Source organism: Polypterus senegalus, chromosome 18, assembly GCF_016835505.1.
Source record: "Polypterus senegalus isolate Bchr_013 chromosome 18, ASM1683550v1, whole genome shotgun sequence".
Lineage (NCBI taxonomy): Eukaryota > Metazoa > Chordata > Cladistia > Polypteriformes > Polypteridae > Polypterus > Polypterus senegalus.
In genome coordinates, this window is record NC_053171.1 from 95485482 (window position 1) to 95557570 (window position 72089).

General features: G+C 40.7%; 1 pseudogene; it reads left to right on the forward strand.

The window, feature by feature from the left end:
• Window positions 1-16649: 16649 nt before the first annotated feature.
• LOC120518424 lies at window positions 16650-36664 on the forward strand (annotated as a pseudogene).
• Window positions 36665-72089: the final 35425 nt, after the last annotated feature.

The window sequence follows — 72089 nt, forward strand, 5'->3', positions numbered from 1 at the left end:
TTATACTCGGGTGCTCAGTAGAGCACACGAACATCGCGATGTGTTCGGACCGAACACCCGAACACTTTGGTGCTCACTCATCACTAGTCTCGAACTTTCTGGATTGAAAATTCGCGACTATAAAAGCAGCAGCATAGAAACAAATTTCAAATAGAAAAGGAGCTCAGAGTGTCTCTCGAATATCAAACCAAACCTGGACAGGCTGTATATATACTTTAAAGCAGGCACATATTAGTCATTTAATCTATGCCTTAGAAATGTTTTATTTTAATTTTAATTATAATGCATTCATTGTGATTATATGCTTGCAAATTTAAATTTGATATAAAAATGTAAAAAATGAATTATGATGTCTTGTTCATTTATTCGACACCCCCCTTCTACAGCTTCAGTGCCCCACAGTTTGAGAACCGCTGTCCTACATTATCAATGACGTAAGTGATACGTTAATAGACGATTGTAAAATGGCCAGGGAGGCTACCCTGCAGTGGCCTCACCCTGCACCCTGCCTTGAGCGGGATGCAGATGCGATAAACAACTGGATTGGATTGTGTGAGTTTAATTACAGATTGATAAAATGTCTATTTTAGACAATATGCAGAAAAGTGAGGACAATTAGCAACACTTAGTAAGGACCTGTAATCCAAATATTTAAACAAAAAGTAACTTAAGGTATATTCAAAAACACTCAAATTAACCAAGAAACTAAGCTCAAATCAACTAACACACAAACAGTAAGAGACTAGTAATTTGCATAAACAGACCAACATGTCTTAAATATACTAAGGAAATACTATATTTATGCAAATTAGTGATAAACAAACAAAATAAATTACATACAATTAGAACCCCATGAATTACATCATCAAATGTATGAATTAGCCCATAAAAATTGTGTTTTGCTGAAGTTGTATTGCCTTCCATTCTGGTCTAAGAGCGTTGAATCAAATATATTTGCACATTCATACTTTCTCTTCCCTTGCACTACATATTAAGATGGCAACAAAAATGGGTCAATAAAATACTAAAAAGAAATTCAAATAATTGCTCATTACTGCCTCTTCATTATATTCATGCAATAATTTTAATCAGTTATTAGAAAGGCCTTCCAACTTTACATTAAAATACAGTGTTGCTTATTTAACCAGCTGGCAGGCACACATTTTTTTAAAAAAAAATGAGATATTCAATAACAACTGCTGTATATTAAAGTTGCCTCCAGTATATGCTATGTAAGGCAAAAAAGTGCAAATCAAAGCCATTTCAGTGAAGCATTCTTTGAAAAAGTAATCAGGATAATTAAACATCTGTATAATGGGAATTGTGATAATTAGAGACGTACTGTATTATATATTATACCGTTGCTGTGAGAGGTGTGTGGGTGATAATTGTAAACAATATGGTATACCGAGATTTTATGCTGACGGTGACATTTAGGCAATATACAGTACAAACATTAGGTTAAATAGGCCGGTCTGACCCAATCAAGATTTACAGCCTTAATCTGATTTAGCAGTAAGAATAGTTGAATGCGACACAAATAAAATTGTGCCCCAGAAATACAAAGGCATGATATATAACACGTGAAATGGCAGCGTTCATGTGCAGCATGCACAGCAACTCAAATCCTTCATTTTTCATGAGAACATTTGTAGACAGTGTTGTGAATGCGGATTATAAAAGAAAAGTGAGGACATTTACAGTTTTGTAGGTTTTTATTTAATCAACCCTAATACCAAAGAAAGTTAAAAGTAACTTTGTTTTTACTGCACTTCACATAGGATCCAGTTTCATTCCAGCAGCTTTGACAGTCACACGGTTAGAAGATCCAGCATTAGTGGCGTCAAATGCAAGGCAGGATGGAGCACCAATACACCAGATGGCATCTTTGTTTCATTTGCAAACCTTTTCACTTTGTCATTATTGGTTATTAAGTGTAGATTGATGTGCAGAAAAATGAAGGGGACTGAATATTTTTTTATTTCCATTGTATCTGGGATGTGGATTACAAAAAAACAAAACACCCAGAGAAAAGCCCATACAGACAGGAAGAGAATGTGCAGACTTCACAACGACAAGGACCAGGCACAAGATTCAAAATGAGAACGGTGAATCCCTGAAGCAGCAGTGCTAATCCTCCTGCCACTATGCTATACGTAATTTGTACATATCAAGCCCATTATTTTATTCAGATATGTGTGTGTGCCTGGTCGGGATGCCATTCTGATGGAAAGACCATAGCAATACCTCCCCAGGAACACGAGAGGACAACCCCCCAGGATTGTATCAGGCTTGGTGCCTCAAAGCTCAACCCAGCTGAGGCCTGTGGCCACTGCCAGGGGGCACCTAGACCGTTCCAGAGCCCTGGACTGCAGCACCTGCAGAACCAGAAGTGCTGTCAAAAGAGGATCCAGGAGCACCAGGAGGTGCCTATGCAGCCACTTCCACCACACCCGGGAGTGCTGCCGGAAGAGAATCAGAGTGCACCTGGAGCACTTCCGGGTGCACTGCAAAGGAGGTCACCTCACTCCATTCAGGGAGCCAAAGTAGGGAGGTGGAGAACAAAGCTTGCGTGGAGGAATGGAGGTGACAGAGACAGAAATAAAGAAAGAGAGAGGAAGAGTAAGAGAAAAGAGGAAGGGATTGAGCAATGCTGGGTTGATGATTTGTGCATTGTGTGCTAAAAAGGGAAGAAAAATAAAAGCGTGTACTTGGACTTGTGTCTTTGTGCCTCTCTGTGTTGTGTTTGGGGTGCTGTACGGCTCCGCTTTACCACAAAGGATATAATAATAGTAGACATAATAGTATTTTAGTATAGTTGTAATAGTAGTAGGAGCTGTACAGAGTGTGTACATGTACAGAGTACGGTAACATTTTTTCTTGCATGTCCAACTGTCATTCTCTGGCACTGTGACAAACAAGAATGCATTAAGACTTCATTTTAATTAACAGAAAACACACATTAACATACCTCTACTGCTCCTTATTCCCGTTTTATGCTCCCATTAATCGAAACCTTGAGGAAGAACACTGAGAAGAAGGAGAACATTTATTTCTTTAGCATATTTTCAGACAAAGAATGTAGCTGAACGTGCTTTACAAAATGTCAAGGAGAAAGTTACAAGAAAAGAAAAACAAATAAAATTTAGGTAAGATTAATAATGAATAAGTAACAAAGACGCAGAAATAAATTAATAAATCCATAGATCCACCATAGTTAACAGAAAAATGTCCCAGCTTTATGTTTAAAATTTGATATGGGTAAGGCAGTTGGCATCTAATAAATAAAATGACAAAAATGAAAACAAGCAGCCAAAGGTGTAGCATTTTGTACATGTTATTCTGTCGGGTTCGGGTATTTTGGAATGTTAGGGTTTCATTTCTGCCCTTAGTTTTTAATTTTGTTGTGGTTTAATGGTTGTCGTATATTGTTACGATCACATTTTGTTTAATTAATTGTCGCCCTTTTGTCTAATCATTGTCACATTCACGTTTCTTTGTTTGTGGGAACCAAGGCCAATAACGTTACCAGTACTTCCACTATATCTATCTATCTATCTATCTATCTATCTATCTATCTATCTATCTATCTATCTATCTATCTATCTATCTATCTATCTATCTATCTATGTATTATATGGTATCTATAAATCTATCGATCTATCTATAAACTGATAGTAGCATCTCAAACACCACAAAGCACCACAGCCGTTACACATACAGCATATAAATACACACACATATACAGTATATCGGTACACAGTGTCCATAAAAAGTATTCACCCTTTGTAAGTTTTCACATTTTATTATTATAAAACACTGAATCACAGTGGATTTGATTTGGTGATTTTGACGCTGATCAACAGAAAAGGACTCTAATGTCCAAATGAAAATCTGAAAATGGTGGATCTGTGGGCTAAATGAATTACAAATCAAAAGCAGAAAATAACTGGTCACATAAGTAATCATCCCCTTCAAGTCAGTCTGTAGTAGAGGCACCTTTGACAGCCATGAAAGCCTCGAGTCTGTGTACACAGGCCTCTCTTTATCAGATCTGCTTTTCCCATCCACACACTGCCATTTTTCCCTATTCTGTTTATTTACTTGTTGCCCTTTTGTCTAATCATTGTCACATTCACGTTTTTGTTTTTTTGGGAACCAGGGCCAATAACGTTACCAGTACTTCCACTGTAGGGGACAAATAAAGATCTATCTATCTATCTATCTATCTATCTATCTATCTATCTATCTATCTATCTACTGTATATGATGGCATATGGCAGATCAATCATTCTTCGGTGGACTTTCCTAAACAACTTCTAAAGTCTTAGTTGTAGTTAGTCTTCTCCTCAAGTAGGCTCTAGCCTTATATTTATGTTTTTAGTTATAACTTATTTTCTGCTTACAACTTTCAGATTTTCTCTACCCTTTGGTATTGTTCGTTCAGTTCTGACTGTCTTTCTGGTTTTGACCCTGGCTCATTCCCAGTGTGTCTTTGAGCACCTCCATCATCTCCTGGTTTCATTACCGCAGCTCACCATGATCCCAGACACACATCTAGTGTCCACACCAACATGAAAGCCATGATATGAAAATGGAGAAATCATAGAGTAAATTGAGCTCACACTGTTAGAATGTGAAGTACATTTTTTCTACTTGTAGAACATTCAGCCATCTAATTTTTAATTTCTAGCCCTTACTGTTTGGTGGAGCTTGCCCCAAAGGCAAACAGAAGAAGGCATTGAGCTAAGCCTGGATGGGACTGTGACATAGTGCGTCATAGGTCTGCGGCAGATTAGCCAGGTGCAGGTTTCCCTTGTTTAACAGTGCAGACTCATGAGTATAGACATGTTTAGAGAAGACATACGGCCATGGAGCACCTAATGGATAAATGGACTGATTAACTAACTATTCACATGTCTGAGAGAGACTAGCGTAGTCATCCCTTGTTAGTGGCTCTGTGGCTCACTTAGTACAGTGCCTACACTGACAGTAAAGGGTGGTCCAGATCTAATTATGCAGATCCAGATCATCTGGATGACTTTGATTTATGTGGGGATGATTCCAGTTCGACGTAAAGGTGATTCTTCATGTCGTCAGTTCACACACTTCTCGATGAGGATTTTTTGGGTGATTTTCTGTGTAATAGACTTAATAAGTTATTGCAAAAATTGCATCATTAGATCGGGTCCACCCTATATAATTGTTCTGAATTTTGAGAGGAGAGGGTTTACAAATGAAGGAGGAAAAAAAAAAGATTGGTATAAAGGTCTGCAGAATAACTCGTGTTAGAACTGTGGACCGAGCTGATGGTTCACCAGGGGAAGGTGCCAGGAGTGCTGATTTGCAAAAGGAGCAGGGAAGATTTTGGGCTCTATTTGTCTCGCTAAGGTTACAAGGTCCTGGAATACTGGTCCAAACACAGGGGCACCTTTTGCAAGCGCATGCCACATGGCTTTTTAATTAATAACAGATACAAGTGGACATACCTCATTATAGTGTACACAAGGCGTGGTACTTTGTGAAAGTATGAAATGCCCCCTTTTTACTTGTCTCCTGGGATAAGGACTCCACATGAGCACAAAGGTGGCGGAACAGGAATATAAAATATCCACAAGAGGTTGTGAAAGCTGGCCCGGACACAGACAGACGGACAGCATTGTTTTACCCAACACACCGTTTATTTACAATATTTACAGTCACGTGGATCCACAAACCCCAGTGCCTCCAGCACCGATTCACCCAAGTCCAGGCCTTACAGTCTCTTTGCCTCTCTCTTCTGGCTGCCTCCAGTCCTCCCGCTAGCTCCGTCCTCTTCCACCCGACTTCCGCTCCAGACTGAAGGGAGGCGGCCCCTTATATACTGCTCCCGGATGAGCACCAGGTGTTTCCGGCATTCCCTCCTTGGCCACGCCCCAGCGTGGTGGAAGTGCCAGCTGTCCTCCCGGCAGCTCTCCGGGCTCCACAATAAGTCTTCCCCCCAGAAATTCCTGGTGTGGCGGAAGTGCTGGGCTCCAGGGTTCCTCAGGCTCCAGGGCGCCGCCTGGCGGTGGCCACGGGCCCCTACAGGGCCTCTACCCGTGGCCCCCAATACAACCAGGACGATCGCACAAGCCCTCCTCTGGTCCTCCTGGGTGTCCCGGCCGGGCTCCATCCCCGGCCAGGAACCACACGGGATAAACCGGCATTGGGGCACCGCCTGGCGGTGACCTCGGGTCCCTACAGGGTTGGGCTTCTAAGCCCTGTACCCGAGGCCCCCAACATGACCAGGACGGACACCCCCTTGCGGTCTGGAGGAGGCACAAACCCTCCTCTCGTCCTCCTGGGTGTCCCGGCCGGGGACCACAAGGTATACAGAGAAGCGATGATGTAAGTCCAGAGTGTTTACAAGCGATGTCGACATTAGACATTGGCTTTATCATAGAATGTTCCACCAGCAGGCATGCCAAATTAAAAGAGTAACGAGGGGACCAGAGGTGCAACACATTTCTGTAAAGCTATTAGGTATTCTTGCCAGAAAATGCATCTGACAATGCTTCAGGAATTTTGAAGTTTATGAATTCAAATAGAATGTAGGATATGCTAGCAAATTTTTGGATTGCATTGAGAATTATGCTAACCATTCCTATAAATGTAGCAAGAAGAGAGAAATTTTAGTAAACTAAAGCTAATTAAAACATATCTGCGATCTTCGGTGGCAAAGACAAGGTTGAATTTGCTGGCAATTCTATCTATCGAAAATGAAACAGTAGCAAAATTAGATTTGTCAGAAATTATTAAGAACTTTGCTGACAAGAAATCTAGGAAGAAGATACATTAAGAGGAATGTTTCTTACTGTATTTCAGTTAGATAAGGTGGCAATTAATACAAAGAATAATTTGTGTTTCAGTCATGCTGTTTTACAATTTCATATCCGTGTAAAAAAAATTGTATTGAATGTTGTAGCATTGTGTTGCATATTACTGTATTGTAGGATTCAGGTGTATTGCAGTTCTTTGTTTATTTCATTACCTATGGGGTTAGGGGTGGGGATGACGCTAAATATTTTCTGTCAAGGGCCCCTTAATATTTGGGCCAGCACTGAGCGAGAAAGAGCTAGGCTCTAGACAACTCTTAGTGGGAACCAGCAAAGGCGGCTGGAGAGGAATCGAGAGCACTGGGGTCTTAGTCATCTCAAAAGTGCTGATTAGATTTTGACTGAGATCAGGGAAGGCGAGAGTGGGACACTAGTTCAATAGACTGGCTCATCTTGATTTTAACTCTGTTTTGAATAAGTATTGGCTTTGTGGTTTGTTTTACTCACAGCACTGTTTTTTTTAGGTTTATTTACTGGATTTATCTATTAAAGACTTTTCCATATTATGACACTGCTTTTTGCTGTGTAATAAATATGCACTGTACACTGTTTGTACCTCGGACTTGTTGTTGTCTTTTCACTTGCCGTAGCCCATCTTCGGTTATGAAATACTATGTGCTCCAGAAAACAGAAGGTGTCCATGGGCCCCGGGCAGAGAGCAGCACAGGGAAATGAGTGCCAAACTCAGCAAGCTCATTCAAACCATGTTAATGTACTGTTGCCATTTGTCACACACGTGCGATTAGGAGGCAGCTAAAGGGCTCGAGTAATTGTAATAAAACATCCGACCAGGGGGCGGCGGAGTGCACGGACTGTCTTTCTCAGTTCCCTACAGACCTTTCGAAGGAAATCCTGCAAGGTTCCGGTGCCTCCGATGACGTCACTTCCGAAGCCGGCCCCTCTGATGACGTCACTTCTGGTTCCGGCCCCTTTGATGACATCAGTTCCTCTCAAGACCTTCAAAGTCTCCTTCTTAGTCTACTATAGCCAATTCTGTTTTGGACTCTGTGATATGCACATTGTTTGTTTGAAAAGAAAACCCTTCTGCAGCTGGGAAGAACAATATACCGGTGGCTGCCCCAAACCTTTATAATGTCTTGGACTCATTTTTATGACATATTGTAGTGGAATGAGTGATGAAGCAGGGTAAGCCCCGAATAGTCGAGAGACCAACCAGGCAACACCCTGTTTAATTCAAACAAAACACATACTTCATGGAGCTACAGGTGTCCACTTGTTGCCTTCTAAATTGTTTTGGATGTTCTGTCCAGCGTGGTCTGGTCTGGTCCAAATGAGATGCCACCATCCGGGAGGGTCTTCATTTTATTTTGGATGGATCAGAACGAGTGGGGCTTCTTTGGCTCTGTTGCAGTTAAGGTGGAAGTTTCTCGAAGGCTGTGAGAGGGGAAAAAAAAGACAAGTGCACCCTCTCATCATGGGTTGGTACCACATGGTGAGTCTAGAAGGTGATCCTCTGGCATGATGTGTGACTCCATTCAGCAAAATATCATTACTTGAATGGAGAGAGATTATAACACTAAAAGAAACTCATTTGAACAACAGACAAGAACAAGCATGGCTGACACAAAAGCAACTGTACCACCAAGCTGCTACAGGAGTTACAAACAAGATATTTAAAATTTTACTTGATTGCTGCTTATGGCATGTAGCAAATATACAGTATATTCAGGATGATACATACAGTAAGTTAAGTAGTATGACACGGTCACAGGGTTTTCCTTTGCTGTGTGTTTTGTTCTGTTCTGCATAATGGTGGGATCTGAGTTTGTTACTTGTGGCATTTTTCTCTCATTCTACAGGCATGCATGGTGCACAGCAGCGTTAGCATCCCGTATGATTCCTTCACATAAAGGAGGAAAGTGGAATGACTGAAAGATACAAAAATAATGTAAGGTGAAAGAAGAGGTTATATACAGTATAGGTTGATGAGTTCAACACAAAGTGCTAAAATTCCTTTTTTTGGAAAGAAATATTAAATATACAATTACAGATTTTTTATGATTAGTAAGGTATTCATTCATTTTAAAGACTCTTTCTTCTCCTTGCATATATTAAAAACATGAAGAATAAAAAATTCACTGGTCAATTCTACAGCATGAAAATTAATAAAATTCCAATTATTTTAAAAAGTTGTTCACTACGTTCACAGCATGCTGTACAAAGTCTTAAAGTAACAATATAAAATAGGCTAGGTTGTAATTTTCATCCATCAATCCAAACATGTATTTCCTTAACTTGCATATCCAGGGAGAACTGCAGGGAAACTGGAGCCGTCCCCAGTAATCATTGTGTGGAAGGCAGGAACAAAACTTGGACAGAGTACCAGTCCATAGCTGGGCAAACACACATACACCCACACTCACTAGTGCCAGTTTAGCAGTGCCAATTTACCTAACCTGCAGGGCTTTGAACTATGAAAGGTAACCAGAACATCACGGGGGAACCCACGTGGCCATAGGTAGAACATACAGACTCCATGCAGAAAGTGTCATGGGATGTAAGCCCTGGTGCCATTGATGTGAATAGAGAGTTTATGTATTTAATTGCATCAACCTATGTAACTGCAATATATTGACAGTCTCAATCATCACAGGCTCTATTGTAGACACGGAGCTGGACAGTTTGACATCCGTGGCAGAGCGACGTGCGCTGAGCAGACTCCTGTCAATCATGGAGAATCCACTGCATCCACTGAACAGGACCATCACCAGACAGAGGAGCAGCTTCAGCGACAGACTGCTGTCACCATCCTGCTCCACTGACAGACTGAGGAGACTGGGTTATGGGGGGTGGGGTTGGTTAGGGGGGGATGTGGGGTGGGGTAAACGTTAACACTATACAAAGCTATTGTCTGTCTGTTATACCTTCATTGTTCTCACTCTTTAATTTAATATTGTTCTTTATCAGTAAGCTGTTGCTGGAGTATGTGAATTTCCTCTTGGGATTAATGAAGTATCTATCTATCTATCTATCTATCTATCTATCTATCTATCTATCTATCTATCTAAGAGGGGCTGTTACAGTAGCTGGATACACAGAGGAATACAGAATGTTGTGTGTAGCCCTTCATTATCCTAAAAAGTCACTTTGGACTCTGGCATCAAAGTGACAGGAGTGGTATGGTGCTGGTGCTAATGGAAAAGGCACAGTGTGTTTAAAAACTAGTAGAAGATGATACGATAAGTACACTCCGAGTGAAATACATTGCTAAATGAATATTTGCATTTAATTAAATTTATTAAAATAAATGTTATTGTAAACTTTAAAAAATGGGAAAAAGGCATCTATCCCTATCACATGAACAATAGAAGTGTGGGAAAGCACAAACTGTAAATGTATTCTGCTTTGAAGACAGAGAGCCTACAAAACAACGGAGGATTTAATTATGAAAATAGTGATGTTTAGAAACTAGACTGCTTTTTAAATATATTCTCTGAGAGAGACAGAAAACCCGCTGATGTCTTCTTTGAGGTGATGCTGGACAAAGGAATTGCTTCTGCCATTTGTCACCAAACAGCACAAATAAAGCTCCAAACAACAAATCACAATTTAAGCAGCTCATACAATCAAATAATGAACACAGAGTCAGTCGGCAAGCAGCAACGCAGGCAGCTCAATTAATGCATAATAGTGGAAAAAGCAAAGCTCATTCACAAGATCAAGCTAAATCAAGAGAACAAACACCTCTGAGGATGCAGCAACTGGAAAAAAAAAGCAAATAAGAAGAATGTCCAGCATAGGCAAACAGTGAGATACTGTATGTGGAAAACTAAATCATTTGGCAATCATATGTTATTAAAGCCAAGAGATAGCAGCGCAGACTCAGAGAAGTAATGATAACATGTTTATCGAAGTATGGATAGAGGAGATAGAGTTCAAGTTAGATCTGAGAACTCAAGTTTGGGATGTAGGAAGAGAAAGGCTGCAGCGTATCCACCATACATCAGACTGTCAGGTTATGGTAAGGATGTTCAAGGTGCATGGACGCTAAGACAGTGAAATGCTCATGAATGTTCATGTTTTTTTTCCATACGGTTGTACCATTTTTAACGCATATTTAGAGACTGATCTCATTAAGCTAAGGCTACCTGCTGCCCAATATAGTAACTGTCAGAAATTCAAATATTGATGAGTTTATTTAGATTTTTGTAGGAATCAGTCTGTGTCTTGGCAGTTACTACTTCAAGAATTTCACTTTTGTTCTGCCCAACTAGTTTCTTCATTTAAAGCTATTTTTTTGCTTTTGAATAAATTGTTCTCAGTCTTCCACAATTACTGTGATTGTGGGGTTTTGTTCTCCATGAAACCTTGGGCAATTTTGTATTTCTATGTTGCCTGAAGAAGGGGCTTGTGCTGCCTTGTGGCATATTGTAATCTTTTTAGTTAGCCAATAAAAAGTGTTGTTTTGCATGACTTCTCATGATAGCATTATTGTAAAGGAGTCTGCTCAGTATGTAGAATTAATCTTTTACTTTTACTCTCTAAGGTTCTGGTCTTGTTCTTAAACTCATGATGTGCATAAGTGTCTATAGCTGCTGCCATTTGTAGCAGTGTGTGTCCATCATAAAGTAGCCCTTTGAATAGACCATTTGGAAACAAAGGAGACTTTTCTCTGCCATTTTCTTGATTTTTGATTAGTGGAATTTTTAAAGATGCTGCAGAGTAACTGATCTAAACAAACAACTTATTTCAAAAATGGCAAGTGCTTCCATTTAACTAAGAAACTAGCAAACCCTGCTGGCTCCCATGGACAAGGTTAAAGAGCAGTGCTTAAATGCAAAGCCTGTGATTTAAATACCAAGACGAACACTTCTCACTATTAATAGCAAAGTTATAGATCCAGCAGATGGGGTTAATGTGCTAGGAGTTTTGGAGGAGCCACTTACAAGAGTGTGCCTTGACCTAAGAGACGTGAACAGAGCTATCAAAGATTCACACTTCTCCTTACTGATACTTAAAGAATTCACACCACACTAGCAGACTCGCACTACATCAGTGTCATGTATGATGGATCAAGATATTAAACTATCAGGCTCACACAGGTGTTTCCTACTTTAAACACATTCCACATGGTATTTGGATCCTTACCTCTTGGCATAATCTCACCTAAAGAAGAGTCTTTCGAAAGCTCTGACAGATTTACCCCAATGAAACATGAATGGGCTTAAAGTGTCGCATCCCCAAATTAACAGAAGACGGCACTAGAGGACGTAATAACAGACCACACCTGAATATGCACAAAAGAAGTAGGAGATTTCTTTGACAATAAATGGGAATTCCTTTACATCACAAGAACATAACAAGGTTGACAATTGTCTGGGAGACGTTTCTCTCCATCTTCCTTGATTGGCTTACTAATAGGTTAAGTTGTTCCAATGTCTCATTCAGATGAGTTTTATAAGTTATTAAGGATTCTAATTTGACAAACTATGGGGCTTTGCCCCCTGCTCGCTTAGCTCGCTAACCACCAGGCCTGTGCCATGCACTAGCCTCTTTGTGGTTCTGCTGCTCACGTATGAGGATGCGGATGAACAATTTAAACAGATTTTTATTTTTATGGGAATTGTTACATATGCATAATAGAACTAACTATTTTACATTACAGCGAGTAATTAATCATATTAAACAACAGTAAAACATAATAATTTGAAAGTAAAATTACGTTTCATACTGAGTTAGTGTTATTTGTTATGTAATACTATTTTGTTCCGTTTTGGCTTTGAAATTAACATGCAAATTAAATAAAACAAGTTTTTCGAATGTTTGGCTCAGAGATTTGTTAATTGTCTTTGCAAAAGCTATTCTAATGGGAAACTGTTCATGTTTTAATACAAATGGCATATCAAGATCTCCTTTGGTGTCTAATTTTATCTGCAGAAGATTTACTACATTACCTTTCTTGGATATATCCTTCTTTCTACAGTAATTCGTGTTAACAGTTGTAAATATTCTTCAGGATATTGTAAGTTGATGTTTTCATGTTCCGCACGATCACCACCAACTGTTTCAGCATAATCTACTGATACGCGTTTAGCCAATTTGCCGTGTAACCGATCAACATTTTTACCGTTAATTCATTTGACTTCATCAATCCTCAGTGCTAGGATTGCCCGTGTACTCATTTTTTCTGTTGATAACCCTTCGTGACGAAATTCTTCAATAAGATTTGGACATAATACGTCGACTTTAATTGGGAACTTAAAGTGAGGAAAACGATAAAATTCATAACAGCGGAGAGAGCAGGAACTGTGTCTGTCAAAAGCATTCACACGAATGAGAGGTTAGAGTACTGTGTGCATGGCTGAATATGGTTAAGAGGAGGACGTGACTGAAAAAATCGAATGGCCAAAGTCATGTCTCATGGGACTTGAAAAAATCTTTTGAAAAAAGTCTTGTCTCATCCCAGGATTTTTTTTATATAATAGAGTGATGTGCATACTTTTCTATAAAACGTTTGACTGAGAAATGAATACAGACTGACGGAAAAGCCTGTAGCTGGTCAGAAAACCCCTTACTATTTTCTTTTATAACCCAAAGCAAAAGACGATTAAGAGAGACATGATGGATGTGTTTTAAATTATGAAGGGAATTAGTTCAATGGATAGAAACTGTTAGTGTAAAATAAGTTCTTCAAGAACACAGGGACACAATTATAAATTGTTAAGGGTAAATTTCACACAAACATTAGGGAGTTTTTTCTTACACAGAGAACCATAGATGCTACCAAGTAGTGAGGTAGACAGTAAGCCTTTAGGAACTTTCAAAACTAGACTTGATTTTTTTTTTTCAGAAGAATTAAGTAGATAGAACTCGTGAGCTTTGTTGGCCGGAATGGGTTGTTCTCATACCAGTTGAGGATGGTATCAGATCCCTTTCATACCTTTCTTTATTTTTCTCAGACTAAACCAGAAACAAAGTCAAAAAACAGAACGTAAGTGAAATGTAGATTCCCCGGAGGTTCAATCAAAAGCACTACGGTGACAATGAGTTTATTTGTATTGTGCTGTTCTTTTGCATTTGTGATTTTCTGGATATTTTGGCCTCTGCTCTGTGTTCCTCTCGATTTCTATATTGGGACATGGTTGCTTTTGAAATTGTGTTCTTCAAAGCTTCACAGAGAATTTTTGTGAAATAAATCGTTAATCTTATAAAGATCTTGTATTTGCCCTCATATGTAGCTAGGGTATGATGATGAATCCTCTGCAGTGGAGATTATTGGAAGTGTTTTTGGAACTCTTTAGTGTTTTGGGACTTTCAGATCACAACAGCAGGCTTATGGTCATCCTCCTTCTTGTAAGGCTTTTTGATACAATTTAGGAACATTTTCTGGCATTCCAAACAAAAATGAATAAAAACAAACAAAACCATTAATAGAAGTTAAACGGGAGACACACACATGCTGTACACACACACACACATACATATATATATATATATATATATATATATATATATATATATATATATATATATATATATATATAGACTTGTTGGTATAGGCTTGTATAGGCTATATATATATATATATATATATATATATATATATATATACTCAGCAAAACAAGAAACGTCCCTCTTTCAGGACTGTGTATTTCAACAATAATGTTTTAAAAATCCAAATAACTTTACAGATCTTCATTGTAAAGGGTTTAAACAATGTTTTCCATGCATGTTCAATTAACCATAATCAATTGATTAACATGCACCTGTGGAATGGTCGTTAAGACCTTAACAGCTTACAGAAAGTTCTAAAAACGCAGGACACTAAAGAGACTTGTCTACCGACTGTGAAAAACACCCAAAGAAAGATGCCCAGGGTCCCTGCTCATCTGCGTGAACGTGCATTAGGCATGCTGCAGGGAGGCATGAGGACTGCTGATGTGGCTAGGGCAATAAATTGTCATGTCCGCACTGTGAGACGCCTAAGACAGCGCTACAGGGAGACAGGAAGGACAGCTGATCATCCTCGCAGTGGAAGACCACGTGTAACAACACCTGCACAGGATCGGTACATCCGAATATCACACCTGCGTGACAGGTACAGGATGGCCACAACAACTGCCCGAGTCACACCAGGAACACACAATCCCTCCATCAGTGCTCAGACTGTCCGCAATAGGCTGAGAGAGGCTGGACTGAGGGCTTGTAGGCCTGTTGTAAGGCAGGTCCTTACCAGACATCACCAGCAACAACGCCGCCTATGGGCACAAACCCACCTTCGCTGGACCAGACTGGAGTGGCAAAAAGTGCTCTTCACTGATGAGTCACGGTTTTGTCTCACCAGGGGTGATGGACGGATTCGTGTTTATCGTCGAAGGAATTGAGCACGTCTGGGACCTGTTGGATCGCAGGATAAGGGCTAGGGCCATTCCCCCCAGAAATATCCAGGAACTTGCAGGTGCCTTGGTGGAAGAGTGGGGTAACATCTCACAGCAAGAACTGACAAATCTGGTCCAGTCCATGAGGAGGAGATGCACTACAGTACTTCAAGCAGCTGGTGGCCACACCACATACTGACTGGTACTTTTGATTTTGAGCCTCCCTTCATTCAGGGACACATTGTGAAACATTTTTAGTTTATGTCTTATGGTGTTGACTGTTTTAGTGTTCATACAAATATTTACACATTAAGTTTACTGAAAGTAAAAACAGTTGAAAGTCAGAGGACATTTCTTTTTTGCTGAGTATATATATACTATATATATATATATATATATATATATATATATATATATATATATATATATATATATATATACTAAAATACCAGGCTTCAGCGGAGAAGTAGTGTGTTAAAGAAGCAATGAAAAAGAAAAGGAAACATTTTGAAAATAACGTAACATGATTGTCAATGTAATTGTTTTGTCACTGTTGTGAGTGATGAGTGTTGTTGTCATATATATATATTTACACACACACATAAACATATATATATATATACATATCTATACATATACACATATATACACATACATATACACACACACATAAATACATACACACATACATACATACACACAAATACATATTGTCAGAGATGTACGGGGACACTGCCCGGCCGGGACGCTGGACAGTCCCCAATGGGGACAATACTTCTCCTCGGCCACGAGAGGGCAGCCGCCCGGGTCTATTTGGGGGCCACGGAGACAGAGCTGGGATGCCCGTGGGAGGACGTGGCCACCGCCAGGGGGCGCCCGGTCAGTTGGGGAGTCCTGGAGGGCAACATTTCCGCCATACCAGGAAGTGCTCCCGGAAACGGTTCTAAGACGACCCGGAGTGCTTCCAGGGGCTTTCCTGACACTTCCGCCACACCAGGAAGTGACGTCAAGGGGAGCACCTGGGACTCATCCGGGTCCTGATAAAAGGAGCCGCCTCCTTCCAGACGGAGAGCCAGAGTTGGGAGGAAGGAGACGAAGCTTGTGAGGAGGAGGAGGAGGTCCAAGAGAAAGAGAAAGAGAGAAAGAGCGAAAGAAGAAGAGAAAGAAGAAGAAAGGAAAGAGTTAATGAGAGAAGGCATTGTGGTGCAGTAAATAAAGTAGCGTGTTTCATACATCCTGGTGTCGGTCTGTCTGTGTTGGGGGTACGGTTTCCACAATGGCGCCCAACGTGGGGCCAACCCCCTGCTAAAAGGGGGGGACCCCGTCTTTATAAATATTTTGTGGAGCCAACCCCCCACAGCAGACGAAGGCGCACTACTGCCGCGACACGCAAGCCTGCGCTGACGCCTCTGGAAACGCCCGCTGTAAACCACGCCAGACGGACGTCTCTGTTATGGGGAAGAAAAAGGGCAACCGGGCCCTGAAGGTAGCGATGCCTCTACCCGGCGTCGTCGTTGCGGCTGCACGGGCGGCGGGGCGGCGGAAGAAGCCGCCCCGACAGCGGATTCGAAGACGGGATTCGGGAGGTAAGTCTCACGCCGGAGGGTGATACGCTTGGCGGGACTTACCCTGCGTCGCCTGGTCATGTTTTTAGCAGGGGACTGCCCGAATCCGCGTCTGTGGCCGAAGCATGCCGACCCGTGGTCTGACAACGACGACGACGGAGACGAAGAGGAGCCGCTCTCGACTGCAGAATGGCTGCGGGGCGGAAGCTGCCCGGAAGTCTCTTCCCGAAGACGTCTGCTCATAGGGTGGAGGGAGCGTTGGAAGACCGGAAGTTCCTCCACAAAACAAGTACGGATTGGACGGTGTGTTGTGTCCCGCCGGTGAGTACAAGAAGGCGGGACCAACGAACGTCAATCCTGGGACACCCGAAGACCCAACGGAGCATGCGCAGGAGCTCCACGGCTCCCAGCCGGCAGGTGAGTCAGAGAAATGTACGACTTCAGTGCCGGCTGGCTTAAGTGACTTGTTATTGGCTGTACAGGAGTTAGAGAAAGTCTTTCGTCCTGTACAGCCTCTCTTGCAGGTATTACAGAACCTGACGAGTGTGCTCAAGACGCTGGAGGAGACTACGGACGCGCCCCTGAGAGCCGTACTGGGGTGGTTAACGCGCGCGCGTGGGATTCTCCAGTAAGTCTGATGCGTCGGTACAGGTAAGTGACACGGTACGAACAGGATTATGGAATCCTTAGCGAAAAGAACCTGGATGTAACGGAAGGGATTCAAGTAGCAAGGGTTCCGACAGTAGACCGGGGACGAGTACTGAGACCGCAGTACAAGCAGAGTCGGGGCGGTGCCGGCTTGTATGTGTCGGCACCCAGACCACCCGCGCCAAGCGGCGGTGCTCGGAGCCCGATCGAGAGGGGTGCAAACGGCAAGGGGTCCCGCTTTAATTCATAAGGGGATCCAAGCTGTTGCGGCACCCCAGAACAACGGGAGGCCCCGGAGAGAATTGGAGGGGTCTCCGGACAACGCAAAAAGAGTGAGCAAGAGCTCGTGTGCGGCGAGAAAGATCTCTCCGAGGCAATGGAGGGCTGCCCCGAGCCAACCTGAACGGATACCGGCACGGGCGTTCCCGTCCTGTTTTCAGGCCCGGAGAACACCTGAAATACAAGGTGCGCCGGTGTTACAGGTGCCATGGAGCTGGGCATTTGTGGAGCGTTGTCCATATGCCCCGAGCAGAAGTGCCATTAGGCGGCGTCGGGACGACGTCTCCGCACCTGTGTCTTCTTTTTCAGGTCCAGACCATGGAAGATGGTACGCCGGGACCCCGAAATGGGAAACTGTTGACCCTCGCGGGACGGGCCGCTTTGCCGGATGGGCTTCAGCTGGTGAGGGGGCAGTGTCAGAGATGTACGGGACACTGCCCGGCCGGACGCCTGGACAGTCCCCAATGGGGACAATACTTCTCCTCGGCCACGAGAGGGCAGCCGCCCGGGTCTATTTGGGGGCCACGGAGACAGAGCTGGGATGCCCGTGGGAGGACGTGGCCACCGCCAGGGGGCGCCCGGTCAGTTGGGGAGTCCTGGAGGGCAACATTTCCGCCATACCAGGAAGTGCTCCCGGAAACGGTTCTAAGACGCCCGGAGTGCTTCCAGGGGCTTTCCTGACACTTCCGCCACACCAGGAAGTGACGTCAAGGGGAGCACCTGGGACTCATCCGGGTCCTGATAAAAGGAGCCGCCTCCTTCCAGACGGAGAGCCAGAGTTGGGAGGAAGGAGACGAAGCTTGTGAGGAGGAGGAGGAGGTCCAAGAGAAAGAGAAAGAGAGAAAGAGCGAAAGAAGAAGAGAAAGAAGAAGAAAGGAAAGAGTTAATGAGAGAAGGCATTGTGGTGCAGTAAATAAAGTAGCGTGTTTCATACATCCTGGTGTCGGTCTGTCTGTGTTGGGGGTACGGTTTCCACAATATATATATATATACATACACACACACATATATAAACATATATATACATATACATACATATCTACATATATACACACACAGCTATTTCGTATCAGTGCACTACGCTGCTTGTTAAAATGGATAACTCCCGCTCTTACGTGCAAGTCTGCGTGGATATTATGAACTATCGTATTTGTTCAAGTTCTATTTAAATTTTAAATAGAAGGAATTTTTATTTAGTCGACAGAAATATCTTTGGTAGGAATGGTAAAAACAGACAGGAATATTATTCCTGAATAAATCAACTCAAACCTTAAACAACTTATAATATTTTGCTCTCCATAAAAATATATCCTGTCTAAATTATACAAGTTAGAAATAAAGTAAACATTAAAAGAACAAACATTCAAATTTCTTTACTGTTATGTAATTTTATATAAAAAATAAACTTAGATTTTAAATATCCCAAAAGATTTTGCTCTCCATAAAAATATATCCTGTCAAAATTATACAAATTCAAATATGAACATGCTGCATAACAAAACCTGGAAATATAAATAAAATGTGTTCCTTTCAGCAATAACAAATCAAATCATTCAGTTGTCTTTGCTCATATGTCATTTTAGAGCTGGACGCCTGGCATCTTTTTGGCCACAAGTTCGTTTCTGTTTGCTGTGAGGTTCTGTGTTGTGGAGATTCTCAGGATGGATTGCAGGTGCTCATCAATGAGGCGACTCCTGTGTGCTGTTTTGTTAGTCTTTATCACTGAGAAGAGCTTCTCACACAGATATGTGCTACCAAACATGCACAAGGTTCGAGCCGCATGTAGACGGACTTTTTTTGTTCTTCAAAGTCACCAAAGCGCCGTGCAAACTCAGTGCGCTCAGTTTATCAGCAAAGTGCGTATTTGGGAACACCGTAGTGACGACTTGGTTTAACATTACTTGGCAACAGGGAAAGTGGGGCAAGTGGTTGTGTCTCCCATAAAAGCAGCTTCACTTGAAATCACTTTGTGATTGTGCACGGGTAAAACGTCCGCTGAAGTGTCAGATTCTTATTTAATTATTCTGCTTTCTGTATCTTCTGCATTGCATTCAGGTTACCCTGATGTTTTGTCTCATAGTGCCGTCTTAGATTAAATTCTGTAATTACAGCCACATTAGCTCCACAAATGAGACACACGGGTTCAGTAAACAGATACTCAGCCTCCCATCGCTTTTAAAGGCTCTATTTTCAGAATGAACTTTTCTCTCCAGCATCGCGTGAGCTAGCTTCGCAATAAGTGTTCGGCAAGGCAGCTGAAGCGCTGCATTATGGGATCTGTAGTTTATTGTGTTACCAGCGCTTCATATACCTGGGCCATTAATAACAATAATACAGTATATAAAATGATCTCGGGCGGATATAATTACACGCCGTGCGGATGTGGCGTGGCCCTTGAGTTTGACAAATATGGACTAAATAGAACTTGAAAAGATATATTTTTGAAATGTGATCGCGCAATTCAGATAGAGTTGACGCGCACTACAGCCTGCATCCTCCCCTCGCTCTTACTTTTTTACCGTTCATCTAATGAATACACTGAGTATGGCTTTACCAAAACAATCATTGATGGCGAATAAAGTATCCATTATTCGAGTATGTAGATCGATATATATATATATATATATATATACCGCGTATCGCAGCGAGAAGTAGTGTGTTAAAAAGCTAGAAAAGAAAAGGGAACATTTTAAAAATAACGTAACATGACTGTCAATATACAGTATTTGTTTTGTGAGTGTTACTGAGTGTTGCTGTCATCAAGGATTTGATTATCATTATTTCTTTCAATCAGGCTCGTATTTGTAGGATGTGTTGTGTTCAAGTTACATTCCGTGTTTGTCAATCGTTGTAAAGATGACAGGTTTCTTTCATCGATTCGTTTCTTACTGCATCAATAAACAGCTCGTCTTCTTCTTTATCTGAGACCTGACACACTGCATGCACGTTTTTTTACACTGTCTTCCTTTAGCGGGACATTGACTTTTTCCACCGTGTGCTTTGTTTCCGCAGTAGCTGGATTTATGAATATGCTTATCAGACGCTTCATATTTTTGCTGCCTTTTCAATTGTGTAATTCGGTTTTGTTCAGCTCTTTGGAACTGTTGCCTTTTATCTGTGCACTCGCCAGTTCACGTGAGCCACTCGGTGTACATGCATCGAAGGTTCCCAGCTGTGCTGGTGCCATCTCGTGCTATGTCCATGGCTGTATTTAATGTTACCTTAGTCCTGGCACTTAAAACTTTCTCTCGCAGTTTCGCTGAGTTTGTGTCAAACACCACCCTGACCATCTCATCTTCCTCTCCATAAACACAGTCCTTAACCCGTGAATATTTAGTGGAGTTTGCTATTGGATTGCCGCTGACGGACGGCCTTATATGGGCAGGCACTAAATTACAAACGCCAGCGCAGCCTGTCTATGAACTTAATTTAAAGTGTAGGTTTACATCGTGCTTTGTTTCAAGTAGCAGAACTCATGAATATGGTTGTATATGTCACTCGCCGCTTCTTATTGTTTCGCTGCCTTCTCAATTATATAATGCATGTTTTCTTCAGCGCTTTTTTGAGGTCTTCCTGGTTTTCTATGTACTGCGTGATTACGTGGGAGGCGTGATGATGTCACACGAAACTCCGCCCCACGGCGTTGAAGCTCATCTCCATTACAGTAAATGGAGAAAACTGCTTCCAGTTATGACCATTACGTGTAGAATTTCGATATAAAACCTGCCCAACTTTTGTAAGGAAGCTGTAAGGAATGAACCTGCCAAATTTCAGCCTTCCACCCACACGGGAAGTTGGAGAATTAGTGATGAGTCAGTGAGTGAGTCAGTGAGTGAGTGAGGGCTTTGCCTTTTATTAGTATAGATATATATATATATATATATATATATATATATATATATATATATATATATATATATATATATATATATATATATATATGCTTGTTCTGACAGACTTTTCCTTTGAGCAGACCCCAAAAGAAGAAGTATGGAGGTGTCAGATCCGGCGACCATGGTGGCCCAAGCCCCTTTAAAATTACCCTGTTGCCAAAGAAGGACTCCATTTCTGCCATGCTCCTTGCCAATGTGTGACATGTTGCTCCATCTTGCTGGAAGTAACCTTCTGTTAACTCACAATCATCCAGTTGATTCTGACATTGCTTAAACAAATTGGTGACCCAAAGGGTGTGCACCATGTAGGCGTTCTACTCAATACTGTACCTCACCATCCTGATGAGAAGTCGAGTGACTGAGTGAAGGGGAACGGGCGGTATGCACCCAGAAGTTGCAAACGCAGTTTAAACATGGCGACGGCTGTCCGACATCCACCTCATCGCTCTGACGCAGGGGCATCCCAGCTTGTTCGAAGCTCCATATACTGAGGAGCACATTGCAAATTGTTTCATTCAGATTGCTTCATCCTAGAGAGTGTTATTACAGAATACTCTGGGCCTCGTTTGAGTGAATCTCCCTGCACCAGGCTAGGTTAAAGTTATCAGTTAACCTAACATCCATGCCACTCCAGGGTACTGGAGAGAACTCAAAGAGAAACAGAGAGAAGGTTTATTCTTTTTAAATAGTGCTTTGACTTGGGATTTGAACACAGGGATCTGATGCCAAGACATAGAACTGCTAACCACTGCACTACCATACTACCCCCTAATATATCAAAATGTAAAATTCTCAAATCTGCTTAACTCAAATCAGGGTTGGTGAGGACAGTAGCTTCAGTGCAATGCAGACATCAGCCCTAGACAGGGAGTACATTTCCTTACAGGGTACGTTCTCACACAATATAGAGTCACCAACATCCTGTATATCTTTGGGCATGTGGGAAGAAAAACCCACACAACGATGAGGCAAACTGCATGCGACAGTAACAAGACAAGAGATATGAATCTGGAAAGCTGGACCTGTAGCACTTTGAACTCTATATCGGTACTTTTTTACTGCATGTTGTACAATTCAGACTGACATGGAGAACCTGTAATGTTACTGACGTTTTCAGTGATCCTGTATTAGAAGATATATATATAAATGGACATATTTATAAAACTGGAATAAAATGAGTACCTCCAAAAGTATTAAATTAGGTTTGCTGTACCTTCATTTCTTTTAAAATTCTGTAAATTTAAAAAAATCAAGTAATTTCAAAAACAGAAGTGATTTTAAAAGGCATCAAAATAATATTTTGTCACTTTTTCCACTCTGATGTCAGCTCTAAAAGGCGTGACATAAAACGGGGATGCCTTCCATGTTATTAAAGAATCTGTGCTGCTCTTACATACTATTTCCTTTATGAACATGCTAATTATGCAAAAAAAAATGTGTAGCTCTAAGAAATCTACCAACATTTCTAGAAATGTTAATTTTTTAAAATACATTTTGAGAATCAAAATCGTTCCTCACATGCAAAAAACAAATTTATGTAAAAGTAAAATAATTCTACGAGTTGAAAAGCAGCTGGTAGGGAAATGTAACAGCAATTAAGTTGCAGGATCTTAGTAAACAATAAACGTAAGTAAACATTCCTCTGCAGATCTTGGATTTAAATTCCCAACATGACAATAGGAGAGTGAAACTTTTTAATCAGCCGCACCTTACTGTATCTCAGCCTTAAAACGATTTAGTTTCTCTCAACAAATGGAGGCAGGAGCTAAACTACTGGAAGAAGAGCAATGTGCTTTTTATGCTACACATCTTGTAAGAAGCAAGCGAAACCTTCATTATCTGTCTCCTTTCATTTTTGACTCGAAATTAAAAATAAAACCATGAGGTCAACTTCTGCCTCAAAAGCTTGCGAGCGGGTCACCTCTGAATTATTTAGACAGCCAGATTTTAATCATGCGCTCAGACCACTGCACATCCCCAGTCTACTGATTGTGGCAGTGTCACAGTTAACATGCTAATTCTGTTTTATGAGGTCTGCTGGAGCCCACTCTCCAACACTTACATCTGTTCAACAATTATTAGACCGTTTTTGTCATAAAAAATTCAACACCCCCGAGTGTCACACAAGTGAAACCTGAAAATTTATGCAGCGAATGGAATAGTTAATTTCTCAAAGGAAAAGGAAAGGGGCAAAAACTACAGATTTACTTTAAAATTCTCCAATTAAATATGTTCAGCTGACGCTTTCTTAAGGTTTAATCACTGAGCTGAAGAAAGCTTTGGCTTGTCCTGCTATAGCTGTGCAGGAAACTGTGTGTGTGCCTCTATGTACGCATGAACAATACTCAGTGTGCATGTATGAATATGTGTGTGTGTGTGTGTTATCATAATATGCACAAATAGTATACAGAGAGGGTATTGGGCTTATGTGAATGTAGACATGAACAAGACGTAGGCATATGGATACACACGTACATCTCTGTGTCATAATATATGTACATGTGAACCATTTTTAGTGCACATGTATGGGCACAGATAAGTGTGCGTAATAAAACAGACAAAATAAAATATTGGGAATATTGTGTATATAGATCCTCCTGGAGCAACAGTCAGTATCAGTAATATACAGAAGATGGTTTTTATGTTTCAAATTTTAGTAGCAATCTTATATAAAGTGTAGAATTAGATCTAGGACAACTTAATCATTTTGGTGGAAAAATAAAATGAGTAAAAATGTTATCACCCACTGCGGTGGGCTGGCGCCCTGCCCGGGATTTGTTCCTGCCTTGCGCCCTATGCTGGCTGGGATTGGCTCCAGCAGACCCCCATGACCCTGTAGTTAGGATATAGCGGGTTGGATAATGGATGGATTATCACCCACAGGATGGCACGGTGGTGCAGTGGGTAGCGCTGCTGCCTCGCAGTAAGGAGACCTGGGTTCGCTTCCTGGGTCTCTCCCTGTGTGGAGTTTGCACGTTTTCCCCGTGTCTGTGTGGGTTTCCTCCCAAAGACACTCAGTTTAGGTGCATTGGCGATCCTAAATTGTCCCTAGTGTGTGCTTGGTGTGTGGGTGTGTTTGTGCCTTACGTTGAACTGGCGCCCTGCCCGGGATTTGTTCCTGCCTTGCACCCTATGCTGGCTGGGATTGGCTCCAGCAGACCCCCATGACCCCGTGTTAGGATATAGCGGTTGGATAATGACTGACTGACGCTCTGATTATCACCCACCCATCTGTGCCCTTTAACCAAAGAGCAAAATTAAAACAAAGGCGGTATTGAGTGTGTGTATGTACATGTGAACAACATGCATGGACACACATACAATATGTGTGTTTGTAATTTGTATGAATGCATGAACAACGCTTAACGTACTGTATCTACCTAGGTACACATATTGTACCTATGTTATTACAATATATAGAACAATTTCTTTAGAGTATTGGGTGTATACATGTATGGATACATGAACAGCACTTGGATACACCAATACTGTATACAGTGTGATAAACAAATAATAACTGTTCACATATTTAATTTGCTTGCTGTGCTGTTTATGTATAGTCAAACAAAATTTTTTATTTTTATTTCTGAATGGGCACCAAGGTAGAACAATGGGTAGCACTTGCACCCTGCAGCAAGTTATCTGCATGCGACTTGCACATTCTTCCCGCGTCTGTCGTGTTTTGTGTGGGTAGCCCAGTTTCCATCCCCAAAGACGTGTATGTTAGGTTGACTGGTTGATTCTAATCTGGCTGAGTGGGAGTGTGGGTGTATGGGCAAGTGGGCTCTGCAATAGCCTGGCATTCTGTCCAGGCCTGGATCCTGCCCTTTTAAGAAAATTAATATAAAATGACATGTTTATAGGTCGGGTTACTCATACTTAGTTATTTCTTTCTGACTAATACCTGCCATTAGTCGGTATAGGTAAACAGCAATATAAATATGCAATGTGAAGGCCTATATTTATTGGAGCACAAGATCATTTGAAATTTGAAGGTATTTAAAAAATCAAGTCATCAGTCAACATTTAATTATTTGTAGGTGACTGAATCCTTCCAAGCAACAACGGCACCTTTTTAGATGTTTTAAATCCCAGCCCTTTTCCAACACACCCTAATATTGCGTTTGTGCTGACATTCAATATTTTGATATCCCATATATTGAGTGACTACTCAGATGCACTCTTCTTTGGTCTAACTCTTATCATCTACACACCGTTAGTGACAAAGAACAAACACAAGGCAAAACGAAATTGACCTTCATACTATAAACCCAACATTTAAATAAATACTAACAAAAATACACCTTACCAAGGTCGAGTTGGCTTCCTTCTTTACACGACAATGGCAACATAAATCACATTTGTCAGTAATGGCCTAGAAAGGGTTTTAGTCCATCAGAGGGCACGCTCAGTTATTCTGGGCTAATCTGGAATCATCAGTGAAGCTAACCCTCACGTGAGACACAGAAGATCCACAACGTCCACATAGACAGTGTCCAGGCCCAGTGTTCAGACCTAGGACTCTGGGGCTGTGAGACAACAGCTCTAACCCATGCACCGTTCTGCTGGCCTTTTAGATGCCATACAGTTACACACTATCATTGCACATACAGTATATTTTATTGTTACATCGTGGATACTTCTGGTAAATACATATTCGTTCATTCATTTAAAAATGTTCATTTTAACCATTAATTTCAATAGTGCTTTCTTTTATCCTTTTGGAACAAACGTAGGTAAAAACTTTACAACTTTGTACTATTGTCATGAGTAAAACTTTATAAACTTTTACAATGAATATAATTTATAACTTTGGATTAGGTACTGCAAAAAGATCTACAACTAATGAATAAATGATCTGTAAAGCTGTGAAGAAGCACTATGTAATGTTTATCAATGACTTAATTGCTAAAAGGTATGATAAAGTGCTTGGGCGGTGGGTCGGAGGTTCTACATGATGAGGGCCGAGTACTTATCCGGGTGCTGTAGGATCCTAACCCAGGTCAAAAGTATTACAAGGTTTAGTAATATAATGAGCTGTACTTGTTCAGCTTAAATCCTTTTTGAGGTAGCATACTCAGAGCAGACAGTGGTCTGTAGTCCTGGCAGAAAGAGGCTTCTGGCCTTTGTTAGGGTATTTAATGCAGGTATACCTATTTAAAATCCTTTCTGGGTAGCCAGTCGCTGTTAGGAATGGTTCAGACGCCTAAGTGGGGGAGACGCATAAAAAATTGGTCTTAACCATTGTTAAGATATCCAGAGGTTAATTGTTAAAACCCTTTCAGAAGATACCCAGGCCTTATGAAGGATTCCAAAGGCAAGTATTGTGTGGTGTGCATGTAAATTAAGGCTAGTAAGCTCAGGAACAATATTTAGACATTTATAGAATTAACTTCCATCCATCCATTTTCTAACCCGCTGAATCCAAACACAGGGTCACAGGGGGTCTGCTGGAGCCAATCCCAGCCAACACAGGGCATAAGGCAGGAACCAATCCTGGGCAGGGTGCCAACCCACCACAGGACTAGAATTAACTTGTCCACCAATAATAATAAAAAAAAAACTTTAAGCAGCTAAAGTGCTTATCGTAGACACTTTCAGGATAAAACAATACTATGTTTATTTTTTAAGATTTATGTATTGCGTAATTATGATGCTTATTTATTATTTAGTATCTGTGTATTTTCTTACTTTCCTTTTGGTTTGTGAGTGGTACCAACCACCAAGAGGCAGGGCCTCCCTGATGCCACTGCTACAGGGACCACCTTCCGTTATATATTCAACAACAACATTTATTTCTATAGCACATTTTCATACAAATAATGTAGCTCAAAATGCTTTACATGATGAAGAAAAGAGAAATAAAAGACAATAAGAATTAGAATAAGACAACACTAATAAACATAGAATAAGAGTAAGGTCCGATGGGCAGGGAGGACAGAAAATACAAAAAAAACTCCAGGCGGTTGGAGAAAAAAAATAAAATCTGCAGGGGTTCCAGGCCACGAGACCGCCCAGTCCCACTCTGGGCATTTTACCTAACATAAATGAAACAGTCCTCTTTGTATTTAGGGTTCTCTTGGAAGGACTTGATGATGATGATGGTCATGTAGACGTCTGGCTTTTAATCCATCAATGTAGGACATCACGGTGCTTTGTATTAGGTGGTGGTGGTGCAGATCGCCACCACAGAAAACCGGGAAAAGAAACAGAAGGGAGAGTAGGGGTCAGTATGAATTTTAGAGCCACCATGAATAGTTATTATAATGAACTGAATATACAGAGTATCAGGATTAGATGAAGGTGAAGTTATCAGAAAGCCATGATACAGTAATGTGTTTTTAGCAGTTTATTAAAGTGCTCCACCTTATCAGTCTGGCGAATTTCTATTGGCAGGCTATTCCAGATTTAAGCTGCATAACAGCAGAAGGCCGCCCGCCTCATCACTTCTTTTAAGTTTAGCTCTTTGAATTCCAAGCAGTCACTCGTTTGAGGATCTGAGGTTACGATTTGGAATATAAGGTGTCAGACATTCCGATATATAAGATGGTGCGAGATTATTTAAGGCTTTGTAAACCATAAGCAGGATTTTAAAGTCAATTCTGAATGACACAGGTAACCAGTGTAGTGACATCAAAACTGGAGAAATGTGCTTGGATTTTCTTTTCCTAGTTAGGATTCTAGCAGCTCCATTCTGCACTCGTTGCAAGTGATTTATGTCTTTTTTGGGTAGTCCTGAGAGGAGTGCGTTACAGTAATCTAGACGACTGTGATATAAGAGGTCTAACTTTAGCTATGTTTCTTAAGTGAAAAAATGCTGTCCTAGTGGTCTGATTAATATGTGATTTAAAATGAAGGTTAAAGTCAACAGTTACCCCTCAGTTTTTTACTTCCATCTTGACTTTTAATCCTAATGCATCAAGTTTATTTCTAATAATCTCATTGTCTCCATTATTGCCAATCACTAAAATTTCTGTTTTCTATTTATTTAGCTTGAGAAAATTACTATTCATCCAATTAGAAATACAAGTAAGACATTGTGTTAATGAAACAACAGAGTCGGGGTCATCAGGTGCTATTGATAAGTACAGCTGTGTGTCATCAGCATAGCTGTGGTAGCTCACGTTGTGCCCTGAGATAATCTGACCTAACGGAAGCATGTAGATTGAGAAGAGCAGTGGACCCAGGATAGAGCCTTGTCTTCAGCCATTGGTTCAAGTCTGGATGTGACATCACAGGGGCCGGGGCCAGCAAGGTCTTCTTTCATAGGCTCTGTCCCGGAATTGACGTCAAAAGAGCCAGGTGGGATCTCCCGTGAATGGTCTACAGGAAAGGGAGAAAAAGAGTCCGTGCAGTCTGCCACATCCCGACATGCTTCGGAACTGCCTTCACTCAAGCCCTTTAGCTGCCTCCCATGCGCACGTGTGTGACACTTGTTAATTAAATCTTGTTATAAGGTATTACCCATATATAATGAATAAGTGTACAAAAATATTTTGCATTGTACAAATGATCATTGGGTGCAAAGCAGAAAAAGGTTTAGTCATAAATGTAAATATCAATCCCGTGTATTAGGGTGCTAAAGATACGGTGGTCTCAAACCTCAAATGGAACTGAGAGTATAGTGAAACAAATATTGGATCTGCATTGGGGTGCAGGGTCACCACTCTCTGCTCCAAATCAACTCCACCAAAGGCCACATAAAATGAAATGGGACATGAGAGATTCAACTCAGCCTGTGGACATCCTAAACAAATTAGGTGTCCGATTACTGAAATTAGAAGAACCTTCTTGGGCTGTAGCACATGATATATCACATTTTAAAGGTATCATTTATTAAATGTAAAGCTGATGTCACATTATGCAACTTGACATTGTCAGGTATGTCAGACAAGCAGACCGCAGTTACTGATCTCATCCCTAGGCCACTTCAAATTTACCAACTTGTGCCCACCCGTTTAACTGACAGCTAAAAGAGTTCTGGCTGACAGATCCACTGTTCTGCGAAGGGTAAACTGGTATGGCGATTTTAGCCCTAATCCCACCCATGAAACACTGGACAGAGGAGCTTCTCTTCGGTTTGTGAGGTTTCTTATATCTCATCGCTGTGTTATCTGCATTGTACTTTCGGATAAATTGTTAGCTCTCGTGCACACAGATGCCCACCTCTACAACTAAAGACAAAGTCAAACCTATTTTATTATATCAGAGCAAGTTGATGACTAGTTGGGTATATCACATTAAACAACTGGTGGCCACGGGGACTACTTCCAACTATTATAAGATTATGTAAATAAAGACTGCAACTGGAAACCGCTGGGAAAGTCTCATAATGTGACATACCCTTAAGAAGCACAGTCTCCTCTGTAATCTAAATAAGAAATGTTTTTATGAGACACCTAGAAAAATCTTCTCAGATTTATGTGCGTCAGTGAAACATGTATGCTTGGCAGAAAGATAATAAAATAACATCATCCTAAAAGACAGGTGTTTCCTGTTGTGTTGTGGATTGATCACAATAAAGCCGAAGCCCTTAAGAAATAATTAATGCTGCTCTGAATGTTAATGTGTACATCTCTAGCAAAAATTTTACAAAACCAACTGAAACTCAAGGTTTATACAAAAAACACCCATTATGTCTAAAAGCACTAGTACTGTATGCAAAAATTGAATGTGATAAAAGAAGCAATAAATTCAAAGCATCGAGCTACCATACCGCACTTTTTGGTCAAGAGACAGGATTACTGTCGTATTAAGCATTTTTAAACCCCAAACTGATTTAGAACAATATTATCAAATTAAAATAAAGCATTGACATTTACATCTTCATGAATAAATTAACCTAAAAATCTTGCCATACAAACATCCTCATGTTGTTAATACATGCAATAACTATATAGTGTAAGAAGAGGAAATCAATTTTCTACGCATTAACATAAACTGTCCTGGTGTGCTGCCTGCTAAACATATTTTAGGCACATGTGCATTTATAGGTGCAAATGAAAAATTAGCAATTCATTAATTGCATAAAAAGAGTATTCCAATTGAAAATAAAACTGCAAATTAGAGTTCCAGTTTCTGCCATCCAAAGCAATGCATATTCATAACTCCTTAAAAAAGTAACAACGAATACTAAGGGGGGCCTGCATCAGATTTACTGAGTACGCCAGGATTGTGTTTCCTAACCTGACCAGAGCCCAGTGTGACTTACAGTTAAAAACGTCAGCCCAGTGGTAGGGCACGTCTACTGTTGTGTCCAGCAGAAAGTGTCAGTGACGGGGACAGTCAGCATACACAGTCATCGGCTTACACAGCAATTTGTTGAATTAAGTTAAATATTTTAGAAACTCACTAAGTGGAAAAATACTCTTATCTTTACACCCAGACTGCGTAATTTAATCTGATGCATGTCAAGCTTTGCGGAAAGTGACATTGTCATGGCTGAGAGTGACCAAGGCTTAATCAAATTAGGTTACTGAGTCAAATGAATGGATTTAACGAGGCTTGCTGGTGATTCTTTCTTTCTTTTTTTTTTTCCTTTTCTTATTTTTAGTGCCAGCTAGGCCTCACATTAAGAGGCTTCCTCAGGACTCCGCAGCCGCTCTTGTTAAATGTAACCTTTTGCTTAGCCAGATAGTGCGGAAAAACGCAAACTTTAAACAGCTAAACGAATAGCTGAAGAAATTGAATCAAAAGAGTCATTTAACCCGTTTTTTTTTTTTTTACTTCTTTAACCTTTCTCCACTACGCCAATGAACAGATACAGATAGCTGTGTGGAATATTCACCATAGTCAGATGGCCATGTTACAATTTAAAAATTTGTTGCACCGAAGGGGCGCTGATCAGCACAAAAAGAAGACAAACAAAATTTTAAGGAGCACTTTAAATGAAAGTTTTGGCCACATAGGTTTGCAAGTTTTCAGAGCTGCTTTTATAATTGATTTAAAAAGGCTCACACATTTGGTTTGGATCCAGTAGCAGAAAACTCCTGCTAGCGGAGTTTGCTTTTACTCTGATTTATAGCAGCCATACTGAAGAATTCAGCAACCCTTAGGTGTTGTAATTAATTCATAATATTTTATTTAAATGATAAAGTAATATTTTACAAAGCTGTAAATTGAGGTACTTGCAATTTAATTTCTTAGTCATTGAGAATTTCAAAAGAGATATGAATAAAATATTGAAGGTACAACTTTTTTTTTCCATTTTGTTTATGGTACACTTAACATTGTGATTCATTTTAGCAGATATGCAGAAGCAAAATTGAAAAAAAAACAAACCTTTTTGATCACCCTTTAATTCAGACATTTATTATAAAGCAGCTATCAACTGTCCATAGGCATTCTATTAACTGCAATATTAGCACTTATTAAATAATAAAACACTTGAAATGTTAGTCATTTTTAATTGCTTTAAATCATGTTAAGAAAGTTTATAGCAGGTTCTGCAACCAGCACACTGTTAATAGCTGCTTACTGTATCATGGATTCCTAAATGGGACTTTATCTCTTTTTTACATTCACATACACTGCTTTAGTTTTCTAAGGGGTATTTAAAATTGAAGGTAAATAATACAGATGTCATAAAATGTACTTTATATCTGGATTTAATGTTAAATGTATACATTAAAATTAGTTACATTAATCATTTACGGTATTTACTCCTAATTTTGGCCGAACGTTTTATATTTTCATTCCAGCTAATTCGTATTGTCCAAGTCTGTTAAATCCACTATGGCTACTGTAGACATTCATTTTGCATATACAGGTAAAATTTCGTTACAACGAACTCCCAGGGATGCGGAGTTTGGACTTCGGGGACGCTCATCGGCGTGCTGTCTAGTTGGGGGAGGTCCCAAGAGAGTTTACAAACCTCACATTTTCTTGAATGAGTGCCACATTAATAGGAATGTTTCTTGAACAAGCATCACTGAACTACATTAAAACTGCTTTTTCAACGTCTTCAAATGCCGCAGTTCACATACATTTGCAACCTGAGATTTTTCTTCTTTTTTTGCTCGGCCTTTCAAGAAAGTTGACAGCGTTGATGGTGAAATTCCGAATTCACTGGCAAAAATGTAAAGTTTTTTTTTTTCCTAATATGAACTGTTTTTGTTTTTTCATGTCTGCCGTTTCTATAGGAGGGTGACAATGAGTTAAATTCCAATGGATGTTTTTCAAATGTGGACAAGCAATAGGCAAAAGTTATCACTGAAAACCGCAAGAAACAAAAAAGGCAAAAAAAAACCCAGTACGAGGAAAGTTCGAAGAAAGAAAAAAAAATTACAATATTTCTGTTTGGGGGATCGTTGTGCACAACTGAGCTGCGTCCAGAGAACGAATTGCTCTGCTAATGATTCATTCAAGCATTTCAAGGTCACTTCGTTGTAATGAAAGTATCTGCTGAATGTACGTCGTAGTAACAAGATTTCTCGCGTCATATGGGGAAACTGTCGAGACCATAAAAATACTTTGTTGTAATGAAAATTTCGTTGTAAAGATATTCGTGGTTCATTACTGTTTGACATTATTTGTGTAGAATTTGTAAAGCACATTGTAGTAATGTCATGCAAGGTCAGTCAGTCATTCTCCAAACCACTATATCCTAGCACAATGCCACGGGGGTCCACTGGAGCCAATCCCAGCCAACACAGGACAGGAACAAACCCCGGGCATCGTGTAAGTCCACCGCAGGGCACACACACCCACACACCAAGCGCACACTAGGGACAAAGTAGGATCGCCAATGCACTAAACCTGCATGTCTTTGGACTGTGGGAGAAAACCCACGCAGACACGGGGAGAACATGCAAACTCCATGCAGGGAGGACTCAGGAAGTGAACTACTACTGCGCCACTGTGCCGCCCCATCAGGTAAGGTGCTATATACAGTATAAATATAAAAAACACATACTACATGAGGTTTAATTGGAATTACAAAGATATGCCTTTAATATTACGCATAACTCATTATTAAAAACGTAGTTATCCATTAATATTCAAATCTGCCTAATTCTTAACAAAACATTCTGAAACTTCCAATTCAGGTCAGACGTCAGAGCAGCACCATCAGACGCAAGGCAACTCCAGACCAGGCGCCAGCCCATCATGATATCACATTCACACTCGCACAGAACCAGTTTAAAGTCCCCAATTAACGCGCACCTTCACAGCTTTGTGGATGTTTTAGGAAACCCGGAGCACCTGAAGGAAAACCAACAAAGCCAAATGGTGAAAATACAAAAAGCGCACACAGTTAATAATTAGGGTGTGGGTATAAAATCCAGGCTGCCCAGTTATGAGACAGTGATCTATACACTACGACATTGTGTTGCCCTGCATAATTTTACTTTATACCATTGGGAAACAATGTAAAAAATGTATATTTAGTATAAATGAAATGTAATCAATGTAATGAAGTGTAATAAAAATTGTGCAGTTATTGTTATTATTAAACAATAAAAGTTCAATAGAAGCCTTAACATACACATCCTTTCACCTGGGATCCTCAAATTTACTTAATCCATCATAGGACATAAGAAATGTGACAAACGAGAGGAGACCATTCAATCCATCGAGACCATTTGTTTAGCTAATACCTAAGCTGTCCGAAGTATCTTAGAAGTTGTTGAAGTTTCTTCTACAACTCCGTGTCCCAGTAGTTTCTTCCACATTCCCACAACTCTTTGTGTAAAGAAGCGCTTCCTGGCTTCAGTCCCCTTTAATTTCTACTGGTGTCGTCAAGTACGTGATTCACCATTAAGCATCATTGGGCACAAGGCAGAAGCCAACCGTGGACAGGACGCTGGTCCACTGCAAGGCTCCTCATCAGATTATCTTCATTCAAATTCTTGGTGCATTAAGACAAAGATAAAATACATCTAACATTAAAAGGACCAAGTGGGATATGCTGAGCTCTTTGCGTGACATTTTAATTTTTATTTGCAAAGAGCTCATACAAGGAAAACAAATGAAACAGACAAATGTATAAAACACAAAGAATACATAAATAAATAGCTATTTTTTTGTATTTACTAACAGAAACATATACTGTAACTACTCATAAATTGTAACATTTACTCGGACACACTAGAGTAAAAACAATATATGCCATTATTCAAGTAGAAAATGTCAAAACATAATTATTGTGACCTTAACGATTGTCAGTAATTTGGAAGAAAAATGGTATTTTAATTTAAAGGGGAAAAATGTTAAAATCAATGCTAACATCCTTTGCTCACAGTAAATCTCAAGTAAAATGCTACACAATACTTACAGAGCAGTAACCAAAATTCAATAGCTTTCTTAGTGAATTTGAAGGACTGCAATGGCATCACAACTTTGATTTCCATTATGGATGCTCAGCCTGCATATGATGTTCATAAGATTTTAATGAAATCACTTCTGAGGCAGCCTAATTATTTTTAATCTTTTCATTTTTTTTTAAAGTTTACTTGAATATTTTCAGAGATGACTTTAATCCAGTGACACAACACCTAAAATATATTTTACTATGTTTAATAACTTGTCCTTTCACAAATAAGTTTGAAATTCTAGCTTCTAAAAATAGCATTTTAGTGTTGTGAATTTTCCAGTAATAAAATAAATAAAAGTTTTGCACACACACACATCCTATATATTAGAGCACTCTGTATATATGTATGTAAGTGTATGCATGTTACAGTATACTGTATATGGTTAGAAGTTTTAGAAAACCTCCGTTTGTATGGAAATGCATGCAGTTTAATGTCTTAATGTTCCATGAAATCAAGGCATAGAACAATTAAACAATGGCAAATAAAAATACGTCAAGGAATCATTAAGTGCACAAACTTTTATTCTAATTTTTGATTCATCAAAGTAGCCACCTTTTGCTGAAATACGTCAGTCATCCAGGTGAAATTATCTGGTAGTTGAGTCATGGCATGTCATCTGCTTGTCCTTGGATCTGTGTTTGAACACCACTCGTACAGCGGTGACTTTTACAGACAGAGACATGGCTGTGCCATGGGTTCCCCAGTGTCACGCATTGTAGCCAACTTGTACATGGAAGAAATGGAGGAGAAAGCACTCAACTCTTTCTCAGGGATGACACCAGCCCACTGGTTCAGATGTGTTGATGACACCTGGCTAAAGATCAATCTCCGGGAGGTACAGGCCTTTATAGACCACATTAACTCAGTGGACACCAACATACAATTCACCAGGGAGGACTCCAAAGATAACTGGCTGGCTTTCCTGGATTGTGCAGTCATCATTGGGACTAAGGGTAAGTTAGAAATAGAAATCTACAGAAAACCCACCCACACTGACCGGTATCTTTTGTTTGACTCACATCACCTACTACAACACAAACTAGGAGTTATTAGGACTCTACAGCACAGAGCAGAGAACATCCCCACTTCCACAGAAGCTAAGAAGAAGGAAAACAGGCATCTAAAGACAGCCCTTAAGACCTGTGGATATCCCAAGTGGGCCTTTAACAAGGCAGTATCTTGTTCCAGAAAAAGGACAATGGAACAGTTGGAGTCCCAGGATCAATGGAAGAACCCGCGGTTATTCCATAAGTGGCTGGTGTGTCTGAAAAGTTCAAAAGGATTTTTGGAAAACTCCACATACCTGTCCACTTCAAACCCACTAACACACTGAAACAGAGACTCGTCCACCCAAAAGACCAGATACCGAAACAGATGAAGAGCAATGTAATATATGCCATTCAATTCAGCGAAGAGTGTCCTGAACTGTACATAGGAGAGACCAAACAGCCGCCACACAGGAGGATGGCCCAGTACAGAAGGAGTAACACCTCCGGGCCGGAATCAGCTGTGTACCTCCATTTGAAGGACAAAGGGCACTCATTTGAGGACATTAATGTCCAGATATTGGATAGAGAAGACAAGGGGTTTGAGAGAGGGGTGAGGGAAGCTATGCATGTGCAAATCAACAACCCCTCACTCAACAGAGGTGGAGGCCTTAGGCATAACCTGTCTTCAGTTTATCAAGCTGGCTGCCCTTTCATCCATCCCCAGGAAAATCATAAGAAGTCCAGTTGCCATGACTCAACTACCAGATACTTGTGCTGAAATATATCAGCTGAAGTGTGGCAACTCTTTTGATTCAGAATGCCAGTCACTCTGTGCAAGTCACAGACTCTGCCTTCAGCAAATGAACCCCACACCATCATTCTTCCTCTTGCATGTTTGGCATACCACACTCAGGAACCATCCTTTCACGAGCTTGACGGCGTACAAATGGCGTGCGTGTTGAACTGAACATTTCACATTTTGATTCATCGGCCTATAAGACATTCTTTCTGTCTGCTGTAGGACACAACCAGTATTTCAAAGTCCTTTTTTGTTCTTTAAGGAATGGCTTTCTTACTGCCACTCGACCAGACAAACCAGCAGCACAAAGTCTCCTCTTCGTAGCAGAAAGTGAGACTTGCATTTTTTAAACCACTGTTAAGTTGTGCTTGAAGCTGTGAGGCGCCAGTCACACCAGCTGGTGAATCTGGGAAACTTGTCTTCTGATTGGGGTGTGACTTTGGGTCTGCCAGACCTCGTCCTTTCAGAGTTTCTTCCAGTTTTCAGTTGCCTTTAAATGATGTAGGACACCATTCTACTCACTGATTTATTTATTTATTTATTTCCCTAAATGAAAGCCCTGCATATCTAAGGGTAATAACGCTCTATCTCATTTCATTTTTTGGCCATTATCACTGGAATTTGCAACTTTCTCTGGAGTAATATTGTCCAAGTAGTACTTCACAGCAGTGTTTCTCAACCTTTAAGTATTTGCGACCGAGTTTTCATAACTGTTTTAATCGCACTCCCCCTAACATTTTTTTGAAACCCTAATAAAATGTATTCCTATATTTTTTGCAAGTTTTACAAGTTTTATTATACCTACTTAACTTTTATCGACGTTTCTCTAACTCTATATGTATTTTTCTAGTATCAGAATGTAGTTTAAGTTCATTTGTTTTTCGTTTCAATAGATGTATTTTTCATATTTTCGATTCCTGTTTTGTTTTTTTTCACATCTTCACACCCCCTTTTTTGTTACTTTGGGGATGCGCCTCAAAAGTCGAGAACCGCCGCTTCACAGGGTGTAGTAACCCAGTCTGTTCCAACTCTGCTTTAAGACAGATAGAAGTTGGGACACCTGTGCAAACTGTTTGCTTCAGCTTGCAAGTCTTAATTTACTTTAATTGCTGCAGAACATCTGCAGATTGTAACCTATTAGTTGCTCCCTGAAGAAGGCCCATGTGTAATATTCTGAAATTTTCTTTTTTTTCAGTTTTTGCTAACCTAACCTTTACATTTAAACCTCTGGCAGTTTACTGCTTACCTTTCACCATTTTAGGTCATTTATTGCATTTCAACATACATTTGAAGAAAAACCTAAGGTGTTCTAAAACTTTTAACCTGTAGTGTGTATAGTATAGTATATATTGTGAACCTTGCCCCGGACACAGACAGGCAGACACGTTAATGTCACCCACAAACACACGTTTATTTTCCATTTCTTTTTACAGTTCTGCTCACCAACCCCCAATACCCCTCAGTCCAGGCCAATCCAATGCCTTTTCTTTCTTCTTCTCTTCTCTCTTTTCTTCTCTTTTTTCTTTGGACCGCCTTCTCCAGACCTAGTCACTCTTCCACCCGACTCTTGTCATCGACTGGAGGGAGGCGGCCCCTTTAAATAAGCACCCGGATGTGCTCCAGGTGTGTTCCCAGCAATCTCCCTCTGACACGCCCCAGTGTGGCAGAAGTTCCGGCTGTCTCTCCAGAAGCACTCCGGGTGTCCCTATTTTCTCTTCCCCCCAGCACTTCCTGGTGTGGCGGAAGTGCTGAGGTCTAGGGCCTTCCAGGATTTGGGGTCCCCCTGGCGGTAACCCCGGGTCCCTACAAGGTCGAGCTTCCCAGCTCTTTACCCAAGGCCTCCAGGGCGGTCGCCACCTCGAGGTCTGGAGGAGGTACCAGCTCTCCTCCTGTCTTCTCGGGCGTCCCGGCTGGGTACCACCTCCATCCAGCTGTGACAATGTATAAGTGGAAGTGGAACCCGGTTGGGTTTTAAGTGGTCTTCCCTTCCTGTGACCTGCTGAGGCAGAAGAAGACATGTTAGTACACTTTGTCACACACTGAGTCAACATTTAACCCTTAGTTAAGCCATTTGACTACCTCCCATGTTCATGTGTCTGACTATATATATATATTCTAATATATATCTATATATACTAGTGGGTTCCCCCCTGCTCGCTTCACTTGGCAACCCCCTGGGCCTGCACGTCTCTGCCATTCCTGTTGTGAAGAGGGGGGCTGAACGCACTCCAAGGAGACACAGTTGCTCCTCCGAAACCCCCTCTTAAACGGTGATACAATGGGAAACAAATGCAGATTTTTTTTGCCTCCTCTTTGCTTGATCAGCTGCTGGCTTGCTGCTGCCACTGTGCCACGTGATCTGAATCTCGTGCAGAGCTTTGTACGTTTGAAAGCCTGTACGGCAGCTTTCCTACTCTTTGTCTTTTATTTCCGGCCCCAGGCATAATTAAATCCTTTGGCACAAAGTCTCGTCTTGCAGGACGTAAGTTATTGATATTTTTTAGTTTATAATTTAAAACGGAATTAGAATCTGAAAATCTAACAACATCACATTAAAGTTCGATAAATTCTGAAAAGAATGATACCAAACATATATATGTAGGTTTTACAATAGGCCCAATTTAAAGCATGACAAAAACGTGACTTTTAGGCTTAGGATTATATATCCATTCCGAGAGGGAGAGATACAGCAACTAGTAGCAGGTGCCACTGAGCCCCCAAACCGCAGACAAAGTAATGCCCAACACAGTCCCCTGGTTCAAGTAAGGGACCGTTGTTTATCACCAATATTTTTCCAAGGGGAGCACAGCCACACACACAATTACACGTTAATTAGACTCTTCTCTCTCCATTGGCCATACTGGTGAGTGTCAAGCACTGCTCCTGACTCTAACTCCTTGAAGTGAGGTGGTGGGGCCCTTTTAAGTAAGACTCAGGAATTATTCTGGTACCTTGGTGTGTCCTCTTAGAAGCACTTCCAGGTCACGTGGGAACAAGGGAGGTGCTTTCCCTGACAACACCCTCTAACAGTACCCATGGACTACAAAAGGGTTGCATTTCCTGATTCCAACTCTTATGCACCCCTGTATGTGTCCAAACTGGGATGGCTCAAGAGGATCGCTGCCACCTGACATAAGAGGGATGGAATTGCTTCTGGCCTCCAGCTTCTGTTGGTCCATTCCTTACATCCTTCCAGCCAGGCAAGAAGTCATTCTCTTGTCCAGCCAGGATGCCAGTTCACCCTCCATGGCACTTGCAATATATATATATGTATGTTCAGTTAAAATATTATTTTTCAGACACCTGAAACTGGTCTAGTCCTACAAGATTCTTACCTTCTGGTTAATACTGCGGTAGTATTGCTAATATTCAAACACATCACTACAAATATGGCTTATAATCTACTACTGTGTCACTGCTTATAAACTATGGCCAAGGAAGTAAACAAGACCCGAGCTCTGCGTCATTTTCTCCAGAGCTGATTAGGATCTAATGATTTACTCACCTAGAAGTACACATGCACACATAAACTGTGTTTTTTAAAACAATCATTTTTACTTTTAATCCCGAATAGGTTTAAATTGGTTGTTTTTTCCTATGCTCGAGTTCAACTGGGACATTTCCAAAAATTCCCATGTACCAATTAATTGAACTGGTGTTTACATTTTACTCTTTAACAGTCATACTAAATTCATGTGTGTGTCATATTTTCGTAAGATCCTCATTGTTGGGTGGACCAGGCCAAGGGGTCGACCACGACACACTTGGCTGCGGCAGATAGAGGGTCATTTCCTGGAGGGCGGGACTGGACCGTATGTCTGCCTGGGGGGTTGCAAACTGGGATCCCGAGTTGTTTCGCTGTGTAGTGGGTGCGGCAACGCTCTGTACCAGTGCATGCTCCCCATCTGGACTTGACTTGTCATATTTTCATGCTTGTTTGTCATGTTTGTTTTATGCTGTCTCAAACCCTGCAGATCCAGTTGATGATGATTGTGTGTTTGTTGCCATCTCCCTGAACTAATCAGGCCTGCACTACTCATTTTGATACACTTGGCTGGCCCTAACATTTATGTAGAATATTTCATGGATAACATGATCCTAAAAATAAATTATTTCAGCGTATGCACAAGTAGATCATTGGACTTTCATAAAGTCACATTGTGAGTCAGGTGTGTGGTTTTATCCAGTAGCTGAGGTAAAATCAGACCCAATTTTAGAAAATACTTATTTTGTTTTTTTCCAACAGAATGAAGGCCTTTTTCGTGCCTTAGTGTGCCCTGTGATAACCTGACACCCCATCCAGAGTTGCTTCTTACCTTGTGCTTTGTGCTGCTAGGACAAGCACAGGCTACCCAAGGCAACAATCATCAGGTTTCAAAATGAAGGGATAGATGGTTGGATATTTTTCTTAATTACTTAATTTCTGATTTTTTTTATTGCATGCATTATAATTTTTTTTATGTCAAGCATCTCAGTGAGTTCATTATTCATGCCAGAGGTTACAATTATCTTAGAATGCTTAGAGTGAATTGGTCATCTTTCTTCCTAGTACACATTATATCAAATCATTATATAAATAAAATTCCTATATAATGAATGTCATATTAATGTTTTAGGTATGTGTTTGGGGAATAAATATGAGTTTCTTTATACATTTGTAATTTTTTCTTGTAACCTAGGAAAATAAAATGCAACCTGAAATTAATATGTAGGTTTTGGGGTTCAGTACTTTTTAGTCACATTCATTAAGCTACACTCTTTTATTACAATTTATTCTTTGTAAAAGCACAGGAAACATTTTTCTGTCTGTATGTTCATATTTAACTGCTACTGATATGTAAATGGGTTATGATTTTTTTAGCATTTTACCTTAATTAAAAAAAAATTAAAGCGGTACATTTGATAACTCTAAAAATGATGTTTGCTTGAACTAAAAATATAATTAATATGCTTTAAAGTACTTAAATAACTGCTGCCTTATATTTTGATTTCTTCCTTTAAAAATGTTAACTGCACTTGCCAGCTGCTTGTCCTGCTTACAATCACCAGGGCACAGCAGTAGGACAGACTTGGCCGCCTTGTCCATGGCGATTGTTTGCAGGTACTTAAATTCCTAAACATTCCTGAGCCGGACAAAAAATACAAGCCATGCTTTATATCCCACATTTGCCTGGGTGTCTTCTGAGCAGGACATGCTTTGGTACGTGTCCCATAGGTATCCTCACTCAACCAGCTCATGTTGATCTGGAGCAGCAGCAGATACTAACAGTCGGTGAAGATTGGATTGCCATAATGTAATAACAATTACAGTGCCTACCAATCATCTTTGGCTGCGATAATTTTAAACAAAAGGGAGACCACTAACACGGTAACAAAAAAGGTCCTGTATAGGTCAGTGTAGGGGTCACAAGCTAGAAGTATGCCCTGATAGTGTACTGCCTGCCCCAAAAGGGCATCAAACTGTGGGGAACTAACAGAAATTAGGAATTATGGGATTATCCATGGTAATAGAGCATCTTGGACATCTGTCCTTAGAAGGGCTACTGAGGGTCCATGGGTGCAGATTTTATTCCCTGATTAAACAATGGCTATCTCAAACTAGGAATAGGCTTGGCTGGAAGTGAACTCAGAATGAGACAAACAAGAGTGGGGTGAACTTTCAGCTGACAAGAAAGAAGACAGGCCAAGGTCAAATGGGAGAGATTAGACTTGAGAAAGGGAGTCATTTTGTATGGTACTGTGATGGGCAAGTAGTTCTCTCAATCCACTGTATAGACTGGTGTTCACAGTTAAATCTAGCAGGTCTGTTGTCATACTTCTCTTATTTTTTTCATTCTTTATTTCACCTTATCCAATTTCTTGTATTAGGAATTTGTTAGTCTTCGCATACCCCTTGGGGTCAGCCATTTGTACAGCACCCCTGGAGCAATTGAAGGTTAAGGGCCTTGCTCAAGGGCCCAGCAGAGTAGGATCTCTTCTGGCAGTTACAGGGATTCGAACCAGCAACCTTCGGGATACCAGCGCAGATCCTTAGCCTCAGAGCCACCACTCCGCAGGTCTGTTGTCATACTTCTCTTATTTGTGCCGTGTGTCCTCCCTATACCACATTTTTGCTAATTTCTGGAATCCTTGGTGTTTTTTCGCTATTCTGACTAAAGCATTGCTTGAATGCATGTACTTATTGTCAGGTTGCACTGCCCAGTGTCTCTATGAAAATTATACAAGATTTTGTATACATCATTTCATTGCAAAGATGCATATTCGTGGACAAAATTATAGTGTACATTATATAAACTAACAGGAATCACGATAATCTCAGATGAAAACCATTTGGAATAACCAGGGAACAACCATTTCTTGTAAAAGAGCATGCTGCTGTCCACTTAAAGTCTAAACTTGCAGAATATAATAAAATTCCCTGTCCTTTCTCATTGGCAAGGTGATTCTGGAAAAAGGGAAAATAAGGCAGGAATCAACCTTGGACAGGATGCCATTCCAGTGCACGGCCTCAGCTCAAATGTGATATTTAAACACTGGTTTTGTCCCAGGATTAAACTAAAGAAACAATGTAGAACTTTTTCTTTCTACAAAACTTAAAAACAAAACATATTTAATTCTTTCCATTATAGTAAATTTCTTAAACAGAGTGTGTTTTTCCGCCATTTTTTAAGCTACAGTGTACGGTCGTTGTCTTTCTGGGGTTATTGCACGTGGACAGTTTTGATTGAGCAGATGAGTACAACTTAAAAGGAACAAGAATATTAATAGATACAGTGGTGTGAAAAACTATTTGCTCCCTTCCTGATTTCTTATTCTTTTGCATGTTTGTCACACAAAATGTTTCTGATCATCAAACACATTTAACCATTAGTCAAATATAACACAAGTAAACACAAAATGCAGTTTTTAAATGATGGTTTTTATTATTTAGGGAGAAAACAAATCCAAACCTACATGGCCCTGTGTGAAAAAGTAATTGCCCCCTTGTTAAAAAATAACCTAACTGTGGTGTATCACACCTGAGTTCAATTTCCGTAGCCACCCCCAGGCCTGATTACTGCCACACCTGTTTCAATCAAGAAATCACTTAAATAGGAGCTGCCTGACACAGAGAAGTAGACCAAAAGCACCTCAAAAGCTAGACATCATGCCAAGATCCAAAGAAATTCAGGAACAAATGAGAACAGAAGTAATTGAGATCTATCAGTCTGGTAAAGGTTATAAAGCCATTTCTAAAGCTTTGGGACTCCAGCGAACCACAGTGAGAGCCATTATCCACAAATGGCAAAAACATGGAACAGTGGTGAACCTTCCCAGGAGTGGCCGGCCGACCAAAACTATCCCAAGAGCGCAGAGACGACTCATCCGAGAGGTCACAAAAGACCCCAGGACAACGTCTAAAGAACTGCAGGCCTCACTTGCCTCAATTAAGGTCAGTGTTCACGACTCCACCATAAGAAAGAGACTGGGTAAAAACGGCCTGCATGGCAGATTTCCAAGACGCAAACCACTGTTAAGCAAAAAGAACATTAGGGCTCGTCTCAATTTTGCTAAGAAACATCTCAATGATTGCCAAGACTTTTGGGAAAATACCTTGTGGACTGATGAGACAAAACTTGAGCTTTTTGGAAGGCAAATGTCCCGTTACATCCGGCGTAAAAGGAACACAGCATTTCAGAAAAAGAACATCATACCAACAGTAAAATATGGTGGTGGTAGTGTGATGGTCTGGGGTTGTTTTGCTGCTTCAGGACCTGGAAGGCTTGCTGTGATAGATGGAACCATGAATTCTACTGTCTACCAAAAATCCTGAAGGAGAATGTCCGGCCACCTGTTCGTCAACTTAAGCTGAAGCGATCTTGGGTGCTGCAACAGGACAATGACCCAAAACACACCAGCAAATCCACCTCTGAATGGCTGAAGAAAAACAAAATGAAGACTTTGGAGTGGCCTAGTCAAAGTCCTGACCTGAATCCAATTGAGATGCTATGGCATGACCTTAAAAAGGCGCTTCATGCTAGAAAACTCTCAAATAAAGCTGAATTACAACAATTCTGCAAAGATGAGTGGGCCAAAATTCCTCCAGAGCGCTGTAAAAGACTCATTGCAAGTTATCGCAAACGCTTGATTGCAGTTATTGCTGCTAAGGGTGGCCCAACCAGTTATTAGGTTCAGGGGGCAATTACTTTTTCACACAGGGTAATAAAAACCATCATTTAAAAACTGCATTTTGTGTTTACTTGTGTTATATTTGACTAATGGTTAAATGTGTTTGATGATCAGAAACATTTTGTGTGACAAACATGCAAAAGAATAAGAAATCAGGAAGGGGGCAAATAGTTTTTCACACCACTGTAAATGAATGTAGGGTTGTGTATAGCAGCATCTACTGGAGTGCTCTGGAAATGCAGAATGCCTGCTAGTGGGATACACAGATTCAGTACTCTATGATAAACAAAAACTTACCAATGAAAGACGGAAAAAAAATGTTTTTTCATTATTTTAATCTACCACTGGTTATTTTTAGTTAATGAGGTTAAAGGTGATGTATAGATTGAACTACCAGAGTAGACGGCAAAAGAATAGTATTTTAAGACCAATCCAGACCTTTCAACTTGTCAACTGCCATCTAAATATTATGTATTCTGACATATGCTCTTATCTAATTATAGACTTTGTATTCATGAAATAAACTTCTTAATACAATCACGGATGTTAACATAAGATAAATTTAGTGTGGATGTCAAAGAAGTGCACAGCATTAAGGTATGAAAATAATCACAAAGTTCACTGTGGTCATTATACATGTGCACGCTTTGTGTAATTATGTTAAAAGTATACAGTATCTTAAATCCAGACAATTAAAACAGGAAACTGTAGGCTGCTCCAGACCTCCAATATTTCATTGACATGACAAACAATTAAACAATTAAACAATTACAATCAAACAAGCGTCCATACATCTACCAGGTTTCATTGTGAGCTCAAAAATATATCCTAACAAAACTACCAATTTTTTTTTTTTATACGTGTTTTGGAAATTGCTTACAACATGAAATATAATATTATAATAGATATAAACATAACAGGAAATCCTCCAAATTTGTGAGTTTAACTCTTTACTTTTTGACCAATATAAAGATGTAACGGTGTTGTGTGAGGGCTATGGAAAAGGTGATCATTGGTTGGTAACCATGTAGGCCTGGAACTTGTTGGCTGACATTGCCTGTCTCTTGAAAAATGCAATGAGACCGGATGAGCTGTAATTCGGGGAGGTCTAATTGCACAATGTCTTTGACACAGATGAATGGAATATGTGCATATGCAGAATTTACACCAAAATGTTATAGTATCTCCCCGTGTCTGCGTGGGTTTCCTCTGGGTACTTCGTTTTTTTCCCACAGTCCAAAGATATGCAGGTTAGGTGCATTGGTGATTCTAAATTGTCCCTAGTGTGTGCTTGGTGTGTGGGTGTGTGTGTGCGCCCTGCGGTGGACTGGCACCCTGCCCAGGGTTTGCTTCCTGCCTTGCACCCTGTGTTGGCTGGGATTGGCTCCAGCAGACCCCCGTGACCCTGTAGTTAGGATATAGCGGGTTGGATAATGGATGGATGGTATAGTATAGCCAGAATATGAATATCAAAAAGCTTTCTTGTTGATCATCATGATATGGAAATCTTCATTATCTTAATTGACCTTGACAAACTGTTTAATGTCGGTTTGCATTTTAAATTTACCTTAAAAAGTTATACTGTTACCATGTTGAGTTTTATCACATATCCGACGGTCCCAGTCGTTCACGGTTGTGACGTCACAAGCCTTTTGTATTTTCAAGTTACCTTGATGGATGAAAAAAGTTATTCTCCTCGGTTCTAGGTAGCTTCGTTCTGAAGTAAGGTTAGGTTTTGGAATTCTGATTTTGACCACTTTTCTGTATATTCAAATTTGACTTCATTTTGTCCTTTTTTGATCCTGCTGCTCAGTCCAGCTTGACTTCCAGGTATTTTTACCTTTGTTCGCCTTTTGACTATGATTTATCGCATGCTCATTATCTCCTGCTCCATTCTACTTACAGTAATCCTTGATACTCTGCACGTCATAGCACTCTTGGGTTTTTAAGTGTCTATTTCAATAGTTTAGCATATTCTTGCACTCATTTTTAGAGTGTTTGCAGTAGAATTCAATTCTGACATTGACTTTTCATTTTATCAATTACTTAATTAGTTGTCTTTGTTTCATTTTGACCCCAATCTTGCATTTTAACATTGCTGCCATTTCGCACACTCGTTGTTAGGCCACCGCCCATGTTGTAAGGGATGTGCTCCCAGAGGTCGTGACCTATAAGCAATCCACATGACAGGCTGGTGGAAAGGTCACTTCCTCGGCCGAGTTGCAAATTCAAAATCCTTTTGCTAATATCTTGTTTGCTTAACTCTTTGAGGGCTCAATATTTTTTCCAAAGAAACACTTTCTGACAAGCAATTGTTTCACACGGAAATCAACATAAAACGTCTGTTGCTGCATGCTGTGGCAGCCAGTTTGACCAGAATGTGCGGTAGGCTTGCTGTCAAGCTGTCTTCACATGGCTGAGGCATTGCAATCTAGTTTCTATCTCTTATCATTGTTAAGTGGCACTCCTCCCTGGCGAACATTGCCATAGGCGTATCAGCTACATGAACCCGTTCAGCACCACGATTAGCTGGGGACCAGTCAACTGAAGCTGGAACCTCACATTCGTTTTCGATCACTTGTATCATAATCTGAGTCCGACAAGTTATAGTCCAGTTCAGAGATAATAATAGGCAAGACGTCGTCCATGTAGTAGTTTGCTTTATGTATTCACTTTGATCTCTCGCTAGATGTCAGTGCCACGTTTGCTGTTGTTTGCGCCTTGATACTCACACAAGCGCAGGAAATCTCGGGCAAACCAATGAATCTAACTTTTTCCTTCTAGCAACGAGAGTCCAGCTAAAACATAACAGTTGGTTTTAACAGTTTACAGTCGATTACCATCATCAACTCCTCCTTTTGACAAAAGTCGACATCAGCCCTGAAAGAGTTAAAACTCTACCAGTCTGATTTTTTTGGTACTCTAACCTTTTTGCTAACATTTTCCGACAATCATTTTTGTCTTATGTTTAGTTTCAGTGACTGTGACTTCTGATCTCCTGGTCGTGACCAATTTCTGTCCCTTGTCTGTATCCTGGTGCACACTAAGAATTACTTGATAGTTCACTGACATAACAAATCTCCAAAACGTTACATTTTTTCAGTAATTGCAAAATGCGTTTAATTTAGTTTTTAATGTATTTTTTTTTCTAAGAATTTAAACTATTGCAATTTTTTAAAAGATTAACACGACTGATTCTTTTGAAAAAAAAAAAAAAACTATTCTAGACAGGCACATTTGCAAGGTGCAATGAAGTATTTTCCTATTCATTTGTTTTCTCTTATGTTTAAATACATTTTATTTTTTTGTGTTGACTATTTTAGCTGACTGTTTGTAATTTCTGAGTGATTTCATCTATTATTTTTAATTCAAGAATCACCCTAGCAGTAAATGTAATTATTTCACCTTCAACACAATTTGAACAGTTCTTATTTATTGCCCACTTGTAACTTGGTAAATTATTTGTATGTGTTATATTGTTAAATGTATTGTAAAATGCTTTGTAAAGATGTTTATCAATATGCCAAAAAAGGTCAACATTAAATAAAAATTTGTTCCAAAATCAACTTACTGCAGTAACCGCTCCTGTCAAAAGACATACGGATTTCCTGCCTGGGGAAATAAAGTCGATATTCCAGGTCATTAAAGGAAAGCCATTTTGGTAACTGATGGCTGTCCAGATTAGCTTCTTGGGCTCTTGTGTCAGTTTCCCTCTTGCTTCTTGAATTACATTGCTTTGGTGGCTTGTTCCACGTATGTTTAGTTCTCTCTGTCAGCGTGTGTGATGTACTCTTCACCTGCTTCCATCTGTGCCTCAGTGGCCTTTATTATACAGTGACTGCTGGCATAAGCCAGCTTATCATCTTCGTGATTTGACACCATCCTGTTATTTCAACCTATCGTCTGTTTTCTTAGACTAGATGGACATCTCTCTTTCAGTATGCGTATATTACATTTCTCTGGGCAGTCCTCTTTCCTCCAACACCTGACAGTCATGCGCAGTACTTTAGTGAATCCAAAGTGAATGTATGAGGAATGTTCAAAACCCTTCTGCACTTTTATATTTTCATTGGAAACGGTGAAGGCATGGGGGAGTAGTAATTGGTCATGTCTGAGAGTGTCATGTGACTGGGAAAACTGCATCGCAAAGGAAGGGGAATATGTAGAAGAGTGATGTCATTTGTTTTTCAATTCTCATAAAAAAAGTGCAGAAACCCTTGTAGATGATTCCATATTTTCACTTTCTTGGCATGTATTGTTGACTGGAGTTTTTTAGACATTCTCACTGGTTTTTGAAGAGCTGAGGGGATTTATTCATGCAGGGTTTGGTGCAAATTACTCTGGCGATTCTCAGGACAGGAGTTGTCACCAAGAACAAAATTGTGAGCTGGAGGTGACTGCTGGAAGATTGTGGATCTCTTCCCAGAACTGAGGAGATGGTGCCAGTTTCTGAGAGACTCCAGTCTGTTTCTTTTTTCCTCTTCTTCATTATCAACAGGTCATGCCTCAGTTATATGCTTGCAGAATTTGGTATATTCATGATTTAATTTATATTAATCACTAGCCCTCCCCCGCGGCTTTGCAAGGGTATTAGTGAAATAGGACAGTGAGGAAGGCCCCGTCCAGTTCTGTACTCCTGATGTCACTCTTCCCTCTCTTCTCGGCCTGCAGCCTCTGTCTCGGATTAGCGTGAATATATCGCTCCTGCAAGCGAACCATGATTCTTAGTGCAATGAGAAAACTTGTAAAATCAACCAGAATGTTCCAGCAAATTATAAAAAAAAGACCAATTTAAATCCGTTAAGTAATTCTCTCGTTTGTTAGCAAAGCAGGGTTAAGGTTACACCCCGAGGCAGGCGCGTGAGTAACGAGGGCCTTGCCCCCCTCGCCGCAGCCTGATGAGTCTAATAAATCAGTACCGCAAGTGAACTATGATACTTAGCGTTATGAGAAAGTCGCAAAATCAACAGAATGTTCAAGCAAATTATAGAAAAAAACCTGATCTAATTACGTTAAGTAGCTCTCTTGTGAAAAGCGGACAGACATACAGTACAAACGGGTCGAAAAACTTATTAGAAATTTCACGCTTGGACCACGAAACTTTTAAAACAGCGAGCACCTATGGGGCAAGGGTAACCTACATTCCAAATTTCAAGTCCCAAGTCCTCATGGTTCGGGAGATTTCATGATATTTGGCGTTTATATATATAGATTTAAATCATTTCTCTTTTACTGTATGTTTAGCATAATTATTGTGTTTACGTATACAAACATTTGCAGGTTACTGTTAGTACATTATAGTTTTAAATGTGTGTACAAATACACTCTAAAGAGTACTATACAAAAAGTAAATTGAGCTGAAATAACTGATGAGCCACCATCTTATCTAGGCAGAGTCGGCTCTATGGCCCCTTCAGAACCCCTCATTCAGACACATTTGCCCCCCAAAACAAATTCCCAAAATGTTTGTTTAAATATGTATGTAAACTGTTAATGCATGTGTGGTATAGCGGGTCCACAGCGTTCTCAGTAAGGGCCTATTTTAAATAAATAATCACCGCTCTCGCGGCGGCTTAGCGAGGGGGTGTTGGGCCATAGCAAGCTACGGGTCGATCTGCGGTGTGGCCGTTTCTCACCGAGTGCACAGGTGAGGAACTGCCCACATCCGTGATTGCTCCCGTGGCTAATTTGCTACAGCTGCTATAGCTGCTTTAAAAGAAGCACGAGTCAGTTAAGACGGGAGAAAAAGAACGAAAGAAAAGAGAAGGAAAGAGGGCGGAGGTTACTGGGAGCGAACGAGGAAGCAGGACGGTGCGAGAGAGAGAGAGATACACACGTAGTGTGTGGGTGAGAGAGCGAACGAGCGCTCGTGGGCAGCTGTGAGGGCCTGGGTGTTAGGCCTACACCCAGGGGTTGGAGTTGATGTTGCTAACAACAACCAGAGAAGGATGGCTGGCCGCGTAAGGCTGAGAAGGCTGTAAGAGTCGGGAGGCTTGGGCGGTAAACTCCCTGGCATGAGTGTCCTGGTTGTCAGGGAAGCCAAGTCTCCGAGGCTGGGATGAGTGCCAGACTGAATGAAGCCAGGGATCGGGAGGTCTCCAGTCTCGTTTGAATGTGTAATAGAAAAAGGGGCAGCTGCAGAGGGAGTCTCGCCTGCTGCTAAGCCCAAGTGGGATAAGCAGGTGAGATGCTAGCACAGAAGAAGCACCGGGCTTGTTGTTGTTGACTTTAAAAGACTGCTTCCAAAGAAACATTTTAACCTCTGGTTTTAAGGATTGTTTTTTCTATTTATTGATTTTACCTCCACGTTCCTTTTTATGGATTATTTATTGAATATTTGAAGCACTGCATTTTATGGACACTTTGTTTTTGTTTTGATTGTCTTTTAAATAAAAGCACTTCTGCACTTTTTGTACCTTCCCCTTGCTCAATTGTTATTGCCTTCACTGACTAGCTCACTCGGTAACATTAACGACGGTGACGGGTTGAAGGGCTTCCAAACAGGGATAGGAGCATGGAGCCAAACCCATGCATCGTCACAGCATGTCACTCAGTCAGTCATTATCCAACCCGCTATATCCTAACTACAGAGTCACGGGTGTCTGCTGGAGCCAAACCCAGCCCACCGCCGCGTTAATGTATGTGTTTTACATAATAAAAAACTGAATAATAAAAGTGAACTGAATGAAAATTTATATTTGGTGAAAACTGCAAAATGTCACATTTGGACAGCAATTGATATTTGGCATAATCTTGACTTTCTGTCAGGTGTTTGCAATTCATGTTTGGTAAATTATGTTCCAAAGTCCAGTGATTTCTATAACTTTTTAAAAATATCTTGCCCACACTGACACTTTAGATTGGAGGAAATAGGATATGAAACACAAATACAGAATAGAAGCCTTAAACTTACCAGATTAAAAAAAGGTATATATATATAGATATGTGTGTGTGTGACAGCAAAAGGGATCTAGAAATAATCGTTTTATCACATTTTCCTGGTACTATTTTTCTCAAGGTAAGGATACACTTTCTATTCGCATGTGTGAGTTTACACATAAATACGGAAGTGAATCAAAGCAAAACAAACCACGTGGCATGAACAGTTTACTGTGATTTGGTCTGATTTGGAGGAAACTACTCCCCACCGTGAAAGGTTAGTGGAAAACTCCAAGAGCTGAGGTAATGCACACAGTTGGTTTTCTTTTAAAATGGCTCGATCTCATTAAGGCTATTGTTCTTCTTTTGTTCAAAATTGAGCTACTTTAAAATGTGTGCGTAACCACAGGATGCAGGTCGGTACTCAACAGCGGTCTTGACTTGAAAAATAGATGTATTTAAGGGTTTCATTTTCCAACTACACCAATGCCCAATTGACTCGAATATAAAACACAAGTGCAGATAACTTTGACTTAAAAAATACCAAACATATCCTTCACAACCAATTTAGGGGGCTTAATTTATTTACGAGTTACATCACCTGTAATAGAATAGTTAACTAATTTGTGCTATCTTGTGCCCTATGTGTTACTTCATTGCATTTCCTCTGTATTTGTGTGTGTGACCGTCTCCTCATTGGTACTCCCACTCTCAAGTATGTTCTTGTAAAGCCCGCTTTTCAGACACTGTCACTTCGAGGCACCTTTCTCATCTCTTGTTCACTTTTGTACTTGCCGTTTTTGAAGGCGACGTCTCACACTCGCATTTCCTCCTTCATCGCATCACCAAAGCCAAACTGACCAATCACACCAAAGCCAAAACTGACCAATCAGATTGCTCAGGAGTACTGGACACACAGACCTTAGTGCTTTATTTTATAGTAGATTTATTTTTTATTTTATTTTCTGATCTCCAGGTGCTCAATGATGTGTGTTGGTTTTCTGTATGTATACCTTGTACGTGTTTGATCAGCAGAATTGCGTGATAGTGCAAACCTTAAGCATTGAATTGTGCTGAAGTTCTGTTGGCTCTTGTCCCTGTTGTCTATGTACTCTCTGGCATATTTGTGGTAAATTGAAAATAATGTATACTTTATATGTGTTATACTCACACTCACCATCCCCTGTCTCACAAAAATCATCTATTGCCCCCCTGCTACATTATTGTGGCGTCAACCTAGTCTTAGGCTTTATTTCTGTAGTATAGCACAGTAGTCATTGCCTCTATTACAATTAACAATTATGGAAAGTGTATCTATCTATATATATATATATATATATATATATATATATATATATATATATATATATAGTATATATAAGGAATAACCTTATTTTTTCCAGGTTTGCTGGTTAGAAGACCCGTGCCATCTCATATTTTTTAAATTTAAAGTGTTACCTTACCCTGACATAAACTGATACTAAGAAAAGAAGAGACTTCCAGTTACTTAAAATGCACATTTAGCAACATTCAGGGTATTGTACATATTTGATTTTAATTCCTATACAGTTTGTCTCAGGTTTTAAATCTAAATAAACATAGATAGATAGATAGATACTTTATTAATCCCAAGGGGAAATTCACATATGCCTGCATATTAGGATTATTGTGTGAAAGAAAATAAAATCAAATATCTTATACTACAGTAATTTCTAGAGTCATTTGTGGGGAGGTGAATTTAATTTTGTGGTTACGTTTGTCATATCATAAAGAAACTGCCAGAATTAAGTCAGCTTTACCCTAGGTGGTCTCTCTTCAAACTGAATGACTGTACGTTTGGCAGACATCATAACCACATTAAATAATATCACTGGCCAGAGCTTTAGTTTAACAATCATCATTTTGATTGTCACAGAAACAGACTGCGCCAGACAGCAGAGAATTGTAGAACACCAGACAGTTAATTTACCAAACTTAGTTTTGAGGTGTGGACTGTTTAAAAAAATCAAGTTTGTTTTGCTCGGTTTCAATTTGGCTCTGTTAGGAAACTGTACAGGAGCTACTAAAGCTTATATACAAGCATAATTCTTCTTTAAATATGTCAAACCATGTTTCAAGTAATTAGTGGTTAACGTAATTGGAATAAAAAAATCTCATCACGACTCTCAATTTCTAATTGACCAGGATATGCAGGTAATAGTAGATGGATGGATATGATTATGTATGCAAGAGTCTCCACTCAATCAAGCTTCAGTATGTTCAGTATGGAGTCCGATTCTTTGTGGTTTATGTGTTTGTGGAATGGCTTAAGAACGACTGGCCTCTTTTTCTGATCGGATCCGTCTCTTGTATTGTACTTGCTGCTAACAGCTTTAAGGTTTGTGACATTTATCAAGTCAGTTTACCTAAAATAATTTAGCGAATATGGATTGAAATATCAGGTTCTGAATATGTGTGCATATTCTTGTACATTACACTTAAATGTAGTGCACCCAAATGTCACTATTATTGTTAAACACTACTACTATTGCCATACCATCAGACAACCAAATTATAAAAATGATTAAATAACACAACATTTTGATAGAAGTCTAAATGAACCTATTGCATGAGGTACTGTCTTGAACACCTAATGCCCCATGCGTTGCTGTAATGGCACTTTTCAAGTTAGACATTTCCAACAGTGATCGATCAGCCTCAACCAGTCCATTTTAGGCCCTGACCAAAGTTTAACCTTCTTCCCACAAAGCTTCCTATTTACTGTCTCTGATAGAACTCCATCCTGCCACTAACACACCTATCTCCCCTCTTCACCTTTCGAAGGGAACTAAAAATGCAACATCTATGAAAAGTCTTTAGTTGTTCCTCCATGAAACCAAAAGCATGAAAAAATGAAAGTTGAAGAGAATAGCATCATTATTTCTGCCAGTTACATTCAAAATGTTGGCAGTTAACAGTCACAACAATGAAGTAGGCATAGCCACCAATCGTATCCTATGCAATATGAATGTCACTGCTGTCATCTTTTGGTCAGGCTGCCCATTCCTTTTTGTGTTTAAGTGGGAGTGCATCTTTGGGAGCCATTCACTTTCCTTCCTTCCTTCCTTCTCTTTGAAGAGATATTGTACCTTCACTCCAGAATCATCACAATCTAAACTGCATTAACTTTGTGGAACTTCGGAAATGTTCATTGTTTTTTCTAATGTGTTAGAAAAATGTATATGGTGCCCCTTTAGAGACACAGTAAAGTGTTTTGAACAATCTAGACAAGAACAGGCCATTCAGCCCTACAAAGCTCACCAGTCCTATCCACTTGTTTCCTCCAAAAAAACATCAAGTCGAGTTTTGAAAGTCCCTAACGTCTTACTGTCTACCACACTACTTTGTAGCTTATTCCAAGTGTCTATTGTTCTTTGTGTAAAGAAAAACTTCCTAATGTTTGTGTGAAATTTATCCTTAACAAGTTTCCAACTGTGTCTCTGTGTTCTTGATGAGCTCATTTTAAAATACAAGTCTCGATCCACTGTACTAATTCCCTTTATAATTTTAAACACTTCAGTCAGGTCACCTCTTAATCTTCTTTTGTTTAAACTGTAAAGGCTCAGCTCTTTTAATTTTTCCTCATAACTCATCCCCTGTAGCCCTGAATCAGCCTAGTCGCTCTTCTCTGGACCTTTTCTAGTGCTGCTATGTCCTTTTTGTAGCCTGGAGACTAAAACTGCACACAGGACTCCAGATGAGGCCTCACCAGTGTGTTATAAAGGCTGAGCAGAACCTCCTGTGACTTGTACTCCACACATCAAGGCGCTATATAACCTGACATTCTGTTAGCCTTCTTAATGGCTTCTGAACACTGTCAGGAAGTCGACAACTTAGAGTCCACTATGACTCCTAAATCCTTCTCCTAGGGTGGACTCTCAATTTTCAGACTCCCTTTGTGTATTCAAACCTCACATTTTTACTTCCTATGTGGAGTACTTTACATTTACTGACATTAAATTTCATCTGCCACAAATCTGCCCAAGCCTGTATGCTATCCAAGTCCTTCTGTGATGACATAACAGATTTCAAAATATCTGCTAATCCACCTATCTTAGTATCATCTGCAAATGTAACCAGCTTGTTACTTATATTCCTATCTAAATCATGTATATATATTAAAAATAGCAATGGCCCTAGCACTGACCCCTGCTGGTCACCACTCTTAACATCGGCCAGTTCTGATGAGGTTCATCGCACCATCACCCTCTGCTTCCTGTGTCTGAGCCAATTCTGCACCCATCTAAAAACATCACCCTGAACTGCCACTTCTTTTAATTTGATGCCCAACCTCTCATGTGGCACCTTATCAAATGCTTTCTGAAAGTCCAGATAAATAATCTCATCTGCTCCACTCTGGTCGTATCCTTTTGTTGCCTTCTCATAGAATTCCACCCTGTTAGTAAAACACAACCTCCCTCTTCTGACCCCACGCTGACTGTTCCTCATAACTCCTGTCCTTGTCATGTGTTGCTCAATCTTATCCTTAATAATTCCTTCCATTAATTTTCCTGTGATGCATGTTAAGCTTACTGGCCTATAGTTGCTTGGATCGGCCCTGTCACCCTTTTTATATAATGGGATGATATTTGCCATTTTCCAGTCCTCTGGAATCTCTCCAATACGCAGTGACTTCCTAAAAATATGTGCCAAGGGTTTACATCTGAACTCACTAGCCTCCTTAAGAACTTGAGGATAAATATGATCTGGTCCTGGTGATTTGTTTGATTTCATCTTATTTAATCTGAGCTGCTCTTCTCCCTCTACAATTTCCAAATCCCTCAGTACCTCCTTAGTAGTCCCTGTTACCACTCTGAGGTTATCCACTTGCTCACTTGTAAACACCTCAGAAAAATGCAAGTTTAGGGCATCTGCTATTTCATAAATGAGAATTGGCATATGCAAGAAAAAATAAGCCTAGTAACAGGAAAAGTCAAAGGTTTCACCAACAGGCATCCATAGCAACCCACTCCCCGTGATTATAAACGTATCCAATTAAACCCAAACAAAAAGCCTTTAAGTGAAAAATATGAAAAGGTAGGAAGCGTTCAGAGCATGGGATTGTACACTTTCACTTGACTGAAATAGAGAAAAGCCAAAATAGGTGGTCATTAAGAGAATACTCCACCCAAAAATACGATTCTTTTTCTATGTTACTAAACCCACATAAATCCATATAGTTTGAAGTGATGGAAAGAAAATGATTTATCTTATGTTTTCATGCGTAGTGGAAAGAGAAATGTTTATGACATAATAGAACCCAATGGCGACCAAATTAAAACGTTATCTGTGAAGTTGATCTGGCTAGCAGTACCCTTACTGACCAGCTACCATCACAGCAAGAAGTCTCAAGAGGTTCACCAGACTACTAGGGGGCAATATGTTGTGGCATCTTGGGCATCCTGGAGAGGATAATCAATCAGGCCCTCTCCAGTACACTTCTGTAGTGGCGCTAACATGCAGGAATCTTTGGTACTGACAGGGGGAGTCCTACTCATGCGGCACTAGAGAACAATGTCAGTCTGAGGCCACAGAGTCCCAGAAGGTGGTTGAGGCCCAGTATAAAAACGCTTGTTTCCTTTAATTCAGATGGGCAGCTGGTGACAAGAGCTCAGCTGGACAGAGTGAGGAAGGAGGTCCATGTTGAGAAGGGCATCAAAATAGCGCCTAAGCCTACAAACATTCTGTGCACAGTCCTTTTTAATGCTAAAAGCAGAACATTGGCAGTAGAGGCACAGAACGCAGTTTACGGAATACTGTGTGGTTCATGCCCAGCTGTATAACGTGAGACAAACATCAAAACACTTGCCACAGTATACAGGAACATCACAATGCTGTCAGAAGGAAGGACCCACGGTCTCAGATTTGTGCACATACAAGTTCAACCAGGCACACATTTAAATGGGCCTCACTGCAAATAAAATTCTAGGCTAATGCTAAAAATGCCAGAGAAGTGGCCGAATCAAATAATGAAAACACCATTAGCAGACATTGGGATATGAACCAAGCATATGCAGGCTTGAAAAGAAGAACAAGCACCTAATAAATAAGACTTTATGACCAACATCCTCCGAACTCAACCTCATCAATTCCAAACACATCCACCTACCTACCTTACCCTCCTTATTTGCTATATATTGCCTTGGATTCCTGTATGTCAGCGTTTCTCAACCTTTAAGTATTTGCGACCCGAGTTTTCATAACAGTTTTAATCGCGCCCCCCCTAATGTTTTTTTGAAAGGAGCCCACTAATACCAATTTGTTCTTTTTTTAATTAATGATATATCATAGATGCATATTTTATTATACCTACTTAACTTTTATCGACATTTATCTAACTCTATATTTATTTTTCTAGTCTCAGAATGTAGTTTAAGTTAATTTGTTTTCATTTAAATAGATGTATTTTTCATATTTTCGATTCTTGTTTTCTTTTTTTCACATCTTCGCGCCCCCCTTTTTGTTGCTTTGCACCCCCCCTAGGGGGGTCCACCCCACAGATTGAGAACCACTGCTGTATGTCTTATCATATTCCTCTGATGATGACTACTGATATGAGCTGAAAGCTTGGGAATAAAAAAATAATTGAAGGTATGTGATTAATGTTCTCCATTTGTGGATTTCCAGCTACCAAATATAAAAATATTGTGGCAGACAGCTAGGGCCCTTATCCGGTTGGGACACCCTGATTATGGAAGGACCAGGGGAGAGAGTATTTCCAGGACAGTTTCTCCCCCGGACCAACAGAGGGCAGCCCCCTTGGTTTCCAAGAGGACCACGAGTCATGAGCATGGGCGCTCAACCCTGCTGGGGCCCATAGCTACCACCAATGGATGCTTTCAGGGCCCGGAAGTGCAGCCGGAAGACTCTCGTCAGGTGCGGTCACCAGAAGTGAATGGCCTGAGGAGGAGTGGAGGCAGAAGGACTGGGGGCAAAAGGGACTGTGTTATGCTCTGGGGGCCTTGTGCATGTTGGTGATTTGTGCACTGTATAGATAAACTGAGTGCTGGGTGCTAAACCTGTCTCCTGCCTGTCTGTGTCGAGGTTAGGGTGGCTGTACGTGCCCTGGGCTTCACAATATATATAGTGCTTCAAAAATGTACAGATACTTGAGGCTGCCAGAGAGTGGTTGAAGGAGAAAGGTATAGGACCTTTTGAGGAAATCCAAGATCAGAGAAGGAATTCTGGGGATTTCCCTGACCAGACAGGGTATAATAAAAACACCTTGGCACCAGTGGAATCGGAAGATGAGTTGAGGTGAAGACTTGACTGGCAAGAGAAAGGGGAGGATGTAAAGTGAGTATTTGGTGCTATTTATTGGCCGAGCTACCTCACTGGACAGACAGGGGTTCAAAGACAGTGATTCCGAAGGTAGCTGAACTTTTCCATGTATTCCTTTAGTAGTTTATGTCTTTCTTTTGCTTAACCCTTTTATGTTCTTTGGATTATAAACATTGTCAGGATTTTGTTTTTCTGTGGTGGGCTGGCGCCCTGCCTGGGGTGTGTTTCCTGCCTTGTGCCCTGTGTTGGCTGGGATTGGCTCCAGCAGAGCCCCGTGACCCTGTATTTGGATTCAGCGGGTTAGAAAATGGATGGATGGATGGACCCTTGTGACCATGTAGTTAGAATATAGTAGGTTGGATAACGGATGGATGGATGGATGGAGACCCCCGTGACCCTGTAGTTAGGATATAACAGGCTGGATAATGGATGGATTTTGTTATTATGGCATCCTTTGACTTTTTTTTTCTGGGACCTCTCAGAGCATCCATTAATGTCAATGTAGATGAAGTTTAGCTTTAGACTCTAAAAGTCTCCAGTTTGGGATTTAAGCTGTTCATCCTTCCATCTTCTTAGCTGGCTTAGTTTTTTGCAGAGCCTTCCAAGAGAGCAATCAACTGTGTTTGGGATGCCAGTCATGCATGCCCATATCTCACCCTCTCCTGGCTGAGTAACAGGTATCAAATAAAACAACATGTAGTTTTTGTATTGAGCACAAAATGGAGAATAGTTGCTCATATTACACCCTTTCTCCCCTAATATCAACTTACTTCTTCAATGACCAAAATGCATTGCTTTTTTTTTTATATCTTATTGTGGTAGTAACCAATAAGATACCTGCATCCCATCCTTGTCTGGTTCCTACTTTAGACCTGAAGATGTTAGGATAGACACCCTCCCATGACCTTGTATTGAAATAAACGAGTTGTGAAAATGGACGGATATACACCATTGTAAGGTTAACTGTTTTTTTGTCATTCATGCTGTTTTAAACATGGTGCATTATAGCAAGAATAGCAGAAAAAAAAGTCCCTGCAATCTGACAAGTCTCTGTCACAATATCCTGACATGTGTAACAGGAATTAAAACGTACCACAGGGAGAATGAGCATTAAATAATTTTTAGGCAAATCATTTCTTTCAGCTTCATGAAACACAGTATGTTTCACAACGCAGTGGACACATCAGAAATGACAGCCACAATGAGATCGTTCCATGCTCAATGTACTTTGTTAAATAGATTTAATCTGTGCACTTTGATTCTTTTCAATTAAATTTAGTTATGTGCCATTTAATCAATTCGAGAACTTTTTTTGTTAGTTATGTTGAAAAAGCAACCCACAGAATTCTCACTTCTTTAGTGAGAAAACGAATAGTTCACTTAAAGAAATCAAATGCAAGCAATGTGACACAGAGACATCCTTGTAAAGGAAAAAAAAAAATATGAAAGTTGTGCGCAATATGGCGTCCCAGAGCTGGGAAGCTCCTTAGTAGGACTGTCCTTTAATACGATTCTAAGTTGCCCTTCTGATTTCATTTATTCTGGATGAAGAAACTTCACACGTATAGACTTAGTGACTTTCCAAGTTAATGTGCATACTGCAATTCGTGAATGAGGGGTCAGATTATCTATATATATATATAATCGACCAAGTCGCCCGACCATGGGGTATGCACAACGGAGCCCCGCCCGCCAACTCTATCCCTCCTCCCGCGCCCACCCTCGCTCTCAAGGCATACGCACTGCCTGCTCATGTGCCCGCCCCCAACACCTCACCAAACACATCCTCAGTCGCTTTGGTCTCTGCTACAGTCCACATGCACCTCTGAGCCACGTTGGCTTTTCATTGTTCTTCTCGGTTCCGGATGCTTTGCTTTTCTAACACGTCTCTCTCATTGCTGCCGTCTTTGTTCGTCCCCGCAAGCTTCTGTTCTCCCTGTTGTTTCCGTGCCCCTTCTTTTTTTGCCTTTGTTAGACCGACACCGAACTCGGAGTGATGGCCGCCGCCCTATCGCGATGCTGATTAGGGGATTGCTGAACTGTGTCTTTCAGGAAGTGTTCATCCATCAATAAATAATTATCCGGTGTCAGCTACTAGGAAAGAAAACGTCAAGTGTCAATATTTTGCTTTGTATATAATTATAATACAGAATTCTGGGCCACTCTGAAATATTCTCGATATGTGAATTATATTATCTCGTGCTATGTGTGGGGGACACACTGGGTAAAGCTGCTTTCTCGTGTCACCTGGGGCTCGGGGAGATCAATTGCCAGCCCAGTCACATGTTTCCCTTCACGCTGGTATTACTTATTAGTTTATCTGAAAACTAAGGTGGCCTTACAGTCATGTGGGTGACACTCAGGGCTGACTCGGCTCCTATTGACCCTCTAAATCAGGAGTTGCCAGCTCCGGTCCTGGAGGGCCCCACTGGCTGCAGGTTTTTCATTCTAACCCTTTTTTTAATGAGAGCCGTGTTTGTGCTGTTAATTAACTTCTTGTCAATTCATTTTAATTGATTTACTTCTTTAAGATTTGTTCTCCTGCATTTCTTCATCGTTCCTCTGAATTGCTTCATTTCTTTCCTTAACGGGCACCCAAACAGAAATGAAATGTGAATTGAGGGAGCCAACAGAAGACCAACTAACTCAGGGCTTGAAACTCCAAGCAGTTGCTTAATTAGGCTCTGATTTTTGTTGTTAATTAAACCCGATCTTTAATTCCGTAGCTTGTTGCTGTTCTCATTGTGTATTAGCAGAGATTTCTGACATTGTTCATTTTCTATTTCTAAGAGCACTGGGAAAATGTTTTGTGGACCTGAGCAGAGCAACATTCCTGAGACCTGCACCTTTCTTTATTTTCAGGTATTGTATGATGGACACCAGTTGTTTGGGCTCATTTTGTATCTCATTATGGTTTGGCTGCTAATTAAGGAAAAAGAAACAATTAAGGGGTCCGAATCTTCAAGAGCAGGCCAATTAAAATTAGTTCAAAAGTTAATTAGCAGCAAAAACAGGTCACTAAATATGAAAAGGGTTAGAATGAAAACCTGCAGCCACTTTGGTCCTCTAGGACAGGAGTTGGCGACCCCAATGTCTAAATGATATAGACGAATGGCTATACTGATAGCAGGTATTACAGTTTGCTAGTGGCGTTTCTGTTTTTTTTTTGGAAGTAAGACCAACACCTATATACTGTGTTTTAAGTTCTGTTAAAATAAACGCAAACCCATGAGTTAGTGTACCCTGATTATCCACACTTAATGCACGTAGACACTTCTTGGATCACGTTAGGCAGCATTTATTTTTGATGGTTATGTTTGTCTTCAGCTCAGGAGATGCCTGCTGAGGGGCTTATCAAGGGTTTCATTTGCAAAGTTTATACACGATGAGGCAACGTTCTGATTTTTTCAGCTTCACTAGATTAAGTGTCGGCCAATCAGGATAAATTAGGATTTAACTGAGGAACTGACACAAATTTTTTGCACCAAATGCTGTCAGTCCTTTTTAGCCCGGCCTCGTTTTACAAAAGCTGAGTGAAAACCATATGATTTGATGTGAATTTTTGGAGGCTTCTGTATTTACAGTCTGGGCATGAAGCTGCCACTGGTATCTTAGATGAAGCAATATTTACTCTGATGTCTAAAGCTTTGGTTAACAGACTGTTGTTCTAATAGGAAGTAAATCCTTTAAAATATTTTAACATATTCCTTTCATAATTTAACACTCTGAAGTCTGCTTACTCCAGTTCGGGGTGGATAGGAGCCAGTGACCATCCGCTCAACACCCAGAGATGTGAGTCCTTCACAGTCATATATCCCCACACTCACTCACAACCAAAGGTCCACATCTTGGAACACGGCAGAAAAACTGTAGAACTTGGGGGTGACACTGGGAGACAAAATGTCAAAATGTCATACTAACCCCGATGGGGTGAGAATTCAGTCCATTAAGCAATGCTAACCATTGCATCAGCATAAACAGTACATCAATATTAACTATAAGTATTTTTCTCCTACCCTGGATTTTACATTTCAGAATCACAAGTAGTTGGAGATTTCTTCCAGGGAACACTTATGTCCAGTTTGGGATGCTCGTTTAGCACATAGTCATAAATGGCTAATTTAGAGCCAAGAGAACAGCATCGTGATCTTCTTTAAAATCAATCAGTGAGTCTTTATTTTATATATTACCATTCCTAGTCTGCACTATTACAGTGTGTTTATCGATGCTAAAATGTTATAGAACAGCACTAACCTAACAAGAAAAAATAAGAAGTCCATATGAAACTTTTGGGAACCATAGGAAAATGGCATACCCAGTGAAATGCTACAGAACACGAATTTTCCATTCAGAGGGAACATTTGAAAAACTGTGAAAAGAACAAGCCATTGAGCTCAATAAGTTATTCACCTAGAGAGAGAGGTTAGGAGCGCACGCTGATACAGCGCATTGCTGCACCCACCACACGACAAACCAACTCAGGATCCAGATTAGGAGCCAAGTGCAGCCATGCAATGGGTGACACCTCAGCACCACACCAGTTCAGATGGAGTGGAACAGTGAGAGGTTTTTTTTTTTTATGGTGGCTGGAGTGCCAATTCTGCCACCAACCCCCAAATTTTGCCCTGCAGGTTGGAGGGTCTACATGCAGGGATGGATGCAGATTATCAATCAATCAACAATCAACATTTATTTATATAGCACATTTTCATACAAAAAAATGTAGATCAAAGTGCTTTACAAAATGAAGAATAGAAAAATAGAAGACACAATAAAAAATAAAAATAAGTCAACATTAATTAACATAGAATAAGTAAGGTCCGATGGCCAGGGTGGACAGAAAAAACAAAAAAAAAAAAAACTTCAAAAGCTGGAGAAAAAAAAAAAAATCTGTAGGGATTCCAGACCAAGAGACCGCCCAGTCCCCTCTAACCCCCCTATTAACGTCATACCCAGGACGGAGCAATTCACCTAGATTGTCTGAAATATCATCATGTGCAGATCTGAAGGTCCATAAAGCCCTACTCTCCACCACCCTACTTGGTAATTTATTCTATGTGTCTATGATTCTTTGTGTGTGTACATTTGTACGAAATCCGCCCCAAGTTTGTAACCGTATCACAGTGTTCTTATTGAAGACTGCATTGTAAAGTAACAGCCGTGATCCACTGTACTAATGTCCTTCATGCGTTTAGACACTTCAGTCATGTCACCTCTTAAACCTTTTAAATAAACTGAAAAGGTTCAATTTCTCCTGAAAGGTCCTACCTCTCAGTACAAAAATCAGTGTAATCACTTTCCTGTGAAATTTAATAGCTCCCTTTTGGAGTACCGTGTATACTCGTATATAAGTTCTCCCGCGGATAAGTCGGGACTTGATTTTATCATATAATTTCTGGCATTTTTTAATGTCGGTCGTATAAGTCGAATGCAGAAAACTCATGCTATTGTTACAAGTGATTATGATATGCTAACACCCACCTGAGAGAGTAACCATGGAGCACAAGGCCTTTTTTTTCTATGTGAGTGCGGCAATTCACTCCTAACCTCTCTCTCTCTATTGTGCCTACGTGACCACACGGTAATACCCGAACTATTCCGAAGCAATGTTTGCACTGATTTGTGTTTTTTGTATCTCAAACTCTCATACACCTTTATTGTAAGATCATCTCTTATCTACAATGGAGCATTTGATCAGAAGAAAATAGGAAGCTGGTTTTAAATTAAACGTCGTTGAAGCAGCGAAAGAAATTGGTAACTGCACTGCTGCAACAACATTCGATGCGTCTCAGAAACTGGTGCGAGATTGGACGAGGCAGGAAGATGTAAAAAAAATTTAAAAATTAAGTGTCGGATTTTTGAACGTGCATATAAGCTGGAGTCTGATTTTATGATCGATTTTTCGGGTTTCAAGACCTGACTTATATGTGAGTACATACAGTATATCACTCTTATCTGAACTTTGTTTACTCTCCCCTAGAGTTACAGGTGCCACACACACATGAATTAGAAGCATCCAGGTGACAGTTCTGTGGTAAGGACTCACAAATGGGCATCTGGTAAAGTATGTTCTCTAACAGCCTCTTCTCTTTCACCTGCGGCCAGACTCTTTCACGATGGGTAGGCCACTGATTTCACTTCTGGTTCAGCCCCAGAGGTCCTGCCTCTTCTGCCCTGCAGACAATTTAAAGAGCAGAATCACCAGAAGTCAGAATTCATTCGTGCACCCAACTCTAATGGAGCAGCAAGAAACCTGAGGGAAAATGCTTGAGAACAGAGACAACATGAGACAAGTATTATCCCCAATTATTTTCTGTTTCGGAAACCCACACAGACACGAGGAGAATGTCCATATTCCATATAGAGAAGCCCAGGCTGCACATTGAATTCAGGACTCTGGAGCTGTAAGGCTACAGTGCTAAGTACGCTCTTATAATTCCATCTGGTCTTAACTTTAAGCGTGATCTTTTAATTACAGTATACTATTAATTGTAAAACAGTTAAATTTGCATAAAATATTACTGATGTACAGTATGCATTATGATGTATACCTACATGCACATAAGCAGTGCATAAAAATTTGCGCTGTTATTTAATTTAATTTTGGGTTTTATTCCATCAGTGATGTTAGCTGAGGTCACTGGGTGTTTCAGGTCCTTCGAACATCAGACACCCTCATTCAGACGACCCAGCTGAGGCTGATCAAACCACAGCTTGTGACCTAGCAGTCTTCTCCCACGGATCTGCTCTCTTGAGCCAGAGCCACCTCTCGGCTTTCTCTTCTGCTTCAGTGTTATTGCAGATAGCCCTCCGCCTGCCTTCTCTCACCTGTGATGCCTAGTAACAGTGTAAACCCTGCAGCAAGATTGTCCTGCAAAGCCATTACATCCTACCTCCACAGGCAGGCACCTTGCCTTCCAGCCTTGCTTGCTGCAGTCGCTGACTAAGCCCTCACACTTCTCTCTCTTTTGCTCAGAGGCCTCCTTCATTAGGTCTTCCCATGGAACGGTGAGTTCCAGAATAACTACACTCTTTTTAATTTCTGACACCAGAACAACGTCTGGCCTAAGGGAAGTCTTGGTGATATGCTCAGGAAACTTGAGTTGTCTACCCAAGTCAACTGTCAGCTGCCAGTCCTGTGCAGTGTATAAAACCCCTCAGCCAGCCTTAACTGTTCCTCTTGCTTTCTCTCTAGCTCTAACGAAGCTGATGATCGGCTTTAAGGGCTTTATTTTTTGGCAGCTGGTGATTGCATTACTGATGTTTTACATAATTGTCTTACGCATCCGGTCATGCCACCAGTGATATCGGCCTCCTCCTAGAGCCTTTGGACAACAATTGAAGACATGCTTTAGGGTCCCCTTTCTCCGGTGTATCGACCAAGCCCCAGCAATGCAAATTGGACGGGCTAGGAAGGACATCATAGACTGTTGTCAAAAATCTTCCTCAGACTTTTTACAGGCTTCTCAGAGATAGGAGGGATGGGTGTTTCTGAGGTTAAAAACCGGAACGTATCCACTGCTCTGCCTCTCTTCCAGACTAACAATCTTGATTTCTCGGACTTAAAAGACATCCTGGCCCATCCCATCAGTCTTTCCAGCCCTTTTAGGATACATCTCCCTTGTGGCACCGATGCCATGGTCACTATAAAATCATCCATTAATGCACAAATTGGTTGTTGGCGAATCCTGAACTTGGACTTGGGGCCTCTACACTCTGTTTCTATGGATTTCACCAACATATTCATTGCCAGAGAAAACTGGCTTACTGAGATGGTACAACCTGTAATGATCTCCACCTCCAATCTATGCCAGTTCAATACAATTGACCCTCATGAGACTCTCAAGCTGAAGTTGCCATGATAGTCCAGGGCGAGGTCCCTTACTACGACTGGAACATGGTGCCTCAACAACATCTCAGACACCAGCTTATGGGGCATTGAGCCATATGCATTGGTCTGGTCTAACCAAAGCCATACTCACACCTGTTCTCCTTGACTTCCCTAATGAGCTGTATGAACACCCAAGAGTGCTCTAAGCAGCTTGGTATCCCGGGAATGCCTCTCTTCTGCACTGACGTGTTAATGTACCCGTTCCTGCAAAAGAAGTTCATCAACCGCTTAGCTACAATACTGAAGAATAGTTTTCCTTCTATACTGAGCAATGAGATAGTTCTAAACTGGCTGATCTTCTTAGAATCCACCTCCTTCAGGATGCACACTCCTTCCGCAAAAACCTCCACTGATGTGCTACTTTGACTCTTCTCCAGATGACCTTGAGGATCCTCCAAAGCCGACATTGCAGCTTGGGGCAGTGTTTATACACCTTATAGTTTGCCAGCCTTGGCCTTGGTGCTGACATGGACACTGCTTTCAACAACAACAACAACATTTATTTATACAGCGCATTTTCATACAAAAAAGTAGCTCAAAGTGCTTTACATAATGAAGAAAAATAAAAGACAAAATAAGAAATTAAAATAAGACAACATTAGTTAACATAGAAAAAGAGTAAGGTTCGATGGCCAGGGAGTACAGAAAAAACAAAAAAAAAAAGCTCCAGGCAGCTGGAGAAAAAACTAAAATCTGCAGGGGTTCCAGGCCACGAGACCACCAAGTCCCCTCTGGGCATTCTACCTAACATAAATGAAATAGTCCTCTTTGTATTTAGGGTTCTCACGGACGCTTTTGATGATGATGGTCATGCAGACTTCTGGCTTTTAATCCATCACTGTTGGAACATCACGGTGCTTTGAGTAGATGGTGGTGGCGCAAGCCACTTCCTGCACTTCCTTCAGGTCAAATGCCTCGACAGGTTCTGGTGGTCTTATCATGGCCTCACACTCCCTTAGATCTTGATCTCTGCTGGGGTCACTAAAGATGCTGTCTAGATGCTGATCTAATTCTTCCTGTGGACACCCTGTATTTCTGCCCCAAGAGCTTTGTGGTGCACCCAAACAGCAACAACAACAACAACAACATTTATTTATATAGCACATTTTCATACAAACAGTAGCTCAAAGTGCTTTACATAATAAAGAATAGAAAAATAAAAGACACAAGAAAACAAAATAAATCAACATTAATTAACATCGAATAAGAGTAAGGTTCAATGGCCAGGGGGGACAGAAAAAACAAAAAAAAAACTCTAGATGGCTGGAGAAAAAATAAAATCTGTAGGGATTCCAGACCATGAGACCACCCAGTCCCCTCTGGGCATTCTACCTAACATAAATGAAACAGTCCTCTTTGGATTTAGGGTTCTCACGGAAGGACTTGATGATGATGGCCACGTAGACTTCTGGCTTTTAATCTATCCATCATTGTTGGAGCATCATGAAGCTTTGAGTAGGTGGAGGTGGCGCAGGCCACCACCACAAAAAAAAAACGGAAAAAGAAACAGAAAAGAGAATAGGGGTCAGTACGGATTTTAGAGCCACCATGAATAGTTATTATGATGAAACAGGTTGTTAATGAAGGCCATCTGCTTCCTAGCTCTCTCCCTCCACTACCTCCTGTGCTGCTCAGCTCTACACAGGGTTAGGCACCTCCTTCTGAGTATAAGATGGAGCTTTGCCAGTGGTGCCCTTTCTTCTTCACTAGCCACCTTGTATTGCTTCTTCAAGCCTTTCAAGTCTTTCCTAATATAGTGTATTTTATTAGCAATGTATTTATAAATATACTAGCTGTGTAAGCCAGTGCTGTAAAAAGCCTGGGCTCCTAGAAACTATTGAAATCGTAAGAAAAAAAAACTGAAATGCAGTGTCAGTGGTTTCGTTTTGCGGACATGCTCACAAGCCGTCTATCAGCGGCTAGGCGAGTTTGTCTTTCATTGCTTTCTTTCAGCTTCATGCTGTAGCCTCGTATGTCTTTCTTCTTCTGACTCTCTAACTTGGGGCCGCCTTGCCTTCTCTTTGAGCTTCATGCTGTAGCCTCACATATCCGGGCCGCTTCGCTCTTCCAGGCCAGACAGACAGACAGACAGACTTCCACATTTAGACATTTATATTTAAGATATGGATCTACGAGATGTACTTCGGAAATAAATGGATGAAAAGCCAGATACAATATATATTGGATTCAGAATGTATTCAGACCCCTTCTCTTTTTTCTTACTTTGCTACTGTGTAGGTTGCGCCCTTGTGCTAATTTATTTTTACCCTTGTCAATCAACACTAAATACTCCGGAATGACAAACTGAAAACAGGATTTTAGAAATTTTTGCAAATTTATTACAAATAAAAAACTGAAGCATATCATTGACACAAGTACTCAGACCCTTTACTCAGCCCCTTTGGCTACCATTCCAGCCTGGAGTGTTCTTGGATATGACATGACAAGCTTCACACACCTGGTTATGAGGATTTTCTGTCATTCCTCTTTGTAGAGCCTCTCAAAATCTGTCAGTTGGGACGGAAACCATTATTTTCAGGTCTCTCCAGAAGAGGTTGATTGAGTTCAAGTCTGAGCTCTGGCTGAGCAACTCAAGAACATTCAAAGAGTTGTTTCTAAGCCACTAACGTGTTGTCTTTACTTTGTACTTAGGGAGATTGTCCTGTTGGAAAGTGAACGTTTGACTCAGTCTGAGGTCCAGAGTGTTCTGGAGCAGGTTTGCATTAAGGATATCTCAGTACTTTAGTCCATTCAGCTTTCCCTCAACCCTGTCTTGTCTCCCAGTCCCTGCTGCTGAAAAATAATTTCACAGTATGATGCTGCCCCCCACCATGTCACACTGTTCGAATGGTATTGTACAGGTGATGAACAGTGACTGGTTTCTTCCAGATATGACCCTAATCCTGGTTTCATCAGACCTGAGAATGTTGTTTCTCTCAGTCTGAGATTCCTTTAGGTACTGAGGAGAAGCTTATGTTTGGCCAATCTGTCATAAAATGTATATGTGTATATCTACTGTACTGTATATATATATATATATATATATAATATATATATATATATATATTGTGGACGCTGGCCCGGACGCACACAGACGGACATCGTTGTTTCACCCAACACACTGTTTATTTACACAATTATTTACAGTTTTACATGCACGACACACCCCAGTGCCTCCAGCACCGATTCCCCCAATGCCCAGGCCTCACAGTCCTTATGCCTTCCTGGCCGCCTCCCGACCTCTCTCCAGCTCTGTCCTCTTCCACCTGACATCCACCAATGACTGGAGGGAGGCGGCCCCTTAAATAGGAACTCGGATGGGCTCCAGCTGCTTCCCGGCATTCCTCCGCAGACACGGCCCAGTGTGGCGGAAGTGCCGGCTGTGCACCCGGAAGCCGTCCGGGTGTCCCCTGTTGTCTTCCCCCCAGCACTTCCTGGTGTGGCAGAAGTGCTGGGCTCCTGGGATATTCAGGCACTGGGGCGCCACCTGGCGATGGCCACGGGTCCCTACAGGGCTGGGATTCCAAGCCCTTTACCCGAGGCCCCCAACATTACCAGGGCGGATGCCCTCGCGGTCTGGAGGAGGCACAAGCCCTCCTCCGGTCCTCTTGGGCGTACCACAATATATATATATATATAAATATATATATACTTTTATTTTCTTTTTATAACACACTGCACTGTTTTAGCAGTCACAGGAAACTCTGTGGCTCTGTGGTGACAAACTTCTTCTATGCCTCATCTCTCAATAGCTGCAGTAGGCAGCTGTGTAGGTTTTGTGCAACAGCTAAACAACTGGATTTGAAACCACAAGCTTACAGGTTCAAATCCTACTACAGTGTTCCTGTGTGCCCCTTAGCAAAGCATGGCACCCACCTGTGGTCTAAGCGTAATGTGACGCGTCTGAGTAATCGCATTGTGAGAGGAAAGTGATCACATTGAAACATGTTAAATTACGTTAATTTGAGCTGTCTAGAACATATTCTAGGTGCCCAGTAGTTCTCCAAGACAACAGTAGGCCAAAAAGATTTTCATACCATCAGGCCCTGTGAGAAGCAGAAATTAGCTAATGCTAAAGTCAGTCTTAGTACTCTTTTCCACTTGCACAGTATTTAGGGCAGTATGGTTTCTGGGGTGGATGGCGTATTGCCTGATACTGTTTAATAAAGTATGTAGTACACTATTTCATTTTATAGAATGCCTTTTCAAAAGTTTTTGCAAAGATCTAGGTGACACACAGTAGCACGGTGGTTTGACTGCTGTCTCATAAATCCCACCCGAGGTTATTGTCTGCCTGGAATTTCTATCTTCTCTCTGTGTCTGTATGGATTTTCCTCCAGGTTCTCTACTTTGCTTTTCTCCTCACATTATCAAAGATGTTCATTTTAGGTCAATTGACAATTCTAAACTGGCCCTGTGTAGATGTCGATATGAATGACCGACACTCTGTAGGGAAATGTTCTGCCTTGGATTTGTTCTACTAGGACATGCCCCAGCCAACTGGAGACCCTGAATTAGATTGGTAAGTGGCTTTGAGAATAAATCTCTATTACCTGATTATGTGTACCTGTGTGATCCTGCTAGTACTTGGAAATATTTGATTAGTACAGAATATCTCATTTCTAAGTAAAACACTTGTTGTAAGGCTTTGCTGTTTTTTTTTTAAAAAAAACAACAACCTCAACCTCCTGTTTGGCAGAAGTGGCACTGTGGTTCCTGTTTTACACTCAGTGGGGAATAAGGATTATGAGTGAAAGGGATTTACTCCAAGTAGTATTCCTAACATCAGATCAGAGGCTGGTAAAGTGAAGGCAGTCCCATGTGCTTTACATAGTATGTGGCTAATGGAAGGCTGTAATTTGTTAGTTAATTTTTCAAAGATAAAATCTGTCCTCGGGATAAATTACAATGATTTATCTTAGATTCACTTATTCACATTTATTTATTCCCTCAACTCTGCAAGTTTGTGTTGATTGTATTTGGTGAAGGGCAGAAAACAACCTAGGACAAGCTACTAGTCCATCACAGGGCATATTCACTTTATACCCCCTTGTAATATTCTATTTGACTATCCTTTTAGTGAGCCCATTCACCCATTACAGGTAGTCTCCAGGTTACAGACATAATTTTCTGTCCCCCCTGGCC